Here is a 72089-nt window from a genome sequence, read left to right on the forward strand (position 1 = left end):
AATGAGTTAGCGTGTCACCTCTGACACGCGTGTCATAGGTTCGCCATCACTGTCCTAGCCTCTTCTCTGTGTATAAGTCAGAATTCACGTATTCATTTATTTGTTTCATGCAGGCAACATTCATTCATTCATTCATTCAAAAGAGCATTACTGAGAAACTGTAGGAACATAAGGGGAGTTGACGAAGAGGCTCCGGTGGGTATAAAATGAAGATAACAGTACATGGTCAAAGGGAGCAGCTGGGTATGGTGTGTAGCCCAGTGCAGGGCAGTGGTAAGCAATCAATGCGTGTTGGCCTCATTGTAATTGTCAGCAATGTGTGGAAGACAACGTGTTGGAGTGAGAGGAGAGACCAAATGATGACTGAGGTGCTGGCCATGTCATGAGAACCTTACAGTCTCAGGAGCAGTGAGCACCCAGAAAGATAAGCCAACAAGACCAAGTTCACATACTAAGTCTAAGATAGAAGTACACTAAGTCCTCAATGTCGTTGTGAGGTTCTGCGACTTTAAGCAAAACTAGACGTGATAAAACCATTTACCATAGGCTGATTGATATAAACAAGAGTTAAGTTCCTAGAGCATCTCATCAACGTTACAGCATGAACAAAAAGATGTTGTTCAAGGACCTGCTGTATGAACCCAGTGCTACAAGGGGTACTAGTCAGAATGGACCAGAAAAGGCTTACAACGGTTCTCAACCTGTGGGTCACGACCATTGGAAAACACATATAGCATATCAGATATTTACATTACGATTCATAACAGTAGCAAAATTACAGTTATGAAGTAGCAACGAAAATAATTTTATGGTTGGGAGTCACCACAACATGAGGAACTGTATTAAAGGGTCATGGCATCAGGAAGGTTGAGAACCACTGGCTTAGAAGAACAGATAATACTTGACCTAAGACTTTAAAAATCAGTGGAATCTCCTCAGGAGGAGATGTCAATGGAAAAGCATTTTAGGCAAAAGGAACAGCCTGTATAGAAAGGTAGTTTGTGACTGAGCTTGATGTGACGAGGGAGTAAGGTCAGTGTCTCTGGGCCTGAGATGTGAAACAGGGTTGGGAGCAGCAGGAAATATGTTTGGAGGGGTAGGCAGGGGACAGCTCACTGAGGGCCTTGTCTGTCAAAATAAGTCAAACATTTATTCTGTTGAGTTTGGGAAACTTATATTGAAAAACTGTTTTTCCTGATTGGGGCAGGCAGGGTATGCATCTGACCCAAAGGCAACTAATCCCCACACTGATTCAATTAATAGCCTGGCCTGGGCAGAAAGATTAGCTGGACCAGTCAGAGGCTCTTTGTGTTAGGACAGGCTAGGTTACACTGTGGTAACAAACATCACCAAATCTCAATGGATTAAGAGATTTTCAACCTTTTTCATCTCATAGCACACATAAGCTAATTGCTAAAATTCGGTGGCACACCAAAATCCTCAACAAAATCTTAGCAAATCGGATCCAGCAGTACATCAGAAAGATCATACACCATGACCAAGTAGGATTTATCCCAGGAATGCAAGGATGGTACAATATCCGCAAATCAATAAACGTGATATATCACATAAACAAATTGAAAGAAAAAAACCACATGGTCATATCAATTGATGCAGAAAAAGCATTTGACAAAATTCAACACCCATTTTTGATAAAAACTCTCAGTAAGGCGGGAGTAGAAGGATCATACCTCAACATAATAAAAGCCATATATGACAGGCCCACAGCCAACATCATACTCAATGGACAAAAACTAACACCATTTCCCCTAAGAACAGGAACAAGACAGGGATGCCCCCTCTCTCCACTCCTGTTCAACATAGTACTGGAAGTGTTAGTCATTGCATTTAGGCAAGAAGAAGAAATAAAAGGCATCCCAATTGGAAAAGAGGAAGTAAAACTGTCCTTATTTGCAGACGACATGATATTATACATACAAAACCCTAGAGACTCCATCAAAAAGTTACTAGACTTAATACATGAATTTGGCAATGTAGCAGGATACAAAATTAACCCCAAGAAATCTGAGGCATTTCTATACACCAATAGTGAACTTTCAGAAAGAGAGATTGTAAAAACAATCCCGTTTACCATCACACCAAAAAAAATTAAGCTACCTAGGAATAAACTTAACTAAAGAGGTAAAAGACCTCTACTCAGAAAACTACAGGACATTGAAAAAAGATATAGAGGAAGACATAAACAGATGGAAGAACATACCGTGCTCATGGATTGGTAGAATCAACATCATTAAAATGTCCATACTACCCAAAGCAATCTATAATTCAACGCACTTCCCATTAAAATACCAACGGCATACTTCATAGATCTAGAACGAACTCTCCAAAAATTCATCTGGAATAAAAAAAGACCCCGAATAGCTGCAGCAATCCTGAAAAAGAACAAAGTAGGTGGGATCTCAATACCAGATATCAAGATGTATTACAAAGCCACTGTTCTCAAAACTGCCTGGTACTGGCACAAGAATAGGCATATAGATCAATGGAATAGAATAGAGAGCCCAGAAATCGGCCCGAACCAATATGCTCAATTAATATTTGACAAAGGAGGCAAGAACATACATTGGAGCCAAGATAGTCTCTTCAATAAATGGTGTTGGGAAAATTGGACAGATATATGCAAGAAAATGAAACTAGACCACCAACTTACACCATACACAAAAATAAACTCAAAATGGATAAAGGACTTAAATGTACGACAGGAAACCATAAAAATTCTAGAAGAATCCAAAGGCAACAAAATCTCAGACATATGCTGAAGCAATTTCTTCACTGATACAGCTCCTAGGGCACTTGAAACTAAAGAGAAAATGAACAAATGGGACTACATCAAAATAAAAAGCTTCTGCACAGCAAAAGAAACCATCAACAAAACAACGAGAAAACCCACTGTGTGGGAAAACATATTTGCCAATGTCATATCTGATAAGGGCCTAATCTCCAAAATTTATAGGGAACTAATACAACTTAACAAAAGGAAGATAAACAATCCAATCAAAAAACGGGCAAAGGACCTAAATAGACACCTTTCAAAAGAGGACATTCAGAAAGCCAACAGACATGAAAACATGCTCAAAGTCACTAATCATCCGAGAGATGCAAATCAAAACAACAATGAGGTACCATCTCACACCTGTCAGACTGGCTATCATCAACAAATCAACAAACGACAAGTGTTGGAGAGGATGTGGAGAAAAAGGAACACTTGTGCACTGCTGGTGGGAATGCAGGCTGGTGCAGCCACTATGGAAGACAGTATGGAGTTTCCTCAAAAAACTGAAAATGGAACTCCCATTTGACCCTGTAATCCCACTTCTAGGAATATATCCCAAGAAACCAGAAACACCAATCAGAAAGGATATATGCACCCCTATGTTCATAGCAGCACAATTCACCATAGCTAAGATCTGGAAACAGCCTAAGTGCCCATCAGTAGATGAATGGATTAGAAAACTGTGGTACATCTACACGATGGAATACTATGCTGCTCTAAAAAGGAAGGAACTCTTACCATTTGCAACGGCATGGATGGAACTGGAGAGCATTATGCTAAGTGAAATAAGCCAGTCAATGAAGGAAAAATACCACATGATCTCACTCATTCATGGATAATAGAGACCATTATAAACTTTTGAACAATAATAGATACAGAGGCAGAGCTGCCTCAAACAGATTGTCAAACTGCAGCAGGAAGGCCGGGGAGGGTTGGGGGGCAGGAGGTAGGGGGGTAAGAGATCAACCAAAGGACTTGTATGCATGCATATAAGCATAACCAATCGACATAAGACACTGGGGGATAGGGGAGGCTAGGGGACTGTCTAGGGCGGGGGTGGGAAAAAAATGGACACATATGTAATACCCTTTGTATTACTTTAAGCAATAAAAAAATAAAATAAAATAAAATAAAATTCTGTGGCACACCAAAAATTACATTATATGTCTTTGCTGATTGCATGTTTTAAAAATTCTTGTGGCACACCAGTTGAAAATCACTGGATTAACACAACAAAAATCTACTTTTTGCTCATGCAAGGTCTGGGAAACTCTTCAGAGCAGCTGCCACCATATGGGGCCAGTTCTACCACAGCATTTCCATAGCAATAGGGCTTTGGTGGGAGTAGCGGGGACGGGGAAGAAGGCTTGCAGAATTGGACATTGGCTCTTAAGTACTTGTACTTGGAAGTGACACCTGCTCACATTTCATTGGCCCAAGCAAGTCACACTGCTATGCCTAACCTCAGTTACGGGTAGGGAGTACTACTTTCCTGTGTGCTCAGAAGGCAAGCAGAACCCAAAATACATTGAGCATCAGTGGTGTCTATCGTTCTTGGGAAAAACGGAGAGAAGGAGCTAGTTCTCGATGAGATAGGAGAAGCTCAGAGGAGATTGTGAAGAAGAGGAGCTCCAGACCCTGTGGTGGCTGTGAACAAGAGACAGTCACAGGCCCGGCCAGTGTGGCTCAGTGGCTGAGTGTCGACCTATGAACCAGGAGGTCACAGTTTGATTCCTGGTCAGGGCACATGCCCAGGTTTCAGGCTCGATACCCGGTGTGGGGCGAGCAGGAGGCAGCAATGATTCTCTCTTATCATTGATGTTTCTATCTCTCTCTCCTTCTCCCTTCCTCTCTGAAATCAACTATATATATATGTAAAGAGATGGTCACTGTGGTTAGTTGCTGAGTGAGCAGGCCTTTTGTTCCTGGATTCTGGCTTGGTTTGGGCCTTAGGTTGCTCTTTTGTAATGCTCCCCCCGGTTCTACACGTAGGAGATTCTAAGATTTCACCAAGCCTGTGATCTCCAGGAGTGGGGAGGGGATGCTAACAGTGCAGAGGAAGGGGAAGGGCCCAGCCAGAAGTCAGTCGTCCTCTACCCAGAATTTCAGCAAACCTGGGAGAACAGATGGGTTGTGCCAATGGGTCTGCCACTCCAGGCTCCACGTCCAGATGTAGTTGATCTTGATTTGTAAGTGAAAAACCTCTGGCTGGCAGAAAGGCAAGGCTGGTTCTAGAAGGCCTGAACCCAAGGCTGAATTCCCCCAAGGCCTGAAGCTGGGGTTGCAGGCTTGGAGGGCAACAATTTGGGGGGAGAGGGTGTCTGGGAGGTGCAGGGATAGGGAGCAGGGTTCACCCACTCCCTTAGGTCTCAACAAGCCATGGCAGATGAGTGAAAGGCCAATGCCTTTTCAGGGGCATTTTGCCAGCAAGGCAAACACCACAGCCCCTTGCATTGCCTCCCACTTCCCCTTCCCTCTGAGGAGGAAGGATGGTGGGAGGGGGGTCATAACCCCTGCCCCTCAGTCCCTCAAACACCTCCAGATTGCTTCAGGGTGTGGTTCCCAAGGAGTGTAACTGATGCCACAAATCACAGAGGTGGCAGGTCAGGCTGGATGGCCTCTGAGGTCCTTTACAACATGAATGGGAATCGTGGGGCCAAGAGCTGGGACCTAAGAGAGGGTGGGGGAGGGGACACTCCCTGTGTGCCCATCCTGCTCCTGAGGGATCATGGGAAAGGGAGGGAGAGGCCTGGAGCTGTGTGGCCCTGGACCTCTCGCTCTCCAGGGCCCCGGTGGAGAGCAGAAGGCAGTTGGGCCTGCGTGGGGCTGGGAGTGAGGGCACTGGGCACAGAGGGAGGGGAAGAGAAGCAAGGAAAGAGGAAGTAGAGGAGGAAGATAGAGAGAGAAGCAAGTGGTGAAGGAGAAGGAAGGAGAGAAGGAAAGGCAGGAGAAAGAGATAAAGAAATCAAAGGAAGAAGAGCAAAAGAAGAAAAAAGACAAGGAAAAGAGAGGAGGGAGGAAGAAAGGAGAAGTACTAAGAAGAAAGGAAAGTGGGAAGAAAGAGCTGGAGCCACACAGCACTCCTGGGCGCTAGGAGCCAAAGTGGGCGCTGGGCTGCCTGGAGGGGAGCCCCGCAGGCTGGCCCTGGCAGAGAGGAGAGCACAGTGGGCCACTATGAAGATCTATTGGGCCCCGCAGTGCCATTGTCTTCAGAAGGAATTAAAAACAAATTGCTGAGGGCCAGCACATAATTTAAAGACTCACGGCAATTTTATGACTTGCTAATGTTCCTAATTACATGCCCGTGAAAGGCTTAATTAATTGGGGGATGTAGCAAAAAGTGGAGCCTGTGTTTGTTATCATGGTTCCACTGCATTGATTTTAGTGCCTATGGAGAATTTAGGGCCTCTTTATTTGCACAAAGAAAATGCAAGTCTCTCGAAAAAATGCACATTAAGATCAACCCCTCGCTGCTATCTAATATACTTTCCTCTACTTAACCAAAGCGCTTGTAATCATATTTTGTAAATGTTGGTGCCGTTAATTGCATTGTGAGGGAAAATTGGTTCCGCTTGGCTGGTTGTGGAGAATTTTATAAAGTTGGCTTCCTGCACCCCATTCCAGGAGACTCTTCCCAGGGAACTTGTGGAGAAGTTGGGATGCCCAGCCACGGAAGTCAGCACGGTTGCCCTGAGTTTCCCTGCTCCTGGCCAAAGCTCGGCTGTCACGACCTCTCACCCTCCAGGGCCCTGGTGGCGAGCAGGAGGCAGCTGGGCCTGCGTGGGGCTGGGAGTGAGGGCACTGGGCACAGAGGAGGCCACATGCGGCCAGTCCTCTCGAGAGCTTTGGAACGGAAGACTCAGTTCCCTGGGCCCAGTCATCCCTTCCCTGAGAGGCCTTGGATAAGGCACTTAGCTTCACTGCGCCTCAGTTTCTCCATCTGTGAAACGGGGTAATGATTCCTGCCCTGCTGACGTCACTGAAGAAGGGAATGGGAGTGAAACAGGCCCAGATCTAAGGCTGGCGGTTACTGTCATTAGCCACCACTGTCTCCGCTCTTCCTTCCTCAGGGGACTGCAGGGAAGTTCTTCCAGCCAGGGTTCTCTCTGGGAGAGGGACAATGACCCACACTCTGCCTTTCATAGGGGGAGGCACAAAAGGTTCACTGGGAGATGTGTTGGGTCCAGCTCATGTCCTCTCCGCCAAGAAATTATTCCTGACACTCCCCTCCCTGCGGCAGGCCAGGCACTCACCTTTCCTGTGTACTCTCAGGGCTTTCCCAGGCCCAGGGGCTTTCCCTGGGCTGCCACTGTGTGTTCATTGCAGACTCCTTGGGACAGAGACTGGCCCTCTCTCCTCTTTGTCCCCAGCGGTTAGGCAGGATTGCTATTTTACTGAGAGAATGAATCAATGAATCAAGCCACTCATTTGGGCAATGGGGCTTGGTCAGAGTGGGCTCTCCAGGCTCAGCTCCTTATTTCTGCCTCTTTGGCTGAGTTCACTGATCAATAGCTCCTCCCTCTTATATCACTTTAAACGTGTTAAATATACACATTTTTTGGTTCTCTGATAACTCCATGAGATGAAATGCACTCATGCTAATAACCCATTGGCTAAAACAGGTCACAGGGCCGAGTCTGGAGGTTAGTGTGGGAGGGTGTGAAAACTGGGAGGTGTGGTTCACTGGGAGCAGCTGATATACTAGTAGCGGTCTACCACAATAGGGTACAGCACCATTCATTTTATGAGATATTGCCAATGGCTCTCTGAAGATAATATCAAGTTATAATCTCCCAGCCCTGGTACAGTCCCTTCCCAAAGGTGCCTGGGTTGTTCTACATCCACACCAACACATGGATATTGCCAAGCTTTTCATTTTTGCTAGATTAACTAATGTGAAACAGTGGCACATTATTGTGTAGTTGTATTGCCCTGATTACTGGTGGGGTTGATTCTTTCCCTCCCAGCTTTGTTGAGATGTAATTGACACACAACATTGTATAAGTTGAAAGTGTATGATGTGTCAAGAGTTGATTATTCTTTCCTGTTTATTGAACATTTATCTGGGTTTTCTTTCCTGTGAATCGCCTGTTCTTATCTTTTGCCCATCCATCTATCAAGTTTTTGTTTGTTTTGGCTAATCCTCACCCGAAAGTATTTTTCCATTGCTTTTTAAAGAGAGTTGAAGGGAGAGGGAGAGACACAGAGAGAGAAATATCGATGTGAGGGAGACACACCGATTGGTTGCCTCCGGCATGCGCTCCCACCGGGCCAGGGTTCCAGCCTGATGGAATCCAATCTGAAACCCTCAGTCCATGGGCCGATGCTCTATCCACTGAGCAAAATCGGCCAGGGCTATTTTTTCTCTTTGGCGTATTAATTTGTAGTTGTTTATATATTTCTGGATCCCCAATTCTTAAATATTTAACCTGACCATGAGGGAATGTCTTCTCATTCTCAAAAGGAGGCTGTTACTGGGGGCCGTGGGGCAGAAACTTAGGCAGGGAGTCGGGGACACTGAGCTTCCTTGGGTATGACTCTAAATGGCCTCAGGGGCTGTCCTGCCCTCCAGAGGTCTCTGTCCGAGTTAGGGTGCAGGTGGGGAAAGCCGGGACTCCCCGTCACCTCTTTGCTTTCCCCTTCCCTTCTCATCACTTCCGACGGGCATCCTCCTCCTCCAGCACACAAGGGCACCACAGCACAGTCCCATGGGAAACTGGACAATGGTCAGAGCATGAGAAGGCGAAAGAGACTGCAGCTCAGAGGACTGCTGGGCCTATGTACATCCCATGTGCTGCTGCGCCTATGTACATCCTGTGCACTGGACACTGATCCCGAATAGATCCGCATTGCCTGCCTCTGTGCCTTTGCTGATGCTGTTCCCACTGCCTCCACACGCTAGCTCAATGCCCCTTGCGTAAAACCCTCCGGTAGGTGGTTCTCCTTCCCCACACTGGGTGCAATCTATCCCTCTCCTGATACGCCAAAGAATCTTCTTTGTACCATTTGTCACCCTTTACAGACCCAAATTTGAGTTCCAGACAAGAGGACTCCAACAGACAGTCTTAGGGGTTGTGTGCCCCTAAAACAAAACTCAAACCCCAAAGTCAGCTTTGATGAATGTATCCAGAATTCTACAAGCAGAAAATCTAGAAAGGAGTGATGCTAACTTAGCACACAGCTCTGAGCTGTCCAATTTGACAGCCAGTAGCCATGAGGCTATTTCAATGTGGATTTGGATTAAATTAGAAGTCCATCTTAGTCACACTAGTCGCGTTTCAAGTGCTTAATGGCCACACGTGGCCACTGGCTACCATACAGTACAGTGTGAATACAGAACATTTCCACCACTGCAGAAAGGCTATTGGACAGTGCTGATTATATTAGTTCTGTTTTGCAGATTAATGTTCTTTCTATTTTGAAACACCTGTGCCAGCAGAGAGACAAAAATCACTTCATGATTTAGGCTTCCAAAGGTCAGCCACTAATTTGCTGTGTGACCTTGAGAAAGGTCACCCTCTTTGGGCCTCAGCTTGCTCATCTGTAAAATGAGGGAGCTGATGTAGGCCCTTCCATCTCTGACCCAGTCTGGTTCCACCTGGGGAAACAGTTATTTGTGTCCTGGCAGGAACACAGGGAGGGATGGGGAAGGGGAGGGAGGGAGGAAGAGGAGGAGGGAGGAGATCATTAATGGCTCCCAGCTTCTTGCCTTTGATCAGGTAGTCTGGAGTGAGGTGAGGGGCCAGGAGATTGGGGTGGTGGGAGGAAGAGAGGAAGCAGAGGGCCAGGTGAGGGGTCAGGTGAGAGGCAGCTGGCATGGGGGGTCTACCACCCTCCTTCTTTCCGCTTGGGAAAGAGCTGAGCCCTGGCCCAGGGCCCTCCCCTCCCAGCCCACCAGCATCTAAGGGGAGCTCAGTGGAGAGATTGGGTATCCCGCTCGCCCCTACCACCAGCTCTCCCGTCCTGGCTGCCATTCAGCAAATATAAAGGCAAACGGGGACTGATGGGCCTGGAGGAGGAGGGAGAGTGCATGCCTGTCCATCCTGCCTGGCCAGGAGGGACTACTGAAATGAGTGCACTTTGAAAAAAGAAAAGGGTAGCCAGTGTGGCTCAGTGGTTGAGCACAGACCCAGGAACCAAGAGGTCACCAGCTCAATTCTGGTCTATTCAGGATCAGCGTCCAGTGCACAGGCTGGTCAGGGCACATGCCTGGGTTGTGGGCACAATCCCCAGTGGGGGGGCCTGCTGGAGGCAGCCAATTGATGATGTTTCTCTCTCATTGATGTTTCTCTCACTCTATCCTTCTCCTTTCTTCTCTCTAAAAATCAATAAAAACATATTTTAAAAAAGAGAGAAGGGGTAGCCTTTCTGAGCTGTTGGCTTTGGGGACTGAAGCATATAACTGGGTTGGTGACCAGAAATTGGAAATTACTTTCCATCTTTGGGGAGGGGAGGGAACTTTCCAGTGGGGAGACAGCCCTGGAGTTGGGATCAGGTTTCCAATTTTAATTCCTCAGATACGTTATTTAACCTCTCAAAGCCTCAGTTCCCTCCTCTGTAAAATGGGACCAGGGACACAATAACCAGTGTGAGGAAGAAATGAAGCCAAACCTGCGTGGAGATGCCCCAGACGTATTTGGGCGCCTGCGGGTTTGGAGTCCTCTGAAATCCGAGCTCGGGCCCCTGCAGGGGACCCTGTGCACCTTGTCCTGACAGTCAGCCCAGGGCTCTAACTGCATGGTGGGGAGGGGGCTGGGACCCTTTGATCTCCCAGATCAGAAACCACACCAGCCTCTCTGGAGGGCTGGGCGGGTGCCTGGGGAGAGGGCACTGGCAGTCTGGGTCTCCTTGGCTCAGACCCAGGAATCCAGGTTTCAAAGGTGAGCTTCAAAGGCAGGGCTGAGTGAATGTGGCTTCCTTTGTACCTGCTCAAGGAAGGAAAACAAGCCAGTGCCCCCTCCTGCCCAGGATGGCAGCTCAGATCCCAGGACATACTCCCTGCCCCCTTCATGCCCCAATACAACTGGGCTGATCTCCCCAACACGACTTTCCTCCTATCAAAGCAGTGATGGAGCTGATTAGGGTGGGCCCTGCCCAGCTCAGGCCGCCCTCGGGGTTATGGTGGCATGGGCGGGGGTGGGGGTGGGGGTTAGAGGGAAGGAAGGCCAGGAACTGCAGCTTTAATGGAGGGGGAGCATGGGCAGTGAAGCAGAGAGGTTTGAGAACCAGGAAATTGGCTGGAGTGATGGCAGCGAGGTACCTGCTGGGGCCTGGGGCTGGGGGGGGGGGGCGGGCAGAGGGAGGGGGGCTGGTGAAGCTGAGAGGGACTTCTCTTCACTCCCTGCCTCCTCCAGCTCTCAGAAGAGGCGGCTTCCCTGTCACCAGACCTGAGAGGCCCCTCCCTGCCTCTTCCTTGGCTGACTAGACCTCACCCTGGCCAGCACAGGAGGGGGCTCCCCCACCCCAGGGGCTGCCGGTGCCAGCATCGCGGTGACCCCACAGATGCCCTGGCTGGGCTCCAACGGGGAAGAGGGGTGAAGGGAAGGTGAGCGTCCCAGCCCCTCCCACAGTGTGGCCAGAGCCACTCCAGTGGAACAGGGCTGGGCAGGAGGTGGCTGGAAGATGAATGAAGTGCTTATTCTCTGTCAAGTTGCCCACACCTTGGCCTGAAATGCTGGGGCCTCAACCACGTGGATAAACTCTGCCCCTTCGACAAAAGCCTCCCACGGCCTGGTGCCCTGCCCTCACCCTCCAGCAGAAGTTTCAAAAGCCTGAGACCCTGGACAACCAGGATTCTCTTGGGATAGGTGTGCAGAGCTGAGATTTCTAAGTGGAACACCCCATGCCTCTCCCAGGAAATGGTCCAAGTGTAAATTCTCTCATTCCTTTTTATTGAGCACCTACATGTGTCAGGCATTCTCATCACAAGTCTATAATTTACACATCGTTATCCCATTTTATAAGTGAGGAAATTGAGAGTCAGGGGTTAGGCAACTTGCCCCAGATCACAGGGCTGCGAGGTTGGTGGGCTCATTGGTGCTCAGAGCTCACTGTGTTAGGGGGAACGCTTTAGGCTTGGCCCTGCGGTGGGCCCGGAGTGAGCCCTTCTCCTGGGACACGGCTACACTATTGCTATCATCTGGGCCACACTTCCCCGTCGGTAAAGTGAGGTTGATGGGCTGGCTAAGTGGTTCTTTTGACCCTGGCTGCACATTAGTATTTTTTTTAAAAAATATATATTTCTTTATTGATTTCAGAGAGGAAGAGAGAGGGAGAGAGAGAAACATCAGTGATGAGAGAGAATCATTGATTGAGCACATCCCCTACTGGGGATCCAAGCCTGCAACCCAGGCATGTGCCCTTGGCCGGAATTGAACCTAGGACCCTTCAGTCTGCAGGCCAACGCGCTATCCACTGAGCCAATCCAGCCAGGGCCACATTAGTATTTTAAGAATACGTTGGGTCCTCAATTAACTTCGTTTTGTTATAAAGTCGATGCCTAGGAACTTAACTCTACCACTAGCCTATGGCGGTGACGGTGAACCTTTTGAGCTCGGCGTGTCAGCATTTTGAAAAACCCTAACTTAACTCTGGTGCCGTGTCACATATAGAAATTTTTTGATATTTGCAACCATAGTAAAACAAAGACTTATATTTTTGATATTTATTTTGTATATTTAAATGCCATTTAACAAAGAAAAATCAACCAAAAAATGAGTTCGCGTGTCACCTCTGACATGCGTGTCATAGGTTCGCCATCACTGGCCTATGGCAACACTGGTTGTGTTATACGTTGTTTATCCGAAGTTCCAAGGACCTGTGTTAAGTGAGGACTTAAGGCATTGATGCCTCCTCCCCATCCCCCAACTAGCCCAAGAAATTCTGATTTGACTGGCCTGGGCTGAGCTGCAGGTATATCTCCCTTAAAGCTCCCCAGGCGATTTCAGAATGTGGTTAGGGCTGAGAATCCCTGGGGTCGGATGATGGCTAGTTCTCCGGGGTTAAGGATGGAGCCCAGTCCCTTCCCCAGGCTTGGAGACCATGGCCTCTGAGTCTGTTCTCAGGGTAGCTATGCCGGCAGGAACATGGAGCAGCTGTCTCTTTAAGGAGATGGCACGCTGGGAGCCAGCAGAGGACCCAGCCCTGTGGGCCAGGTGGCGAGAAGGCTGGGGAGGAGCAGGTGCCTCAGCAGGAGCTGGGGAGGCAAACTTCCAAAGGGAGGAGGGAGGCGGGAGGCGGGAGGCAGGAGGGAGGAGGGGGAAGGAAGAAGGGAGGAGGGCAAACTCCCTCAGCCGGGGTGGGCGCAGACGACTGACTCCCCCTTTTGAGGAGAGAGCGGCTCTTTGGTCTGATCCTCTGGGGCCAGCTCTGGGAGTGCAGGGCTGGAGGGGCAGGGACAGGGCCCAAGAACCATGGTGCCTTTGGGGAAGGTGAACCCAGTGGCCTTGGCCACCTGCCCTGCCATCCCTGCACACGGCGTTCTTATACTCGGAGCTCATGTGAGTGAGAGGGGAGGGATCAAGGGGCACCTTGTTCTTATACTCGGAGCCCATGTGAGTGAGAGGGGAGGGATCAAGGGGCACCTTGACTCTCCTTCCAGAAAGATCTGCTGACAGAGACAAACGCACCCACCCCCACCCCCACCCTCTCTGGCTGCAGCTGGCAGGCACCTCAAGCTGCTCAGGCGGGGTGGGCCTCTCCCCCCCTCCTTCCCTTGTGCCCATGGCCGCACTCTGTCAGGCTTCAGCAATCCCGGGGGGCGGGGGCGGGGGGTTGGAGAAGGGGGTGGTGAGCTGTTCAGCACGGGGGGGGCGCAGAGCAGGGGGAAGGGGCCGCTGAGACCCGGGCTTGTCCTCTATCTACTTGGCTTCTCAAGCTGGGATGGGCAGACACATCACCCTCAGGTTTTTGTTAAAATATAAATTTGGATCTGGTAGGCGGGGCCTGACACTCTGCATTGCTAACAGCCCTCAGGTAATGCTGCTGGTCCATGGACCACTCTGAGCAACAAGGGCTAGAACTCCCCCATGGCTGTTCTGTGAGCCTGGCCCTCTGGGCCCGCAAGCAGCTGGCACTCACCAGGGTAGAGCCAGGCTGGTCCAGGCTGGGCGGACGGCCACCAGCCCTGGTGCCCCTAAGGAGCAAGTGGTCCTCGCCAGCCTGGCACGTGGCGCCATGGATGGCTCAGTGCCCAGAACAAGAAAAACATAAAATCTCATTTCAAGCCCCAATGATGGTTTGGTTCAGCTTTCCTAGCTTTTTAGGAACTTAATTCCATGCATTTTTCTTAAATGCAAGGCTGCAAGGCACCTGCTTAAAATGATTTTTCCCCTGTACAACTGAGTAGAGATGGGCAAAGGGGGGCAAATGCATTTCCTTCCCTTTTTTGGGCTCTGCTTTGCTCTGTCTCTGCTGTGTCTGTGCTGACGTCTGTCTGTGTTGGCCTTTCCTGCCTGTTCCTGTTCTTTCCTTGACACAGTGCTGGGCTTTCATCTGTACAGACCTAAGTCTGAGACCTTCCTTTGCCACAGTGGAAGAGCGCTGTGACTTTAGACAAGACTCTTCTCTGGGCCTCAATTTGTTCATCAATAAAATGGGCCCATGAATAGGTGCTTCATAGAGCGGTTGTATTTTTTTTGTTTGTTAAATTTGTTGAGGTAACATTGGTTAATAACATTATAGAGATCTCAGGTGCACAACATAATTCAATACCTGTATACCTTACTGCGTGCCCACCAGTGACTATTTTCATATAAGATCATAAATATTAGAGCACCTTGTAAAGTGAAAAGGAGTGGCTGACAACATGGGATCATTACAGGGCAGAACCTGGGAAAGACTCTACTTGCCCTGAGTCTCAGTGTTTGCACCTGGTCACAGGAGAGAAAGGGGCATAAAAGCATGCCTGCAAAACAGCTCGCGCCCCTCCCTGGGGGCTCAAAGAACGTAGCTGCTGCTATTACTACAACCTTCTCCGCTTCTGTCCCTCCACCCCTTCCCAGCATCTCATTGACCAACACTTTTATGGCTTTCCCTCCAGCCACCTCGGGCTCTCCCAGGGAGATAGTCCCAAAGCCCTGGTGTCAGGGCCCACCTGGTCCCTGCTGGAGCAGTGTGTACAGAGGCCACAGGAAGGTGGGGGAGGGGGTGCTGGTAAAGACAGACGCCCAGGGTCCCAGGAACTGGAGGTTCCCTAGCTTCACAAATACAGCCTTTGTCCTCAGTACCGTTGTTTCACCAAGGGCCATGCCAAGCAGCCTTCCACATCCCCAGAAGATCCAACAAGAGGTGTGGATTACATGAAAGCAGCAGGGATTTGAGTGGGATACGCGGCAGGCTCTCTGGATAACAGCCTGGGACAACAGGCAGGAGAAGCCCAAGCCGAGGGGCGAAGACTGAACTGCCCTGTCCAGGAAGGAGGGCTGCAGTAGGTCAGGTCTGAGAGCTGGCCGGGTGCTCACGGAATGCTGGTCCATCTCTCCCCTCTCCTGGTCTAGAGTGTAATCATTTAATTCTGGTGTGATACCTCAATTTCTTTGAAGCTTAAAGACAAAATAGAAAACCATCTGCACGAGCTTGAACGTGGCATTCAGCAAAGGCCTTCGCTGACAGGCAGCCCCACCCTCGCCCTCCCGGCTTCCTGAAGGCACGTTTTGGCTAAGAGACAAAGTTCGAGGTGTGAAACCCAACTGTCGATACAGCCACTCTCGGCAATCAGGCAGAATTAATTGTGTGAACACCATTGATCAAACCACTTAATACTTACAGGGGCTGAGAAGGAGCTGAAATGTAATTTCATTACCAACCTGCTCACCCCTAATAAAACTCCTAATAACTCTCTAATTTTTCTTTCAGATAAGGGCTGATAGGTGGAAATGGGGTGGGGGGATTAGGGGAAGGGAGGGACATGGAAACTTATTTTCTCTTCTTTGCTGAACTCTATTCAGATAGAACCAAGTTAAATAGTGAGTCCCAGGAGCATCTTATCACAAGTCACCTTAAAGGTTGTGGCCAACCCTGAGATTCCTGCTGAGGGGTTCGGGGAGCGTGGAGGATGGGCACAGAGAATCCTAAGCTGCAAGTGAGGGTAACAAAAATCAAGTCTTATTTAGCTTAGGGTGATTATTCGGTGATTCAAGGGCAGCTGAAAACAAAACATGTGTGGCTTCCCTGGGCCCACAGCAGGGGGTAGGTGGTGAGGTGGGAGCAGCAGTCACAGGTTCAAACCTCCCAGGAGAATGATTCCAGGGATGGTTACAAAGTCGCATGAGTCCTGGCTGACGTCTTGAGTGGGCAGAAGGAAGTTCGGTTTGGGGGCCAGGAACAAGTACTGCGTGCCCACCTGCACACACATACACGGGCCGATGTGAGTTCCATGGACGAAAACACTCTGTCTTGTTCATGGTTTTTTTCCTGCGCCCCACGGGGCATTTGAAATGTAGCAGGCACTGGACAGATATTTGGAAACTATGCACAAAGAGCACATGCATATGCAAGCACATGACCTGCACACACACACAGCAGCCCACTATTCCCACCCTTTATTCTCTGGGAGGGAAGGGAACATGCAGGTCTTATATGCCATCTTATCCCTGGCACAGAGTGGCACCTGGAAACATCTGTGTGAAGAAGAGGTGGATGAGACATGCCTCCAGCAAAGCTCATCTGCTCACGACATCCTTTCATTCGAACTTTGGCTCAAGACTCCCCTCTCCCAGGAGGTCTCTCCCGCTGCCACATTCTCAGGGACTCACTCACCTGCCCAACACACCTGTACACACTGGTTGCTCAGCTGCCTTTAGCATGTACCTCCCTCATCAGACTTTGGTCCTCCCAGGCGACACCCTACACCCCGCTCGATATCAGACCAAGAACTGCTTGAGAGGAGGAGCCCTGCCCTGTCAGAGTGGGAGCCCCTGGACGGAACTCCTGTTCCTCCATCGGACTGGAACACTCTGAGCTCCAGAGCGAGTGCCTCCTCTACTTGCCTGGGCTGGTGAGATGCCACCGCCTTTTTGTTTAGCTTTTCCTGGAGCCCCTGAAGTCCCCCAATGCCCAACAGATGCCAGCAAGCCTGCCCACTGCCTAGGGTTCATGGTTGAGTTCACAGGGTGGGCACATAGGCAGACGAGGGGACACAGCATAAATAACGGGGCCTGGGGGAGGGGGTGGATACATATGTGGTCCTCACACCAGTGGACCTGTGCAGACAGGTCCTGCCTTCCCGCACTGAGCCAGTGTGAGCAGTAAAATCCAGGTTTCTATGACTCGGTCCCATCATGCTCTGCCTAGGACTACCCCCAGCCTACCTCGGGCCCTAGAATGTGGCCTTTCTGGGGAAGGGATGTAGGAGGGGCACCCCCACATCCAGGTGCTCAACCACTCCCCCCAACTATACACAGTCTTCTTTCCTGCCCCAGCTCCCTTTACCTGGCTTCTGAGGCCTGGGAGGGAGGGATGGAAGGAGGGAGGAGGGGGTGCGAGCAGGGGGCAGTGGAGGGTAGTTATTTACAAAGTCTGTGCCCTGGGGACCCTTGTCCTGGACAACAATTACAGCCCCTTAATTAACTGAAATGCAGTCCGCCTGTCGATGGAGGCATGTCCCCCACTGAAGTTTGCTGCGCCTGCCGCTGTCTAGTACTGGTTAATGAATATAAATCAGATAGTTTATAGTTAGCAAGCAGGGAACAGGCTGGCAAGGGCCTGAATTCCAAAGCAGAATGCCCGAGGATAGGAACGTGCCCTCCATAACAGAGGCCAGGGCACCTGTGGGGGCAGCATGGATGGGGAAGGCTAAACCTGCCCACCCTGTTCTCGGGCTGAGGGCACACACAGGTGTACGTGCAGCCTGTGCACCTGAGGGACACCCAGTACAGGCTTTCCCTGCATACACGTGATGCACCCGTGGAAGCGGATGACACCTGCATGACCTGTGCCTTCTATGAGACACATGGCTATGCTGAAGAAGCACTCCTCCTCCCCACCCCACGCCCCTCGCCCCCGGGGGAAACCCTGGCCCCTGCACTCTTCTGAAATCCACAGGGCCTCAGCTCTGGGCATCTTCTCCCTTGGATGTCAGTCCTGTTCTTGCCCTTGGCACAGGGCCAGTGGGACAAGACTGTGTGCAAACTATGAGTTTGGGGTTCTGTTGTTTAGGGTGTCCCTAGACAAAACTCTAGCTACAGGGGTCCCCTGTGGAAAGCACACTTTACCCAAACCTGAGGCTGTGTCCTGCTGGCTCTGTCCCCTGGGCAAGTCACCTCACCTCTCCTGGTCCCACGTTCAGGTTTCCAAGGAGAGGACCCTCAGCGCCCTCTGGCCCAGCCACTGCTCATCAGGGAAGAGGCCCAACCTCCTTGGAACCTTGGTGTCTGTCTGTCTGTCTCTCTCTCTGTCTCTCTCTCTCTCTCTCTCTCTCTGTCTCTCTCTCTCTCTCACACACACACACACACACACACACACACACACACACACACACACATGCATACACAGCTGAAGCCTCATCATAGAGCTGCATTATTGCCTCTGGAGAGAGGTGGGGGGTGGTCCCCACACCCAGGCAAGTCCTGACAAGCTGTTTCTGAAACCCAGAGAGCAGCCAACACCTTTCCTGGGCTTGTTTACTCCCCTTCTAGGGAGTGAGGGGCTCCAGCTGCGGGAACGGAGAGGTTGGTGGTGGTTATGGTTTGGGGGCATATAAAGTAATTGGCATCCACAGCTTGATGACACCCCCTCTCCCCGTTCCGCCAGGTAGGTCAGGGCTGGGAGGGACAACAATTATTTACTCCTCCTGGGCTCCGTTGCTGGGAGGGCTACAGGGAGCAAGGCAAGGATCTCCAGGTTCTAGGGACAAAGGAAAATGATCCTATGGCCACAGGGGCGTGTGGCAGCGGGACAGAGCTCAGGGACAGGAGAGCAGCAGACGTGGGCCCGGGCAGCAGGTGGGGGGGAGGGGGGGAAGGGGTGCAGGATGTGCACTCGGACTGTCCTGGGCCAGGGGCTGCAGGTCTGTGGGGAAGGGGAGCTTTCGCACCTCCTGTTGGTACAGCTAAGGCCCCACAGCCTTTAGTCTGGGGCAGCAGTGTAGGGGTATCCCCAGTGTCCACCCTTATGCAACAGCCCAGGGGAGGGACAGAGCTTGTCTAGGCTGCTCTTTTTTTCCCATGGAGCTGACTGGGGAGGAGAAGGGTGATGCTCAGGTTGGCCAGGGCCTCGTGCCTCCGCTGATGGGTCTCTCACAGAAGCATCCCTCCATTCTGGCTAAGCTATTTGAATACACCCATTTCACAGATGGAAAAGTAAACAGAGAAGGCACTCACTTCTGGGGTCCTGCAGCACCAAGGACATTAAAGCTCAGGTGACTTCTCTCTGATTCCAGACAGGGGCCCTTGAAGGCTGTCAACAGCCCACTACCTCTAACCACTCCCCCATACCTATCCCATACACCCAGAGGTGGATGGCAACCCCACGTCCCTGTCAGAATGGGGAGAGGAGGGTCCTCCAATGCTCTAACAAGGGTGCCCCGAACAATGTGTCCTAATAAACCCTCTCATGCACCAGAAACATCTGATAGTCACAGCCTGGGTGAGGGAGACAGGTAGGATGTCAGGAACTGAATTCACAAAGACAGAGGCCAGAGAAAGTGCCAGAAGAGGTCTGCATGGTGACTCATCTGGAGTTGACACAGAGAGGATGTCTCCTAGGGCACTGAGCCCCCCGCATGGGGGTGGGAGGGCAGAGGAAGGAGAGGTTGTGTGGTTTAGTTTGGAATCTGGTCAGGCTCTCCCACCCCTCCCATCTCTGAGACAGACGGTCTTCAACTGGGGACAACACACAAAATGAGTCTCTAAGACACTGAGATGCCAAGAGCTCTTGGTCAACTTTCCAGGGAAGGCCAAAGTCAAGGGCGCCCTGAGCAGGGCAAGGACCAACCTGGGCGGAGCTGGGAGACCAGCTGAGCAGACCAGCCCCTCCCCCCACTCCAGTCTCTGGGCTCAGCAGGCGGCAGGAGTGGAACAGCCCTTCGTTTTGAGGTGAAATGAGGAATTATGAGCCCGGGAACCAGCTGCTGTTAGGGGATCATTGATATCATCAGACAACAAGACGGATTGTTTGGGACGCACACCTGGGTAGGAGTTAGGGCACCTTGGACCGGCCATCAGTGGGCACTGCCCCTCCAAACCCCTGGAGACGGGTTTGATAGAGACAAGTTTGGCCCATGCAGCCCCCATGGAGGCACAAACTGTTGTGTTTTATTGCTTTTTTTAGTTCAGGTCTTTCCATTCCGCTCCGGAGACAGTAAGAGCTCACAATTTTTTTTTCTTAATCCTCACCTGAGGACATTTTTCCATTGATTTTTAGAGAGAGTGCGAGAGGTAAAGACAGAGAAATAATGATGTGAGAGAAACACATTGATTGGTTGCCTCCTGCATGCACTCCTCCCAGGAGGAGCCTGCAACCAAGGTACATGCCCTTGACTGGAATCAAACCCAGGACCCTTTGGTCTGCAGGCCGATGCTCTATCTACTGAGCCAAACCGGTTAGGGCTGGAGCTCACCTCTTCTTCAAGGCCTCGTCAGGCTGACTCCAACCCGGCCCCACTTGTAAATGCCCCTCCCTCACCTCCTGCCCAGATTTAGGGGGGCAGGAGAGCACCTCCCTCCAAGACTACAGACCAGATGTGAAGTCGTCATTCTGCACTCCTCTGAGGACCTGGGGAGCGAGGCGAGGGAGAGAGAAGAAAAGCAAGGCTTTTTGTCTCCACTCCCCCCGGGTTGCCAGTTGGAATGGACAAGCCCAATTCTCAATCTGTTTGGGGGGATGGACCCCCCAGCATCACCTCGGGAATTTGAAGATAAAGAAGCCTGTCTGAGTGCTGTCTCTGAATTCATGGGGGGACCTCCCAAATACCCCCACTTCCAGGTAAAACCAGAGACCTTGGTGCTCTGTGGGTGTATGGGTGCTATTAGACTGGGAGCGGGGCTGGCAGGGGTGGGGAAGGGTCCTGTGCTGGGATTTACTTGAGCTTCCCTCCCCCTGGACAGAGTGGGAAAAATGTGCTTTCAAAAGCAGAGAGATGAGTTGGGCCCTCCAGCTCCACCATCCTGCGTCCTTGAGAAAGCCCCCCTACCCCCCTACGCCCCCACCTCTGTGGTCCTCAGCTGGCCCCTCTGTGCTAACACCCTCTCCAAGGGAGATTGGGAGGCAGAGAATATCTGGGCGAAAAGTCTGGCTCCAGGCCCTGGTGTGATTATTATTAATTATTACTTTCCTGACCGTGCTAAGTGTCTACTGTACATGAGCAGGGAGGGGAGGTCCTTCTGCAGCCTCCAGGGAGGCCCAGACTCTCTTATCCTCTCTCCATTCCCAGGATATGATAACAACACCTCTGCTGGCCCAGCCCATGCCGGGGATGTGTGTTTGGAGAGAGGCAAGGAAAGCGAGGGAAAGGTTGAGTGCCTTTTTCCCCTCCCTCCCGTTAGCGTGGGTGACACCGGTGAGAAGCGAGCAGCTGACCCGGGTTTGAATTTAGAGTGTTCATTAATACGATATTATGCCATATGCTCCCGCACACTGTCTCCCTCTAATGCAGCCGCCAATTTGCTGAGCAGCCCTAATTAGTAATGGTATAATGAGAGTATTCAGAGGGTAATGTGGTGGGTGGGGATGAGAGCGAGGGGACTGCTCCTGGCCAGTGGGGGAGGGACAGGTGCTGGCTACAGAGATTTGGGGCTGGGGGCACGGGATTCACGGCCAGGGGTCATCTGGATCCAGGGCAACTTGAGGCCCAGGGAGCAGGTGCTTTCCTTCCCTCTGCCACCCCAATTCCTTAGCAGAGGCTCAAGGCTGTGGAGTGGGGTGGGCAGCAAGGGGCAGACAGGTGCAGGGAGAGGAGCGAGAACCTGGGTCAAAGAGGAAGGAACGAGTGGTTCTTTGTTTTCCACCCGGAGGTGGACGCTAGAGGAACGGCAGTGGTGGTGCTTTGAGTGTGGTGTGTGTGTGTGTGTGTGTGTGTGTGTGTGGCGGGGGGTGGGGGGTGCAAACGCTAAATCCTTTGAGTCTTTATTATGTGCCAGGCACTCTGCTGGCCCCTCGGAATCACCCTGCCAGGAGGTGAGACCAACACCATTTTTCAGACGGGGAAACTGAGGCTCAGAGAGGGTCAGAGGTCACTCAACTGGCAAAGGAATAGAGGACTGGCAGCCAGGACCGCCCGACTGCAGAGCTAGAGAAGCTCAGCTGGACCATCCCCGTGAGGATGCTGTTGGACCATCTTCGTGAGGAGGATGCTGTGGCCATGGTGACGGGGGAGCAGAGAGCATGATAGAGAGGTTAGGAGGGACTGACTACTCACACTCCTTGCCCTTCAGTATCCCCTCTGTACCCACTCCTTTCTCAGACTGCAGTTTCCCAACCTCCATCCCTGGGGTAAGATAATTCTCAGGACCCTAGCTAAGAAGCCACTATAGATAACGGCCAGGACAGACTCCACATCTTCAGCCATCACCATGCCCATGGCCGTGGGCAACTTGAGCCTCTGAGCTAATGGCAAAGTCTGCCCCTCGCCAGAGCTGAACCTCAAGGAAGAGCTAAGAGCCCCAGAGAACACAGAGTATCTGTACCCAGATTCGGGGCTTCCCCACCGGTCCTGAGCCTCCTAATGCCAAGGGTATCTGCAGAGGTAGGAGGTGGGCCCTGGGCCTGCATCTCTGAGACCCTATCACCAGCGTCCTCAGGCCCCTCCTTCCCAGGCTGCGGGGCAGCGCTCCCTCCCCAGTGATCACAGCTCTCCTGCAAACCCACGCTCAGGAGATGAAATATTCATCACGTACATATTGGCTCCTTCAGCGGCTTTTAGGGAAAGCAAATGAGACGGACTCCAGGAAGGAAATGAGTGTGAGGCATGGCGGGGTGGGGAGGGGTGAGGACAAGGGGGGCGGCACCTCCCAGCTTCAGCCTCTCTTAGATCCAGCTTCTGGGAGCAGGCTGCACCTTCGACTCCTGGGGTCCCCAACCTAACACATCCCTGCCCCCAACCACCCTCCCTCTCCACCTGCCCCAGAGCCGCAAAGCACAGGCCCATCTCACAGCAGCCACTCCCAGCCAGGTGCTGGGCCACAGGGATGAGCAGGGCAGCGAGGCCCCTGCCCCGGTGGAAGACACGGGCGATGAACGGGCACAGACGTGTGAGACATCGCAGGCAGAGCGTGAGGGACACGAAACACGTATCTTGGTTTGGGTGGGCAAGGAGGGTCTCTCTGAGCAGGTGGCATGGGTGACAAGGAAGAACCTTCCAGGCAGAGGAAACAGTGAGTCCAAGGCCCAGAGGTGGGATTAAGCTCCGCGTGTTGAAGGAGCAGTGGGCTGTCCCTCAGGGGGAGGGTCAAGTTGGAGAGGCCCTGGGCCTGATCAGGCAGGGCCTCGCAGGCCACAAAGGACTCGGGGTTGATTCTAGGAGCACAGGGACGCACTTGGGCAGAGCAGGGAGGCACTGGATTTGGAGCCCAGGGCCTGTGTGAGAGGCCTGGCAGGTCACTCAACCTTCACCTTCCTCATCTGTGAAACGGGGTCGGAAAAGCCCAGCCCACAGGGCAGCTTGGAGAGTAAGTAACAATATTTATGTGCAAGTGTCCACACCACAGCCCCTCTGCCCACCCCTCGGGGAGCCCCAAAGGTCTGCCTGCACAAGACGGAGCCACAGACCCTCAGAACCCGGACGTGGAGGCCATTCAGTGAGCATTTACGGAGCAACGGCTGTAAGCCTGGCCCTATGCTTGGTGCCAGGATGCCGTCGTGAAGGCGACAGACTCAGTCTGGACCGCAGTGACCCGGACCATCCCATTCCATAGACAGAGCACGGCAAGGTCACGGCCACACGGTGCTAGGCTGTGAGAACGAGAGCCCAGGTCCCTGACCACCTGTCCAGGGTTCTCCCCTGAATTCAGACAATGCCCCTCCTCCCAGCTCCTAGGGGAACAGGAAGCTTCCTAGAGGGGCTGCGATGGTCCTTGGAGGACAGACTGGGTTCGGCTGTGAGGAATGGAGGGATACCCAGCGAAAGGGACAACAAAGGCTTGGAGACAGAAAAGCATGGGCAAGAATGTGAAATAGTGTGTGTGTGGTGGGGGGGGGGGGGTCCCAGAGCAAAGGAGAGGGGCAGGGCATGATGGACCTGGAAGGGTATGCCGATGCCATTTCCCTGACAGTGGGAGCCGCTGGAGTTCCTGGAATTGGGCAGTGGCATCAGAAAGCTCTGTGCTGAGGGGGACGTGGAGGCAGGGAGACCCATGAGCAGACCATCGCCACGGTCCAGGTAAGCATTCCCGGAGGACTCCTCGGGGACCGGGGGCAGGGGCAGTGACAAAGAAGAAACAGGAACAATCTGAGAGGCATTAGGAGGAGGATGCCACTGGAATCGGTCCCTGATGGAGTGCAGGGAGCAGGGGGGAGGGGAGGAGACAAAGAGCTCTCCGAAGATGGGAGATTTAGCTGTTCCTTATTGATTCCACGAACATTTCCTGAGCACCTGCAGAGGGTCAGGCCCTGTGCCATTCAGGCAGGAAATTGAGCAAAATGGTGCAAAACTTGAAGGCTTGTGATTTGTGCTCTTGTTGGGATGGGGGACGGGGATGGGGACATGAGGGCGAGGGGCCCTCAGGCTCTGGTGCCCTCGCAGAGCCTTGACTTTGCCCTCTGTGAAATGGAGGCATTTCTCAGGACAGGCATCCTTTTCCCCTTCCCTGGCCCGGGAGCCACCAGCTGGTGCTCCAGGAAGCTGCTTCCGGAAAGATTCCCCAGGACTCTGGCCCCTCAAGCATGTGGCAATGAGCAGAGTGGAGAGAGAGGATGCTGGGAGGTAGACCCATATAGGGGAGCAAGGAGCCTGGTCCAGGGCTCCCATTCCTCTCAGGAATGTGGGGCTGGGGTCTCCGAGCCCCAGGAAAGGGACACTCCAGGAGCAGCGATTCCTTCAAAAACGGCAGCAGATGCTGTTTCCCGAGTCCTCTGCTTTATCTTTACACGCGTTAGAGCGGCCAATCCTCAGCCTCTAGGAACAAGGACAAGCAGCGTGCCCATGCTCCAGGTGAGGAAACTGAGACCCAGATTCCTAAGACCATTCACAGAGCCAGACTGGGAATTCAGGCTGCCTGGCTCCCCTCTCCAGCACTTAACCTCTTCTCTGACCCCCTCTCCTGATCACTGGCCTGGGACCCGGAGCCCACCTGCCATCCATCCCCTCTGCACAGGGCCCGCCCCACACCCACTGAGCAGCAGGCCCACCCACTGCCCTGCAGGGGCAGCGGCATCCAGGTGCCTCCCTGAGAGCAGACACACTGAGGAGGACTGTGGGGGGAGAAGGCTAAGGTGGATTTGCCGAGACGGGGGTGAGAAGGGCCTTACAAAGTGAGCAAAAGCGAGGCGGTCCCCTCCCAGGCCACCGGAGCTGGGGCCTGAGCCCGAGGCGCCCTTTGTCTTTGTCCTGTCACCAGTTTTCCAGGAAGTTTGGAGTCTCCCCCTGCCCTCCCCCACCCACCAGGGTGAAGGTTTGTGGGGAATGTTCTCCCGCAGAACTCGGCACGAAATAAATTCCATTCTTACTCTGCAAATGACACTGCACATAAATATTCAGTAAATTAGCAGCACGCTTTTATAGATTTATCAGTCATTGCAGGCACAAAATGACAGGCAATGTTGTAGCTGAAATATTAATGCTGACAAATTAATGATTTCTGAGTAAATGATGTCATTTTTGCACCGTTTCATTAAAATTTACTCACTTCTGCTTCATTTCTGGACCTAAAAAAAAATTAAAATAATTTCTTTCTCTCTCTCTTCTTTCTTTTTAGTGTGGGATCGGTTCCCAAACCTGAGAGGGACATAAATTTTCCCCAGCAGCACCCCGGAAACAGAGGTGAGGAGCTGGGCCGGGCTAGACTCCCTTCTTCCGGGATCTGGCGAGGGGCTGGGAGACCCCCTGGGTTCCACAGCCAGTTTCTGGGCCTCTGCCCTTAGTCTAGCTGGAACATCGCAAAATGTTTTCTCTGCATCGAGCCTGCAGTGAGGGTGGCGTCTTGGAGGGGGTGTCGCGGTGCGGGGCACGCAGGGGCTGAAGGAGTGGGAGGAAGCCATTCCCCTCCCCTCTTTGGAAACTCCTAGTACCTCTCTTACTCCCATCTTACATGGCCTCCTTTTTTGTAATAAATTTGGGGAATAACTCATTCTCTCAACTTACAGAGCAGGAAAAGGGGCAACATACTGATGTGTACGCATGCCAGACCCACTCCTCACCAAGGCTCTGGGATGAACAGATTCGAGCCCAAATCCAGGCCAGACCACCAACATGCAGCGTGACCTCGGGTGAGTATCTCGGCCTCTCTGAGCCTCAGTTTCCCTTTCTCAATCTCATTTCTCAGATTTCCTGGAAAGATTACATGGGGTGGCGTTTCAGCGTTGCACAGGGACATCCTGACCAAAGTGCTTCCTTAGATCCTGGGCCGTGGGAAAGTGAGAGGGGCTGGGGGAGGAGGAGCAGCCAGGCCCCCACTGGGGGTGGCTCCAGGGTGACTTTGCCTGGCCCTGGGGGGTAGGAGCCCTGCACAGCCAGCCTCGGCCTGGTAAACATGGCCAAATGCAAAGGAGCTCCCTAGTCCTGGGCAGCGCAACCGGAATGGAGCCGTGAGGACCAAAGAGACCAGCGACACAAAGGAGAGGCAGGGCGGCTAGCGCTGGCACTGGAGCCCAGGCTGGGAGCAGAGCATATCGGGCAATCTCGGGGCTAATTCATGTCAGGGCCGGCCTCCTATCTCCTGCACAGCCCCCGGCCCCCGCTGATAAAATTGAAGTGGAAATGAAGTTGAATGCTCAGAAGGATCCGTCAGATGACGGGGTGGGGGTGGTGCTTGCCAGGCAGCTGCTCCCTCAGCAGCCGCCCTTGGCACTGCCCTTGGCCAGGCCAGAGGGTGAGGCTGCAGGGAGGGAGGGCGCCCCCCCCCCCCCACACACACACAAAGGCCCCTCCCCAGAGGTTACGGACCACCGTCCTGGTTATCATTTACCCACCTCGGTAGTGGAGCAGAAATTGGCTGCACGTTCCAAGCTCAAAGCCAAGTGCTTAAGGTGAGTTATTCTCCTACTTAAAGCCTCCCCACCCCGGCTCCGCCCCCTGAGGTGCATCTCGTGGTTGCCCCCATTTTCACGGATGCAAACACAGAGGCACCCAGAGTTGCAGCTGGCCCAGGGACAGCTAACAGAGAGTGGCCAGATTCACACCCAGGCATCTACACACTGCAAACGGCAGCTGGAACTGACAGCGCTATAGTGGCCCTCCACCGGGAAGCCCCAAGGACAGAAGCGGGGCGCTGGCAGCTGTGCACACCTGTGATGAGGCAGCCTTCCAGCCACGATCTCCCGTGGACTCAGCATCTTGATAGGATCACCCCACCCGTGAACTGGGGCAGAGGCCAGTCTCTCAGACTTCAGATCTGTTTAGGATGAAGTCTATGCTGCACCAGCTTTAATAATAACACGATTTGGTTATTATTAACCTGTATTCATTTCTGCTTTATTTATTTGTAAACTGGCCCCTACCTACCTCACCCCTACCACAGCCTGCCTGCTCCCGGCCACACCACCGGCTCTCAGCGCCTGCAAGGCCTCCAGCTCATTTCTCTCCCCTCAGCTTGGAATGCTCTTCTTCTGGGCTACTTTTTTATTTTTCAAGAATCATGATCTTTTTTTTTAATGATCTTTTAAATAATCATTTTAATGGTGTTGATATACCAACATTTCTACACTGTATTTTTTTTTTCTCTCTCAATTGGACCAGAATGGCAGCTGGTCCTCATTTTCTCTTTTCACAGCAGCTCCTCCTTGAGAGGACATTTGATAATATTCCTTTTTGCTGAGTGGGATGGCCTTGCTGAGCCATTTTTTAAAAATATTTTTTAATTGATTTCAGAGAGAAAGAGATAGAAACGTCAATGGTGAGAGAGAATCATTGATCGGCTGCCTCCTGCACGCTCCCTACTGGGACTTGAGCCCGCAACCTGGGCATGTGCCCTTGACCGGAATCGAACCCGGACCCTTTAGTCCAGCGGTCACCAACCAGTGGTCCACGGACCACCAGAGGTCTGAAAGGTTGGCAACCGCTGATAGGCCGACGTCTATCCACTGAGCCAAACCGGCTAGGGCTGCTGTGCCATTTTTGTGGCTCTTTCTAAGTGCATGGCAAAGGAGTTCTTTTCTAAGAGGGTTTTACCTAAAGGAGCCTCTACATGGAGCTAGGACACCAGTGTTTGAGTCCTGACTCTGTCACTTACTGGTTGTGTAACCTTGGACAAGTTGCTTCCCTCTCTCTGAACCTCAGTTTCCAACTCTGTAAAAAATGGTATAAAAATAGTAATATCTACCTCACAAGGTAAATAGCAGAGATAGGTAAATAGCAATGAGATTGTGTGTGTGTGCTGGGAGATTCTGTAAGTTATAAAGTCTTATACAAACATCAGATTTTGTTAATATTCAAGGTCTCCCCGTTGCGTGTGTCCACACAGGGACCCTTGAGATCCTCTATAGTTCCCATCACACCCACAAGGACACTGCATACCCCCTCCTCCCTGCTGAATCTAAACCAATGCCTCCCAGTCCTGTTCCAGCTGTCTCAGGTCTGGAGCTCTTCGGGACCCCTTGCTACCTGCCTTGTCTAGGAATTACTTGTGCCTAGCCTGCCCCTTTCAATCTAAGAGTCTCAGAAGAAGGTGACCTTGACGTGCCCAATGCATAGCAAGGGCTCCAAAAATGTCTGTAGAATTAAATACTTTGTGTTCCTTTGTTAACTTATCAAACCAACGTTTTCTGGGATACCTTTTTGAAAGGTTTACAAAGTACAGAAACAATGAAACAACATTAAATACAGTTTTGAGAAGAGAAAAAAAATTACCTAGAATCCCACCACTCTACATGGATACTTATTCTCATTTTTGCTTATCCTTCTCCAGTCTCTGTTTTTATGCCCGAGTAGTTTACATTGCTGCAAACGCTGCATGGGTTTAGTGTCCTTTTTATTTCATTTCACATTATCTCAAACGTTTGTATACTTTCTACATTTTCATAATGACGTTTTTAATGGCACAGAGTAGATGTACCAAAATTTATTTATTTATTTTTTTTGCAATCACATGTTACTGTTACCAAAATTGAGCATGCATTACATCACAGAGGAAGTCTCAAAGCATACCAGAGAATCAACATTATACAGGACATATTTTCAGACCACAGTGTAAGGAAAATAGAAATCAACCGCAGAAAGAGATCTAACAAGACCTATGTTTTGAAACTAAAAACCAAACCTCGAAACAATTCATGGTTAAAGAGTGAATCGATGAATATTAATTACTTGGAATTAAATGATAATAAAAGGGTTCACAATTCTGAACCACTGTACATGTATAACAGAATTGAACATTGAAGTAAATGGATAGAAGCCTGGCTTCTTATTGGTGTGGTAGAAGGTTATAGGTAAGCCAGGGGTCAAGGCTAGAATGAGCCACAGTGGAGACAACAGAATGAACATATGTGTAGTTCAATATAAATACAGGTGGCTACATACAGAGTTATATATGTGTGCTACCTGGGTTAGAACACACACAGATATTTTCTTGCTTTGCGGGCTGAGAGGGCCTAGAAAGAATGACCCCGGTGGCAATGATCACACCTGGCACCCAGATCTTGGTTTCTAATAACATTCTTCAATAAAAGGAACCCAGGTTCCTTGAAGAAATGACTGATTCTAGGGCTGGGGCAGGTGTAGTGCCAGAAAGTAAGAAAGGCTCAAATACAAAACGATTCATATTTGACAGGGGTATGTCTGACAGCTTCCAGTGGTCCACACTGGGACAATTTGAGAACAAGATAAATAATGTATACTGGATTACAACCCAAAGTAAACAAATATCCAGGAGCCCACACTGATCGGAATAAATGGCTGGGAAAACAATAGGAAGGGTAAACAAATCTCCCGTGCAGAAGAATTCCGAAGAGTTTATGAAGAGTCTCTTCCCTGAGGAACTGTAGCTAACTCCCCTGTGCATAATCTTTCTTTCCAAAAAGTACAGTATGGAAAGGGAGAAAAGAGAAGTCTGACAAGCAGGACCTCAGCCAGGTGATCAAGGTCAACACCAACAGTGAGGAGTTATGTTGATACTATGTACCCTTGGTATGATGTGATGAGAATGGTACTCTACCTCTGTGGTCTCCCCCTCAGTAACCTCAGCCTAATCGTGAGCGAAACAGCAGACAAATCTCAGTTGAGTAACATTCTACAAAATACCTGACAAATACTTCTTAAAACCGTCAAGGTCATGAAAAACAAGGAAAGCCGGAGAAACTGTCACAGCCAAACAGGGCCTAGGGAGATGGATGATGAATGCAATGTGCTATCTTGGATGGGACCTGGAACAGGACATTCAGAAAAAACTAAGAACATCTGAATAAAGTTTATTTGTAAGGAGCAGTTAAAGCAGTACTTTGAGGGAAGTTTATAAACTAAATGCAAGTGTCATAGTCATTGGTGCTATTCACCAGATATGTCCGGTGCTCTGGCACGGGTAGGATGGCTCTTCCTGGTCCCTTCTGGTTACATGGGGCCAGGGAGCTGAAGTGATCGGTATAGCTTCCAGGAACTTCTAGTTACTGGAGCAAGACCATCCAGTGCTCTGTTTCTGCCACGGCAACCACCAACATTTCTGGTATCAGCTGCTCCATTAGCTGGTGGCCTAGAGTGAACATGGCATAGGGCAGAGCTCCTAGCCAACCTGTGATGGACCAGGAGTACAAGAGAGAAATAAGCCTTTCCGTTTTTAAACTACTGGGATTCTGCTGGTTATTAATGTAGCATAATTTGATTCACCGTGACTGACTGAGATAGCATGTATCTAAAAATATGTATCAGGTAGGTTACTTTCAGTTATTAAGCAACAGAAAACCCAGCTCAAATTAGCTTAAACTACAAGGGGATTTATTAACTCTATAGTAAGATGTGCTGTGGCAGAATCAGTTAATTCAAAGGCTCCGTGATGTCATCTTTCTGCTCTGCCATCTTCACTGGGAAGTTTACTGTTTAAGCCACTAAGTTTTTGGGGTAATCTATAATGCAGCAATAGATAACTAATTAACAGTGTGTAAGGATAAGACACTGGAGTCATGTAGCCATTTGCCAATATTCAGTGGTAGCCATTTGCTAACAAGTGAGGCTAGTCATTAAAATAGTGTGACACTAGCCAAGGTTTGTGAGGAGCTGCTAGCTGCCCACCAAAATCCAATGTTCCCTTTCTGCATGATAATAGAAGGGTAGTTAGGCACACAGCTGCCTGGCTGGGCACTGTATTTCCCAGTCCTTTTTGCAGGTAGCCGAGGCTATGAGTCATACCAATGGAGTATGAACTGAGGTGCTGTGTCCCTCTTGTGGGCTATAATTCTTAAAACAGTAGGCGTGTTTTCTCCATGCTCTTTCTTTTTCCTTCCTCAGACTGGAACCCAAATGTGGCCATGGCCCAGATTTCCACAGGGAATGATTAATCCACAAGCTGGGAGGAACATGGATTGCTGAATGGCTCCACAGAGCAGAGCTCACCTTGGACTATTATGTACAAAAATACAAACTTAGTTATTTAAGTCACATGATTGTTGGAATGCTGTTACAGCACCTTGGGGTTTTTTTTTTTATCCTAATTAACACAGATGTAGATAAATAAACCAATAAAGTAGAACAGAGAGCTGAGGAACACATTCATATATGGGAACATTGGACACGTTCAAGATATCACCAGTAATCACCAGGGGAAAGAAAGGCTATTGAATAATACAGCTGTGACACGTCACTCACAGAAATAAACTGTAGATACTTTAGTGACCTAAACATGAAAAACAATTAGGGGGAAATATTTTTTTCATAGCCTAGGATAGAGAAAGATTTCTCAAACAAGAAAGACACAATAAGAATAACCTATAACTTAAAAAGTAGATTTATTTAACTTTATTGAAATTGCATCTTGACTACTGCAAAATATGCCATAAGCAAGGTTTAAAGGCAGGCAATTTACTGGAGAGATTTGCAATATGTAATGTATCTATCAGAATGATAAAAAAAATATTCCTATAATCTGTAAGAAAAAGACAACCCAACAGAAAAGTGAGAAACAATAGGAACAGACAATTTACAAAAGAGGATATTCAAATGGTCTTTAAAGCCATAAAAAGAAAAATGAGAAACTGTTTTCACCCATCGGATTGGGAAAAATTAAGAGGTTGAACAATAGAAAACATTGGTGAGGACCTCAGGAAAACGATACTGTTATACATAGCTATTGGAAATGTAAATATTGCCACTCTGAGAGCAAATAAGTAGCACCTAATAACATTTTAGAATGTATACACTCTATGACCTAATTAGAACATTCAATTTCTATGTATGTTCCCTGAAGAAACTCTGTCATGTGTACACATAGATATGTGTACTATTGTTTACAAGTTGCCGCATATTGGAAACAATCTAAACTACTATCTACAGGGGAATTAATGACATATGATGTGTTTATATAATGGGATATTATGCAACAGTTTAAAAAGGATGAATTAGATTTACACATATTGACTTGGATCATTTTAAATAATGTAATGTTGGGTAAATAGAAACAAGATGCACAATGATATGAAAAGTATAGCAGCTATATATTGTCAAATGTAAAAATAGTATACATTATTTACAGATACATATGAATAGACATAAAAGTTTTTTTAATGGAAGAATTCACTCCAAACTCAGAATAATGGTTTCCTTTTGGAGAAAGGGTATAGACCTGGGAATGGCAGTTCGAGGAGACTTTATACCTACAATGTCATTTACTTAAAGCAAAAGCAGCAAAAATGACAAACTATTAACTTTACCAACTGTATCAGTCAAGGTCCAATCAGGAGTGAAGAAACACACAGGGCAATTTTAATATACAAAAAAACCCTATTAACTAGTAAAGGATGGTTTAATCACTAAAATGGGTATAAAAAAAAAAAAAGGCTGCTAAAGGACACAGGAGTAGCAAACATGGGGAGCAGCGACTATATCTAGGGCTGAGAGGAGTATCCAAGGAAGGAACACACTGGAAGAGGGCCCCCCAATCCAAGACTGAGAGTCCGACTGGAGAGAGGATGTGGCTATGGACCCTAGGGAGGTGCTTCAGCCACAGCTAGTCCACAGCTGGCAGTCAGGAAGCTGCCCATAGGGCTGCCAGTGTCACTCACTGGAGGGTGAGCACCACTGGGTCTCCCATATGCTGTTGGCAGCTGCTCCAGGGGAGCAAGGATTGCACAGGAACAAGGAAGAGAGGACCCCTTCCTCTGCTATGCCGTGTAGTACTCTAGCGCCCCCTACTCACAAAACCTAACACTGCATCAGCTGATAAAGAAGTGTTTGCAGGGTCCAGCTCCAGTATTACAAAGCAGGGCAACACAGGTGGATTGGGCGCTGAGAGGCAATACATTGATAACTGGCACACTAATGAAGGGTGGGGGTGGGGGGGGGACACAGATGTTGGTTATATCATTCTTCATGTTCTCTGTAGTTTAAGGATCTTATAATAAAAATATTAAATCATTACAAGTTAAATACTTTTTAAAACAAAATTTTAAAGTTAACCAGTAAGAGAATAAAAAAGTTATTCCGAAGCACTAGGGGAGAATGGTACAAGGGAGAGTCATGATGAGAAGATCAGAATCTCTGGAAGGATAAAAATTAACCAGGAGCTAAAACCAAGAGCCATTTGTTTTTGGCAAAAAAAGAAAAAAAAAAAAAGAAGAAATGTTTCCCCTTGTATCTATCAAGAAGACCACATTAGTTAAATACAGAAAAAAAGTGTAAATGGGAAAAATCTGCTTATTAAAAGACAAAGACTTGAAGATGGAATCAAAATTAAAATCAAATTATTTGCTGTTAATAAGAGATACCCCTCAAAGAGACAGAAAAATATTGAGTACAGAAATGTTTCTCCATGACCATTCTGTCCTTTTCTTCCTTCTATTCTCTACTTACAAAAACCCTTCTAATACACATATGTCTTTGCTTGTACATGCCTAAAATCTCAAAGATTAAGAAGCTGATAAAATTGGTTACCTCCTGGGAATAGGTGGCGGGGGGGGGGGGGAGACTTTTCACTGTATAACTTTCTGGACCTTTTGAATTGTGAACAGTATGTACACATATGACTCATTTTAGAAAAACAACAAACTATCTAACTAAAATATAAAACCAAAACCAATGGTCTTTAAGAAATAGCTGCTTCCTTCCCTCAAAAAATTAAAAATAGAATTACCACATGATCCAGCAGTTCCACTTTTAGGTATAGACTCAAACAAATTGAAAGCAGCGTCTCGAAGAAATATTTGCACACCCAAACTCATAGCAACACTATTCCAACAGCTAAGACATAGAAGCAACCCAAATGTCCATCAACAGGGGAGTGGGTAAACAAAATGTGGTATGGCCATACAATGGAATATTATTCAGTCTTAAAAAGGAAGAAAAGTCTGACATATGCTCCAACATGGATGAACCTTGAGGACATTGTGCTAAGTGAAAAAAAGCCAGTCTCAGAAAGACAAATACTACGTAACTCCACTTATATGAAGTACTTGGAGTAGTAAAAATCAGAGCTATGGAAAGTAGACTAGTGGTTGCCAGTGGCTGGGAGAACGGGGGAATGAGCAGTTATTGTTTAACTAGAGGCCCGATGCACAAATTTGTGCATGGGTGGGGTGCCTCGGCCTGGCTGGTGATCAGGGCCAATTGGGCCATCTTGCCCAGTCCCAATCAGGGGCCGATTGGGGCTGACCAGGGGGAAGAACCACGGAGGTTGGCCAGCCATGGGAGGTTGGCTGTGGGAGCGCACTGACCACCAGGGGCAGCTCCTGCATTGAGCATCTGCCCCTGGTGGTCAGTGTGCATCATAGCGACGGGTCGACCGGTCATTCGGTCGTTTGGTCAACTGGTCGTAATGGTCGCTTAGGCTTTTATAGGTAGGTAGGTAGATAGATAGATAGATAGATAGATAGATAGATAGAGAGTTTTGCAAGATGAAAAGTGTTCTGGAGAAGAAGATTGGTGGTTGGTAGTTGCACAACATGAATATACTTAATTCCACTGAACTGCACACTTAAGAATTATTAACACAGTCAATTTTCCATTATGTATGTTTACCACAATAAAAAAGATTGGGAAAAGACTAAACCATCCCTTTCCAAGAGGCCTTTCCTATATGCCTACTTCCCACAGGTCTCCCCTTCTCTGGCCCCGTGTTGTGCCTATGAAAGTCCAGCTCATCCCTGGGTGTGCTAGTCTCCTGTGCACAACCACAGACTCAGACACCTGAGGACAGGGGCTGTGTTTTATTCCTTTTCTTTTTCTTGTTTTAAGTCCATACTCTTGGTGGGAAAGTACTTCAATGAATACTTGATGGAACTGACACCTTCCTGGGTTAAGTCTACCTTGGGAGAGCGTACTTTCTGGGGCTCTGGAAACAGGAACCACTTGGTGATGTGGAGGAGAGAGCCCAGGCTTCAGAGTCAGCCCACCAGGGTGGAGAAGCCAGCCCAGCCACTGTCACCTCAGGCCCACAATTGCTCCAGGCCGAGTCTCAGTTTTCCCCTCCAAAAAATGGGATAGCAATGTGCGATGAAATGTAATGTGGGTCATTCTTACTGCCTTCTACACCGAGAGAGCTCACCGTTCGCGGGCTTGTCCCTTTCCTGCCTGTGCTTTTCTCTCTTTCTATGTCAAGCAGCTGAGAACAGAACTCTGTCAAGGGAACAGAATGCTTAGTTATTTGCTCCCTTTTTATACCTTTTTCCCTTTTGAGATAACTATAGACTCACCTGCAGCTGGAATAAACTGTACAGAAAGATCTTCTATACCCTTATCCAGTTTTCCTCAGTGCCAAGATCTTGCATAATGATCATGACCAGGAAACTGACATTGGTACAAGCCACTGACCCTACTCAGATTTCACCCGCTTTGCATGCACGTGTGTACTTAGTTCTACGTTCACCCGTTTTGCATGCATGTGTGTACTTAGTTCTACGTTCACCCGTTTTGCATGCATGTGTGTACTTAGTTCTACGTTCACCCGTTTTGCATGCACGTGTGTATGTGTATTTAGATCCCTCATGCTACCCTTTTATAGTGACAGCCCTTAGTTACTGTGCAATAAGGGCTCCTGCTTCAGAAGGATCTTTACCCCAGGGATCACTGAGGGGTTTTTCAAACACAGCAATCCTCCCAATCCTACTACCCCTGTTGCCTTTCTTTTTCTCCCACGTCTTAAAGTTCCCCTATTTTTATTTATTTTTTTGTTGTTCTTTTGTGTCTGGCTTCTTATAAACTTTTAAATTGAATTTATTGAGTGACATTAGCTAATAAAGTTATATAGGCTGGGCGGGTATATAATTCTATGATACATCACCTGTATATTGTACTGTGTGTTTAACAGCCCAAGTTTAAAGGTCCCTTAGAGAATTGGATTGAGTAACAGGTGCATCAGAGAATTCCCTAACCACCTGGATTAGAGTGTGTCCCTATGTCCCCTGGAGCCCTTGGACCCGAGCAGGCCCCTATTCCAACGGAGATCTCTCAGTGACAGCCCATGCATGTCCTCTGACATGCACTAAACCCGCCCAGTCCTGCTTCTCTGTGCCTCTGTGGTATCAAAGAGAAACCATCACTCTTACTACCTGATTCAGAGGCTCCTGAAAGCTGGATTTACCACCTGTAGTCAAGTCCTGCAGGAAGCCTGGGCCAGTGAGGGTTCATGTTGGCCAGCTCCATGCTCCTGAGTCACCTTCCTCTCCCTGAGTGGGGGACCTCCTTGGAGCTGCCAGTTTCAGTTCTGCGTCTTTTCATCCTCAGAAGACAATATAGTCCTGGGGTGTTTGGGGCCATGCCAAGGGAGCAACTGGTCAGACTAGGAACCCAGAACTCTCACCATGTTCCCATCAAGTGGCTTGCTTCTCTGAGGAATGAACCCCATCAAAGGTGCCTCTTTCTTTGTTACATGGAGATACACTTCTCAGCTATGTGCTGAGGTCCCTTGTGGCTTCAGTGATACTGGGATTCCAATCTCTCTGTGGCCCCCACCCCCATCTATAAAATGGGACCAGCCACCCTCAAAGGGCTCTCTATTTTTTTAATTGTGTGTTTTTTTTAAAAAAATATATATTTTATTGATTTTTTACAGAGAGGAAGGGAGAGGGATAGAGAGTTAGAAACATCGATGAGAGAGAAACATCGATCAGCTGCCTCCTGTACACTCCCTACTGGGGATGTGCCCGCAACCAAGGTACATGCCCTTGACCGGAATCGAACCTGGGACCCTTGAGTCCGCAGGCTGACGCTCTATCCATTGAGCCAAACCGGTCAGGGCTAATTGTGTTTTTATTAATGTTAGAGAGACAGGAAGCCAGGAGGAGAAAGAGACAGAAACATCCATTGGCTGCCTCCAACACACCACCTACTGGGGATCAAGCCTGCAACCTGGGCATGTGCCCTGACAAGGAATTGAACCAGTGACCCCTTGATGCATAGGACAGTGCTCAACCAACTGAGCCACACCAGCCGGGCTCACAGGGCTCTCTTGGTACTAAAGTGAGGTCACCCTGCAGTAGGCCCAGAGCCTTGGAGCTAAGTGCTCAGTGAGAGGAGCTGTTAGCTGCCATCCCATTTGTCATGCTTCTCCTGCATTCCCGAGACGCCTCCTATGTGTGCCACTCCCTGGGGCTGGATTTGCCACCCTCATGTTTTCATATCTTTCTGCAGGAGATTAATTGCCCTAAGAGTTGGGTTTCCTCCTCCCAAGGGTCGGAGAAGTAACCAAAACAGGTGGTGTGTAATCAGGGACTTAAAATGATTCCACTGTCCCCTGGCTGCAACCCCTGTTTCCCAGGCCACCTAAGCCACTTCCAATTTTACAGGATTAACTTGCTTCTCAGAATCTCCAAAACACCCAAGGTCTCCCTCTGGCTCTCCTTCAGGGCCCAGGACTTCCCCCTGGAAGAGTGAGGGATGGGTAGTGGGGGGCAGAGCACAGATCTTGCTTCTCTTCTTCCTCAGCCCCTCACCACCCCCAGCCCTGCTGCCATCACATGAAACCTGGCACCCCGGGGTGTCCCTGGGGTGGGGGTGGGCCCGACTGGCCTCGCTCTCTTTACAGGGAGGCAGGATTTGGCTAATAAGAACCAGCTGTATTGCTAGTGGGTTTTACTCGGCCCCTCCCCTGCCCTTGCTCTGATAGCTGTGAGAAACTGATGACAACCTGTTTGACCTCTGACCTCCGAACTTGACCTGCTGCTAATACCTCCAGCTGCTGATTGCCGGTGGAGCCCTTTGTCTCAGGCTGTTTGGGAGCCAAGACAGACAAATGATTTCTATTTGTCCTCTGGTGCCTCGGATGGAGCTGATCGATAGGAACCGCGAATGATGTCAAGGATTTGTCACCAGGGCTTATGAATGACAAAAACGCTCCTCGACCCCTCCTCTTCCTCTTCCCCAAAGAAACACCTTTGGGGGGGGGGGGATACTGAAAGCCAGAGAAGGCATATTGATTTTTTTTCTTTCTTAAATAGCAGCTCCAGCCACAAAAGAGAGAAAGGCAACACTTTTCTAAAATGCAGCAAAAAGCTTCCCAGAAAGAGAGACTGGTGATTAGATCAGCTATTGCATTTAAGTATCGCAGGCTGCTCCACACAACTGCCCCATTTTGTCTGCTGAAGGCTGCTGACTTCTCCCCCACCTCTGAGCATTGCTGGCTGGAAGGAGGCTCCTAAGAAGGCATTTTGCTGCCTCAGTTCTTCATCTGCCTCCAGCTCTTGCCCTTTTTCTCATTTTTCCCAGGCTGGGCATGGGTCAGGCACCCAGGTCTATGAATCTGGGCTAGTCTCTCTTCATTTGGAGATTATCAGCAGCCTTTGATATTGGCTTCTTACTGGGAAAAGAGAAGGCAGAGGGTGGGGAAGTGGTAGCAATGATGGGGGGCACACAAGTTGGGAAAGGCCTCCTCAAGTCCTCCATGCAGGGGTGGGGCAGGTTTCAGGGGAGTCTGAGAGGCAGAAGGCCCCACAGCAGGTGGGGAAGCGGGGAGCCTCCTGCCCCTCACTTGCATATCTGATCATTTATTGCTGTCGATGGGACCACAGGGCACAGTCACTCATCTTTGGGAAGCTGTCCCCCCTCATACAGACAAGCAAAGCATTGCAAGATGGATTCTGGGGCAGGAAGTAGGAAACCTGCCCAGGCTGGGAGTGGTGATGGGGCTGAGGTGGTTGGGGGCTGCCTAGAGGAGGGGATATCCTTAGGCTTGGACAGATGAGTAGCAGTAGAAATTGGGCCACTGCATTCCAGCTGTGAAGACCAAGGACTTCACAGATGCTGGAAGTGGAATCTTCAGGTAATGTCCTACTGGAGGCCACACATGGAGCCTCAGAGTGAGCTGCTATTGCATTAATGATTAGGAGGCTCAGTTTTCTCATCTGTGAAGTGGACACAGCAATAGAATTAGCCTCACAGGGTTGCTGAGAGTATGACATGGTATAATCCATGTCAAGGGTTTATACTGTCTTATAGTACATGATGGTTGGTCTCGTCATTGTTATTATTTTTACCTGTTATTATCTGAAGACACTTTGAATGAGAGTAGATATAGACACCCCTGTATCCCACACACCCTAGCTAGAGCCAGGACCTGGGTACAGTCAGGAAACTGAATGAATAGGGCTCTGGCAGGACAAGGTCAGAGCATGGCTCTGGAGAACACCAGAATGACTTCTCTCCCCAAGTACAGGCCCTGGGCACAGACAGCAAGGAACGCTTGCTCTCAGGTGGGGCTCAGACAGACTAGCTATAAGGATGCTAGGTGAATTAGGTCCTTTTTACTGACTGCTTGGACTCTTCCACTAGCTGCTTACCTGGCCTCAGGCCTCTTCCATTATCTACAGCAGCATCAGAGCTACCTTCACATCCCCAAATCTGATCATGACACTTCTCTGTTTAAAGCCCCCCATTATCTTCAGAATAAAGCCAAAGTCCTTATCCTGACATTCAAGGCCTTCCCCAGCTTAGGCTCTAATCTATCATTTAAGTCTCTCCCCAAGCCACTATATCATGCTCCCTATTTTTAAGAAAAGGTTTTTATTGACTTTAGAGAGAGAGGAAGGGAGAAACATCGATTGGCTGCCCCCTGCATGTCCCCTACTGGGGATCGAGCCTATAACCCAGGCATGTGCCCTGACTGGGAATCTAACCAGCAACATCTTGGTGCATGGGATGATGTTCGACCCACTGAGCCGCTCGGGACAGGGCCATGCTCCCCGTTTTGCAATCACTAGTTTTGTAACCCGCTAACCACACACTACCAGGCCTTTGTTCAAGTTGGTCCCTCTGCCAGGCATGTCCCCTTCATCTCTATTTTAGTAAGAATATCCCCCTCTTTCTCTGTATCTCCCCACAGCACATTCTAGCGCTTACCAGCCCTTGATCAGAACGATTCTGCCCACTGTCTCGTGTCTAGACTGGGGGCTTCCGGATGCCAGGACCCATGCTGTGCCAGAATCCTCCCACCAGCTGTGTGTTGACTGGACTCGCTGGGAGATGCTTGGAGCTTAAAGAAAACTTAGGAATTAGTGAGGGATGGAAGGGTGGGTGCTGCACTCTAACAAACAAAAGATAATGGCGGGCAAGGGATTTTAGGTAGATCAGAATGTGAGGTTATTGAAAACTTGGTTGGTGCCATTGGTGACTCACAAATAGAGGCTTAATTTTTTTTAAAACACTGAAAATATGACAAACTCATTGTAGAATATTCAAGCAATATGGAAAAGTATAAAAAAAAGGAGTAAAATTCTTGTACAATCCCCTTGTTTTGATTAGGAATAGTTCTTCTACAAGAGACAGAAAACCCACCCCAAACTGGCTGAAGCATGTGGGGATCATTGGCTCATGGGACTAAGGAGTCAGGGGCAGGGTTGGCTTCAAATGATGCCCTCTGGACCTGATTCATCCTCTCTCTCTCTCTCTCTCTCTCTCTCTCTCTCTCTCTCTCTCTCTTTCTCCCCCCCCCCCCCTCCCCGCATCCCTAGGCTCTCCTCCAAGCTGGCTCTGTGCATGGGCTTCTCCTCTGTGGTTCCAAGATGGTGGTGGCTATCCCAGGTCTCAGATCTCTGAGCTTCGAGTCCAGCAGGGAAGACAGTCTGTCTGTGGAAGGCTGTCTTTTGCCATAGAGACCACAATATCTCACATCTCACAAGCTCTTCAGCAATGTGACCTTGTACTTACCCATCAAAAGGTAGAGTCTAATTCCCCTCCCCTTTGGATCGGAGATGGCTTTAGCGACTCATTCGTAACCAATGGAATGTGGCAGAAGAGATGCCGGCATGGTGTCGGAAGCAGCTCTGTAGCTTTTGCCTCCACCTCTTGACATACTTTCCAGATTCTTCCCTCTTGAAGACACTCCCTGTCGGAACCCGGCAGCCATGCTGTCAGAAGCCCGAACCACAGTAGGTGCTCCAGTTGACAGTTCTAGTGAAGCCCAGCTTTCAAGTCATCCTGGGTGTCAGATGTGTGAGTGAAGACCTCTCCAGATGATCCCAGACTCCAGCTGTTCACGGCATCTACGGCTTCTCAGGTAGGGCCCTGACTTCACAGAGCAGAGATAAGCCATGCCAGTTGGGTTCTCTCCAAATTCCTGATACCAGAATCTGTTATAAAGTAGTGATTATTTTATACTAACACATTTTGGGAGGTTCTGTTATGCAAATTGTCTTCCTCAGAAGCTCCAGAACAATCCACATTGGTTTGGGTCCCCATGGTCAATCCCCTAAACCAGTGGTCACCAACTTTTCGGACCTCACGGACCACCAGTGGTCCACGGACCACTGGTTGGAGACTGCTGCCCCAAAGCATATATATACAAGGGACAAAGCCAGTCATTCTGACCGTAGGCTGAGTCAACTCCACTAGAATGAGTAGAGGGGGTGAGTGGCAAGCTCAGAGGGTCACACAGTACTGGTAATCCAAAGAAAGCACAAACCACAGAACCCACTATTCCTTTCACCCAGAAATTGATGGACCACCTTTCAGACACCTTCCTGGGCCCATGTACACACAAAGGTATACAATTCAACACAGATAAAGCAAGCTCTCCATGATATTTTGTAACTTTTAAAAATTTAATGGAACCTGGGGCTCTTTTGATGCCAGTGAACACAGATGTGCATCATCAGTTTTAATGGCTGCGTAAAATTTCATTATATGAATGAACCATCATTGATGTAACCGGATCTCCATCCCTGGGTCATTAAGTCATTTCCTTTTTTTTTTTTTTTGCTATTATTAATAGTGCTGAGATAAACATCACTGCGCATACACCCTTGGGCCCATCTTCCGGTGTTTCCTTAGGATAAATTCCAAGAAGCTGAACTGCAGATTCTAAGGTTATGCACATTTTTAAGATTTGCCAAGGGTTTCTAAATGACTTCCAGAAATGTACGTCCTTAAGCTCCTATTTTCCCATCAACAGGGCACGAGGGTGGCCATCTCTCCATGCCCGCACTGGAAATTTTGCCAATTGGAAAAGTGAGAAAAAAAAAAGATTCCTCGTTGCTGCTTTAATTTGAATTTCTTTGATTACTAGTGAGGTCAAACACCTTCGCATATACATATTGACTATTTCTATTTCTCTTTTTGTAATATTGCCTGTTCAAGTCCTTTGACCAATGTTTTTATTGCAGCGTTCATATATTTTATGATTGACTTGTAAAACCTTTTGGTATACTACTGTGTTAACCCTTCGATGGTCACATGTCTACAAACATTTGCTGTTTGACCTTTAAGTTTGTGTAGAGTGGCCACTCAAACAAGGCAGAGTATATGCCTCAGAAGCAGCAGGAACTTGGCCAGGGAGTTCACTTGAACCACTCCTGTCAGAGGGGATCACCTGCCTAAAGAGTCCAGGGCTAGGGAACTAAAGAGCCACAGGATTGACCATCATGGAAGGAGGCTCAAAGTCATCCACTAGGAGGCAGGAGATGTCCCAGGAAGCCCAATGTTGCCAGTGTTTCCTCTACCTCACTCCTCCCCTTATAAAAGCTTTCCCGGCAGGCTCCATTCCAGCGCAGGGCAGCTAGCCCTGGCTGGTTCCTGCTCCAGCGGCCAGGTAGGAGCATGGGCCACCTTGGGGGCAGTGTCCAAGGCAGGAGGCCCTTAGAGTCCACCAAGTTTGGAGAGGAATTTACTAGTACAAACAACTAGAGGAGTATGGAGGGGATTTAGCCCGGAGCGGGGGAGGAGTCACTGAGGGAGTCAGGTCGTTGGCAAGGAAACAGGACTAAGTGTTCAGCCTCAAGGGTAAGGCAAGGAGCCTGCAGTGATGCTCTGCCCAAATCCTCTTTGCTGCTGTGTCAGTGGCTAATGGCTCTCAGCTGCCCCCATCTCTGGAGAATCCCCCTTGGCGAATGGGAGCTGCCTCCCTGAGAGGTTCCACATACCTAGGCAGCCCCCAACCAATGAGTGAGTGACATGAGGGAAGGAGCGGGGAGCAAAAGGCTGGCTCCCTCCCTCGAGGAGGGACCACTCAGGTGCAGTTGATGCCCTAGGTGGAGCGAGGGGCACTTCCAGGCAGATCTCCTTCTCAAACACAATAGAAAGGCCCTCAGGGGGAGGTCCTGGGGGCTCCAGAGGGAGCACCTACTATCCTCCAGGTACCAGTGCTTCCAGCCAGCCATCTCAGCTAATTCTCATAGGCACCCGGAGAAGAGGGATTAGCCTTCCCATTGTGCATTTGGGGAAATCGAGCCCCTTTGCCTTTAAGTGGCTTGCCGAAGACCAGCTGAGAGGTGCTAGAGCCAGGATTCCGGTACAGAAGGGTCAGGTGGCAAAGGTTCCTGTTTTCTTGGCCCATCTGGGGCCGGGGCAAGTGGAACCTCTGCAATGGCCCCTGAGGAGGCACCTGCCTGTATCCTGTAGCCTCCTGGGAGCCCAGGCCTGATGTGTGACAACTGGAATGGGCCTTGAGCCAACCAGACTGAGCCCGTGAAGCAGTCCCAGCTCAGCTGCCAGAGGAGAGAGGAAGAGAGGAGCAGGGTCCACAGGGACTCAGGAAAGTTCTCGATCGCCCGGGACCCCAATTTGTCCTTGGCACCAGCTCCGCTCTCCCTGGGGCGGTGGGTGTTGGAGAGGGACTGGGAAGGGCATGTCTGTCCAGGGACCACATCACAGGGCCCTCCCTCTGGATCCCCGAGTCGGCGGGGTTAAACCGAAAGGAAGCACAGAGTATGGAGGTGTCGGATCTGGTTCGACTCTGCAGTTTCCTGCCTGTGTGTCCACAGGCCCGTCGTGTCATCTCCGAACTTCAGATCCTTCATATGAAAAATGGGCATGCGGTCCACTTCCCGGCATCCTTGTGAGGAATGAATGAGGAAGAGCGTGTGCAAATGCCTAGCACCCTGCCTGGCACACAGCAGGTGCCCAATAAACGTTAGTTCTCACTCTCCACTTGACATTCTCATTTGACAATAAAACCTCATCTAGCCCACTGATATGACTAAATTATAAATAATAACTAATGTTCACTGAATGCTAACTATGTGCCAGGCATTGTTCTGAATGTTTCATGTCTGTTACCTCATTTAATCCTCAAAGAATCTTGTGAAGCAGATGCTATTATCCCCATTTGGCAGATGAAAAAACAGAAAACAGATGTTAAGCGACGTGCCCAAAGTCATACAGCTAATAAGTGGCGGGGCCAGGATTTGAGTCCAGGCACAGCTTGGCTCTGGAGCCTGCACTGTGAGCATTCCCCTCTCCCCGCCCCCACCCCAGCCCACATCCATGTCCACGGTGGGCCACTAAGCCCTTACCATGAGTAAGTGCTGTGTTGGGGTCCAGGGTGGACTAAACGAGATAGATCTTGAGGTGCTCATGGTCCAGGGCAGGAGATAAAATGCACAGAAACACAAGTAAGAAGGTGGTCAATGTCACAGGAGGAAAAGTGAGTTGCAGGTTGAAAAGAGGGGAAGATCAAAGCTGGAGACTGAGGGGAGAGCTCTCCAGGTAAAGGAACAGCAAGGAAAGGGCGGGGGGTGGGGGGGAAGCTGTGAGGTCACAGGTGCATGAAGGGAAGTTTTGTGGTCAAGTTTAGAAGGGCAAATTGGGTACAAATGACAAAAGTCTGCTTGGGGGTTTGGGCCCTGCACTGGAGGTAAGGGGAAGGTTGAAGGATTCTCTGGAGAGGACACAGCAGGTTTGTGCTGTATAAACCCAGCTCGCCCAACAGCAAGGAGGCAGTGGGGGACTGGATGGGGCTGGGGACAGGAGGCCAGTGGAGAGGCAGTTGTAAGGGTCGGGATATGTGCTGATGAGGGTCTGAACTAAGAGGGCGGGGGACAATGGGATGAGATGTCCCATGGAGGGAGGAGGGAGTGGACTGCAGCTGGTACCTCCTCACTCAGCCAGCTCCACTGCCTGGATGGTCAGCCTGTCTTTGGCCACCTGTTCCCTCCAACCCAGTAATGTGGGCTGCAGGGATCATTAACCCAAGTCATGAACTCACTCTCCCTTTCAACACATCTGGACGGATAGAGGTCCCTCCTCCACCTCTGCTGGGAGGAAGAAACTGGGCTTCCAGCCCGCCTGAGGTTTCCCTCTGCAAGAATGTCAGAGACCCACCTGCCACCAAGACTACACGATACTGCCCACTAGCACCGAGCGCATTCTCCTCTACACAATCACAGGGGTCACAGCAGGAGCACTCCACTAGGAGTCAAGACGCCCGAGTGCAGGGCCACGCTGCTGCTCATGAGTTCTGTGGCCCTCAGCAACTCACTTATGCTCTCAGAGCTCCAAGTTCCTCATCTGTGAAATGGAGATAAAAGCCTGCCTTCCAGGATTGCTGTGTGGACTGAGAGTGTGTGTGTGTACACGAACGTCTTCTATAAACTTCTGAAGTGGGGCGTAAACATTGAATTTTGTGCACATTTTTGTTCACCCCACCAACCTCTGTTGAGCTCTGACTCTCTCCCTGGTATCAGGGAGCGAACACGCCTTTGTGCTTCCACATTCAAGATCCTCTTCCAACCCTGGCTCACCTTGTGGTGGGAAAGAACTTTGCTTGGAACACAAGCTACGGCCACATCCTGTGCATGACAAATGGGAAAATGGCTTAAATGAAAGGAGGAAAGATATTATCAGGACTAACTTCCCAAAGCAGGGGACTGGTTGGTTCCTGGAAATCTTCCCAGAAGAAAAGAATCAATTAAGTACTTTGCCCAGAATAGACACCAAATAAATTGTTGAGTGGAATTGACTCTGTCATAGTTGCCAGGAGATGGGAAATGGATCAGATAGGTTCTTAAGGCCCCTCCCCTATCTGACTCTCTATGCCATATATACACGTTTGCATGCCTGGTGCACGGGTGAGAGTCTAGGGCTGGTGCTCAGCAAATCTGCCTCAAACCAGCTGTGTGACCGTGGAAACATCTCATGCCCTCTCTGCGCCTCTTTTTCCTTCCCTGAATACCAACCTGCATGAGAAACGTAATGAACCTCCTAGAATAGTGTCCACATTTAATATTCCACAGTGACTGTTGGATAAATGAGTGAGTGAATGACTGTCACTCAGTAAAGTGTATGATTCATGCTTGCTCTTCTCTCCTCTCGGAACTGAGTCTGCCCAAAGCCAAATGTCTCCCTCCAGGTTCCCGTCGGTTCTGGTTTCTGTGATCTGCCTCCATGCCCAAGGCCTGGGCCAGGTGGAGGGCAGCTGGAGGATTTGGGGTCTGCATCTTCACACCCAGCAGCTCAGCTGCCCTCCCGTTTCAGGGCATGGGCAGCAGGTATGCGCTGCTGTTCCCACGGGGCTGCCTGGCTTAGCCTGAGGCTCCCTTTGCTGGGAGAGTAGCCTGGGCTGCAGCCCTGTGCTGACCTGCTCTTAACCCCTAGGAAAGTTACACAAACTCCTCCACGCTCCGCTGGAAGCCCAGTCGCACAAGGTGGGGGCAGGAACAATACTTCCCCTTGTGCCCTCTGCCTATTCCACATCAGCACACAGGGAGGAGGGGCACAGGAGGCAAGCGGAGGGGGCAGCCAGCTCCGGTTTCAACCATGCCTAGAAATTGGATCTTCCTCCCTGGCCAGAGCTCCCTGGAGCATGAAGGGGGAGCTGGAACCCAGGTCTCAGCAGGAGCCTGCTTTATCCTCCCCATGTCTCCCACCAAGACCAGCCCTGTGCTTCTACTGTAGAGCAGATCTGCAGAACTCCTTATGACTCTGTCTCCCTTTAGCAAACGAACTCTGGTTCTGTGATGTATCTATATGGAGATGGTAGCGGGGGAAGGGGCTGCTCTGGGAATCAGGAAGCTTGAATATGGTTCTACTGTTCCCAAGAAAGATACCAAAGGTTGGACTAACCAAGGTCTTAGAATGCAGGATATGGAGCCAGACTACCTGGTTCAAAATCCAGCCCACTATTTACCAGCTGGTGATCTTGAACCAGCTACCTGACACTCTGACACGTCTTCTGTCATGGTACCTGCCGCCTGGGACCACTGTTGGGAATAAATGAGTTCTTACGCACAACACACTCAGAGCAGTGCTCAATAAATGCCAGCTGCACACAGGTTTAGTGGGAAGTGGAGGGACAGTGCAGTCCTCCCTTAACTTCCCAGGGAAGAGCAAATTGTTCTAATTGTCTAACACTGAATAGAACTACTTAAAATACATGAAACTAGCTGTCAAAACTGTGAAACATAATCACAGTCTTGATTGCTCTGTGGCAGTGTAAAAATTGGAAAATTTTCATCAGGCGAGAAAAGGAAAACAGAGAATAACTACAGTCAAACCCATTACCCACCCACCCCCATTTGTGTTCTGCATGCCCACCTGAATTAGTTCGCTCCTGTTGACACATGCATAGCTTTGCATCACTTGCAACACACATTTCTTGTTCTTCTTCAGTCGTGCTATATTTAGACCATAGTTGGTAATGGCAGATGTTTGAAAACAGTGTCAAAACAAACGTCCCTCCTCTTCTCCCGGACAATGTCACAGCTATGTTTCTCTATAGCCTCCATCCCTGTGCCCTTCTTTCAATGACATCCTTTTTGACCTGTGACCCCCCCCCTCCTCTCTTTCTTGGTTCATAATTCCTGGAAGAGAACTAAACAGGAACCATCAGTGTCCCAGAGTGGGAAAAATGATCAAGACTTGGAGGAGACATTTCAGGACCATGGACAGCACACATGCATGCCCTTGCCTGCTTGTCCTCCTAACTCTCAAGCATTTTAGTCATGTTATCACTGCAGTGCCTCCCAAGACACATTTCCTCTTCTGTAGAAGGGGGAGGAGGCTGAGAGGACAGGACCATCTCTAAGGCCTCTTAGAGCTTTGTGATTCTAGGATTATTCTTTGACATCATATTTGACTTTTCTTGTCTTTCTTTCTCCCTCCTTTCTTCCTTTTTACTTTTAAAAATATATATTTTCTTATTGATTTCAGAGAGGAAGAAAGAGGGAGAAACATCAATGATGAGACAGAATCATTGATTGGCTGCCTCCTGCACGCGCCCTCCCCCCACCACCCCCACTGGGGATCAAGCCCACAACTTGGGCATGTGCCCTGTCCAGGAATCGAACCAGGAGGTTCATAGGTCGATGCTCAACCACTGAGCCACGCTAGACAGACCCTTTTTACTTTTTTGATAGGGGCCGTCCATCATTTTTTATTTATTTATTTTTAGATATATTTTTATTGATGTCAGAGAGGAAAGGAAAGGGAGAGAGGGACAGAAACATCAAAGATGAGAGAGCATCATTGATCAGCTGTCTGCTACATGACCCCTACTGGGAATTGAGCCCACAACCTGGGCATGTGCCCTTGACTGGAATTGAACCTGAGACCCCTCAGTCCACAGGTGGACACTCTATCCACTGAGCCAAATCGGCTAGGGCGGAACCTTTCATCATTTTAATGGATTTATAGCCACCACCCGGGGAGAGGGTGGGGCCAAAGGATGGAGGTCCTCATGACCTAGCAGCAAGCTGGCCCTCAGAAACACTCAGAAGTCAGTACTGGGGAGTCATCTGACTGCCCCTCTGCCTCTAGTCACCTAGAGACATTGGGTTAGTTCTGGCAAAAGGCTGAGCTGCCATAACAAGAGAAAGGTTTACCTCACTGTCAGGTAATAGGCTGTGCTGCTCTACACATGCAGGTAAGACCCACTTTCTCCATCAGGTTTTCTCCCCCAGCCCTTGGTGCTGCCCTTGTCGGAGTACACCACTAGTATTTTAAGGGCCTATACGTAGCAATGCATCACTTCAGCTCCCATTCCATGAGTAGGGACTTTGTCACATGACCACACCAAGCTACAAGGGGCATGGAGGATTTGGTGCCTAGGTGGACAACCATGTGCCAAGCTATCACTTCACTGATTTGAAAGGAAAAGAGAATGGACTTTTATTCAACATTATCCTCTATTTAATGGTTGAGATGGAGCTCTGGAAATGGGAAGTTTTGCTCAGAAAGGGAAAGGAATTTACTGAGTCAGTCACCATGCTCCATTCTTTCCTCTACACTTAAAATGTCTTGGGGTCTCATCTCCCCAAATACCCAGTTACTTCCACTTATTATCTTTGCTTGTGCTACTTCCCCACCTGGAACTCCCTTGTTTCTTGGAGAAGTTGATTCCACCTTTTCTTCAAGCTCAAGAACTCCCTCCTTGATGTTAGAACTTCAGAGCCAAGAGCCTCAGAAAGTATTTAGGTCAATGCCTCATGTTATAAGCGAGAAAAGTGAGGCCAGAGAGGGAATGACACTTGTCACACAGTGAAGTACCCACACAGCCATACAGTCCATAGCTAGGGCTCAGAACCCCAAGTCCAGCGCTCCTTCTTCTACACAGTCTTCCAAATCCCTGCCTGCCGTGCCCCCGCCCCCAGGCTTCTACTTTGCCTCTCATCATATGACTTTGGACAAAGCTCTCAGCCTCTATATACTTACCAGATTCTTAAACTGTGGATTGAAGCGGTCAGGTCAGGTTATCCCTAAGGTTTTATTCGGACCCAGACCCAGTGTTTTAATGGTGGGTCCTCCCCAGACTTTCAGATCCTGACCCTCCCAATGATGCTCAGGCATCCCCCAGACAAAGCTGTACGGGCCCCTCTTCACCTCCTCCTGTGGAGGAATTCACAGTAGAATCAACAAAGGGGCTCCTTTCTGTCCCCCTCTTGGGGGACCAGGCATACGGTTGAGCACTTTACATACTGCATCTCATTTCATCATTAAAAACTCCCTGGAAAGTGAGTATTATTCTCGCCAATTTTTTTTTTTTTGAAGAAATCAAGGCTCTGAAAGGTTAATGGCACAGCCTTTAACTCTTTTGATTCTGGGATCCCCAAGCTGCAGAGGCAGGATGGGGGGGGGGGCGGAGTTTCAGGGAGATTTGGGGTTGATGCAATAAAGAGCTTCCTTACCAGAGTTGCCACTAGAGAAACGGGCTGCCTTTGAAGGGAGGGATTTCCTGTTCTGTGGAGGGTGAAAGATCAAAGGATTTTCACATCAGATGGGTAAAGCGGGGCCAGAGGGGTCGATTCTATTAGCAGTTCCCAAAGATTATTTCAGGAGATACACTAACTAGCATTGAATAATTTCTTACACAGAGAAGAGAAGTTACTCCTTCAATTCTTTTTCAAACTTTCTGATTTTGACCAGGAGAAGGTCTTGGTTTGGAGCTAGTACTGCTTGCACCTCTCCACCACTTGTTAGTCCCTTGTTACCAGGAGAGATGAAGCCTCAGGCTCAGGGCTCTGGCGCAGGTGGCAGAATTCGCTAGAATGGAATAACACGGGGCTTCCTGCTTTGTTTATTCCTATGGTTGCCTTCTTTCATGGCAAATGATTCTGGTTGCTCCATGATGGCCATGATGTGACGTTTCATTTGAAAATGAATACATCTCAAGAGAATGAAAAGAAAAGCCACAGACTGGGAGAGAATATTTGCAAAACATACATCTGATAAAGGACTTGTATCCAAAATATACAAAGAAGTCTGAAAATCAACAATAAGAAAATAAACAACTCAAAAAGTAGGTAAAAGATGTGAGCAGCCATCTCATAAGAGAAGATATACAGATGGCAACTAAGCATAGGAAAAGATGCTCCACATCAAATGTCATTAAGGGACTGCAAGTTTAAATAACAACGAGATGCCATTAACTGCCGATGAGAATGACTAATATCCAAAATACCAGCAATACTAGATTTGGAGCAACAGGAAGTCCCGTTCATTGCTGATAGGAATACAAAGTGGTACAGCCGCTTTGGAATACAGTTTGGCAGTTTCGTACAAAACTAAACATCCTGACCCAGCAATCGCATGCCTTGGTATTAACCCAAATGAGTTGGAAACATGTCCACGCAAACAAAAAAATGCATAGACATGTTTATAGCAGCTTTATTCATAATTGCCAAAACCTGGAAGCAGCCAGATGTCTTTCAAAAGGTGACCGGATAAACAAACCGGCACAACCAGACAACGGCATATTGTTCAACGTTAAAAAGAAACGAACTATCAAGCCACAAAAAGACAAAGGCATGGAGCAAACTTAAATGCGTATTGTTAAGTGAAAGAAGCCAGTCTAAAAGGCTAAACACGACATGATTCCAACTCTATGACATTTTGGAAAAGGCAAAACTATACAGACAGTGAAAAGATCAGTGAGTGTCAGGGTTTAGGGGGAGGGAGGGATAAGTAGCTAGAGCGAAGAGGATTTTTAGGGCAGTGAAACTATTCTGTGTAACAGTGCAAGAGGCAAACACATGAAGTTAGGCATTTGTCAAAACCCATAGGCCTGCACAACACAAAGGGTGAACCCTAATATAAATTATGAACAATTCATAACAGTGTATCAATATTGGTTCATCAATGGTAACATGCCCTACAGCAATGCAAGATGTTAATAATAGGGCAGAAGGAGACTGGGCATATGGGAACTCTGTACTTTGTGCTCAATTTTTCCGTAAACTTGAAAGTTCTCTAAAAAAATAAAGTCTGTTATTCTAAAAATAAATGAATGTATTTAAGTTTAAGAGGTCCGTCCATTAGCGATTCCATTTTTAGAAATACTCAAGACCTGTGCCAGGCCCTTCAGAGCAGCACTGTTGGTAATAGCTAAACGTCCAGTGTAAGAGAGTTGATAAGTTAATTGTGGTATATCCACACCAGGGACTATTATACAGCAATGATAAAATGCACACTGCTATTAAATGAAACATAAAAGAATCTCAAAAACAAAGAAACCTGCAAGAAATCAAATACCAAAGAGTCTATCCCATGTGATGCCATTTTTATAAAGTTTTAAAAAATGCAAAACCGATCCACTGTTTTAGGAGTCAGGAAAGCTGTCCCTGGTGGAGGGGGTTGAGACTGCAAGGGGCTCCGTGGGGGTCTTGGGGGTTCTGGTCGTGTTTCATTTCTCACTCTGGGAGCTGATTACACAGGTGTGTTCACTTGTAAGTTGTGTACTTTCCTGTATGTGCACTCAAATTTTACACAAAAGTGGGTCCATTACCAATATTGCATGTGAACAGTAATAGATGGCAAAACCCCACCACCCAGCATGTTCCCCTCAGGGGTATGCCCAACGGAAATGTGCTCATAGGTCCACCAAAAGGCACACACAGGACTGTTCCCAGCAGCACTGTTTTTAACAGCCCCGAACCAGAAAAAGACCTCCCAGGTCTATCAGTAGGACACCGGATAAATAAATGGCGGTGTATTCATACTATCACATAAAAAGGGCAAACTTGTTGCTTCACCCAATCACACAAATGGAGCTCACAGATAAAATGCTGCATGAAGGAAGCAAGACAACGAAGAGCACCTAGTGGGTGAGTCCATTTACATGAAGTTCAAAAGCAGACAAAACTAGCCTATGGTTACTGTAGCGGGTACTGGCTCACTGGCAGAGGGCAAGGGGGAGCCTTCTGGGTGCTGGGAACATCCCATATTGTGATGGAGTGAATATGCATGTGGAAACAGATCAAGATGCACATGTAAGACAGTGTGCACTTTAAGTCTAAAAATACAGGGGGGACTCAGCAATGGCCACTGTAATGAAAGCAGAAAGCAAATAACTGAAGTCTGGGAAACAGTGGACAAGAAGTTTTTTGAGGGGCTGTCATGAGGGTGGGTCCCTCTCACTGCAGATCCTCCCTCCCCAAGGCCTAAGGTCAGTGGGTGACCTGCCCCTTATCTGCCTGGCGATCGGTGGAGACACCGGGTTTAGGGGGTCAGACGCCAGTTGTCCACACTCAGTCCCCAGGGCCTGCTCTGAGCCCTGCAACCCGAGGCCCCGGGATCACAAGGGCAGATTCCTGCCTGAGCCTTTACAAACATACAGGAGGGCTGTGAGGGTGCACATGCTGCCCGCCCTCCCTGATCACCTCAAGGCGTGGGGACTTTCCTGGAATGTTCTGTCCCCCTCCCCCCCAACCTATCCCTATCTCGGACCCAAGCACCATTGGACATCTTCCCAGGGGCTCGGCCCCCAGCATCACTTTCATCCCCTTGGTCCTCACTAGCTTTTCTACAGACTCACTTTGGGACAGGTCATGCACGCCCTTCACCCCTCCTCACCTCCTTTCCACTTCTGCAGGATGTGGGGACGGAGGACTCGGGACAGAAGCACAGACCAGCCCCAGCCAATGCCGGGCTCTTTTTTGCAACCTCACAGGCAGTTACCCAGCTTCTGCCCAAACACCTCAAGTGATAGGGAGCTCACCTCTGACCCCTAGAAGGTGCAGTGGTGTGTGCCTCTTTGTAAAAAAAAAAATTAAATTATCTAACCTAATATACTGTTGTCTTCAGTATCTAATATACTGTGTCCAGGAAGCCTTGCAAATACCAAAATCTGGGGATGTTCCAGTCCCTTTTATAGCCTATGTTTGATATGGGCTACAGCAGGGTCCACCTACACATCACTTCATTCACATGGATTCAGCATCGTGCTCGGCAGGTGGCAAATTCAAGCTTTTATTTTGGGAACTTTCTGAATTTTTTTCTAAATATTTTCTACACACAGTTTGTTCTGTGGATGTGAAACCCATGGATACAGAGGGCCAACTGTATATAAATATGAACATAAATAAATATATGCCTCATATGCATAGATAAGCTCTCTCTGGAAGGCCATGCAACAAAACAGGTAATAATGGCTGCCTCCAAGGAGGGGGAACTGGGCGTCGGCGCAGGGAGAGGAGGAAGATTTACTCCCTAATCCCCATTGGTACCTTTTGAATTTTGTACTTTGTGTGTGCATTACCTAGTAAAAGTGGGTAGAATAATCTTAAAAAAACAGTTCTAGTTCTTACACTCCTTGGCTGGCATAGCTCAGGGGGAGGTCAGGGCCAGCTGCACTCCACCCACCAGCCCCTACACTGCCTGATGGAGAGGTAAGGTTTGGAAGCCAATGTCCGAGCCCCAATCCCCTCTGCCAGTCCTCATCCTGAGACTGGCAAACTGCTTACCTCCTCTGAACCAAGGTTTCCTCGCATATACGATGTTAAAGTAGTGATGTCTGCCTGACTGAGTTATTATGAGGATTAAGGCAATGTCTGGCTCAGCATAAGTGCTTGATAAAGTTTATTATTATTCATCTTGTCCCCTATTTTACCTGTACCTTTCAATTACAAAGTATTTTCCTATTTAATTCTCATGACAATGTTGGTGTGCTTAACCCCATTTCACAGATGAGAAATCAAGGTTCAGTGACTTGCCCAAGATCCAAGCCAAGAACCAGGACTCCTCCCTCTGGGCCTTAGATCTTTTTTGTTTGTTGTTGTTAATCCTCACCTGGGGACATTTTTCCATTGATTAAATTTTAGAGAGAGTGGAAAGGAGGAGGAGAGACAGAGAAAAACACTGATGTGAGAGAAACTCATCAACTGGTTGTTTCCCGAATGTGCCCCAACTGGGGCCAGGGCTTGAGCCTGCAATGGAAGTTCATGCCCTTGACCGGAATCGAACTCACAACCCTTCAGTCTGCAGGCCAACGCTCTATCTGCTGAGCCAAACCGGCGAGGTCTGGGCCTGAAATCATTGTTATGCATCTTAAATTATTCTCTGAGGGTCTTGAAAATGACCCTGGCCTCTCCCTTCCATTCTCACCTCCAACACTTAAGACACGTCTCTTTCCTGAGTCCTTATCTCGGACTCTGGGCATTTTGAGAAGTGAGCATGGGAGGGAGAAGAACAGGGCTACCTCAAGCTCAACCTGGGCCAGGCTTGACCCCACAGAAAGCTGGGGTTCCTGACACTTGTTTGCAAGAAACCTGAAGGAGAGCAAACTTGATGGTCCCGGGGCCATAGGAAGATGTCACCACAAGAGGCCGGCATGGGGCAGCCAACTGTAATTAAGACCTTAATTGGAGGGTGGGTAGTGTGGGCAGAGAAGGCAGATTCTGGGTCTCAGGTCAGGCCCAGACACTGGAGGGCAGTGACTCCCTGGGATTCCCTTTGGCCATAAGGAACCAGCAGGCAGGCTCGCCATCCCCAGTGAGGGTATTTGTGGGGTTATACCACTCAAATCCACCTCACCCCTGAGCTCCAGCAGGCTCAGCTTACATCTCTCATGTCAGCACCTGGCACAGACAGAGCCTGGCACAGCACATACTAAGCACCCATTCAATATTTTCCGAATGGATGAGTGGTACCCGGCAGGCTCTCCCATCCATCCCCCAGCCTATGTGCACTGCTGCCTCCATCTCACCCATTTCTGTGCACCCCAACCCTCCCGGTGTCTAGGAAGCCTGGCTGAAGTCTACCCTCCATCCTCCGTGCAGCAGCCTCGCCCTTGCTCCTGTGCAGGGAAATGAAGTGGCAGGCTAGGGGCGTGGGTGACGTTTATAAGAAGCCACAGCAGAGTTACTGCAGCTCCCGAGGTGGAGGAGAAAATCGCCGCAGTAAATTTCCCCAACAGCGCCCCGCCCGGCTCCTCCTCCCAGATCCCAGCCCCTTAGCTGGTGATTTATAAAGGGAGAGAGCAGGAGCCTCAGCCCCTCTGCAGGATGGAAGTGATGTCCTCACCCCAGGCCTGGGGCAGGGACCCAGCCATCCACCAACACCCCCACCTCCCTGGCTCTTCTGCCTCCCAGCTGGTGCCCATCACCTTGCCCACACCCCACACCCAGGCTCCCTGGGACCAGGAAGTACCATATCCCCAGAGGCTCATCCCATCACTACTTGCCCTGACTTTCAGTTTTCCATCTGTCCAATGAGGCTACTGGGGGCTCACTCTGAAAAGAAAAGGACTCCAGCCAGGGCCCCGCTAGAGCCGATGAGAAAACCACGGCATTATTTCTTTTTCCTTCATTCACTCATTCACCCACTCAAAGCCAGGCCCAGACTGCACAGACAGGAAGCTGTGGGGTATCTGCAGGGACTGGGGCTGGGCCGCATCCCACCGGGGATAACAGGGACAGAGCACTAGACTTTGAGTCCAGAGGTCTGGCTTCCAGTCCCTGCCCTGCCAGTAGCTCCCAGTGTGCCCTTGGGTAAGTGGCCCTCTCTGGATGTCAGGTCCTCCATCTGCCAAATGGGGACCTGGGCTGCGTGGGTGTGGAGTGGGAAGCCTAAAGGGCCCCCAACTCCTCCCACCTCACACGCTGGGGTAGCACTCACTGATCTGGCTCCCCTAGCAACCCCCTGCCCCTAGTCATGTTACACAGTCCCCTCCTACTCCCCAACTCTGGAGGAGGGCCGAGGGTGGGCTGCTGTCCTGTACCCACTTATAAGATAGGGGGTGAGCAGCTGCTGCTTATGTGTCCCCCTCATCCCCAGGGCTGTCACCAAGGCATGGGGCCCCCTCTCACCTTGGCCCAAGGACACAGGTTCTTAGAAGCCCCCCACTCTACCCCCAGTAAAACTTCTCCTTTCACTCCCTCTCAAAGTCACAGGAGGCTGCAGGCACCATCGGGAGCTTCTATCCACTCCCACCCAGGCAAGGCTGCAGCTCCAGCAGGGACCTGGCACCGGGAGCTGCTGAGAGGGCCAGGGCGATGCATCTCTACCCACTCCCAGCACACAGACATTGGGTAGGCCCCCTATATCAGGGCCCAGGGGCAGAAAGAGGAGTGGGCGATAAAACGAGTGAGGGGAAGGGACAACCACTGCAGTTCCCATAAATGCTCAATGGGCTGAAAGCAGCCCGTCTGGCTGCTGGGCCGTGGGCAGCACCTGGCCCCATTCGTAGTAGTCTCATAGTCAGATAGCAATAACAGCCAAGTTTATCGAGCCAAGTCCTTTACCCATAACAGCACATCTAACCATCACAGCAACCCTAAAAGGCTGTGCTCCTATCACTCCCAATTTACAGAAAAGGAAATGAAGTTCAAAGGGACTGAACTGCTTGGCCAAGGTCAGGACCAGGGCCAGGTTCAAACCCCAGGGGTCTGCTCAGAAGCCTGAGCTCCGCTCACCATCCTGAGCATAGGGGTGGGGGGCACCTCTGCTCTCCTCTTATGGGAAACAGGCCCAGAGACAGGAAAAAGTCCCCCAAAGTCACATAGCTACGACAGAAGCTATCTTGTTGCTCAAGCTGGGTCTCCCTGAGCTCCAGTCCCTATTCAGCCAAGCCCAGGAGCCCCAGGGCTGAGCAGCCCCGGAACTCTCCAGAAAACTGAAGGGCAGCCCTTCCCCTGCCCACCCTCAATCTCTCCACGGCTCAGGGAAAGCATGTTTCCGTGTGTTTGTGGCTGCTGTGTGGCTACTGCCCAGTGGCCTGTAAGCTCTTCTCACAACTCGAATCCATGGCCCAGGGTCATCAAAAACCAAGTGTGTGCAGTCAGAGAAAGACAGACAAATACCATAGGATTTCATTTATATGTAGAATCTAAAGAACAAAAACGAGCAAATAGAAATTGAAACGGACTTCACAGATACAGAGAACAAACTGATGGTTGCCAGAGGGAAGCGGGGCTGGGGAACTGGGTGAAAAAGGTGAAAGGATTAAAAAGTACAAATTGGTAGTTACAAAATAGTCATGGGGATGTAAAGTACAGCACAGGGAATATAGTCAGTAATATTGCAATAATTGTGGATGGTGCCAGGTGGGTACTGGAAATATCAAGGTGAACACTTTGTACAGAACACGATTGTCTAACCACCATGCTGTACACCTGAAACTAATAGGAAACTGTAATTGAAAAATAAAATTGTAAAAAACCACAAATGCGTCATTTTTATCTTTGTATCAGTGTTCTCAGGCGCCAGTTTTGCTCACCTAGAATTCAGCTCAGCTGCTGGTGAAACCGTTTGCTGCTCAGAGACCTCACATGGGGGCAGGGGAACACCCTTCCCGGGGGGGTTTGCCTCAACACCACAAAACAGGTTCTAAACCCAGTGGAGTCAAGCCTAGAGTAGCTTTCTGCCTGCATATGTTTTATTTTTTCAAGGCATCAATCCCCCAGGGCAGAGCTATGTCTCCCACATCCAAATGGGGTTCTCCCAAGAACTGCTTCACCCATATCAGCTTGAGGGCTTTCCCAGGCCAGAGCTGTGACTCCCTCATCACACTGCTTATTTCCAAAGACAATGTGTCTCCCCATCAGACTAGCTATTCCCTGAGAATACCACTGTCTCCCCCATCTGACTGAGTAGGGTCTGTATCCCCCTCCAGCCAGTCTCCATCCTGGGCGCAGACAAATCTACACCATTTGGCACAGGGCAGCTTCTCCCAGAATGACGTTTTGGATGACAGAAAAACTCCCCCATCCTTCCCACCCCAACCCCAGGGAGCCAAGCCAGAGAGGCTGTAGTGAGGGGCCACTGGGGCCTATCCCCAACTAGCAGGGCCCTGCCAGGCCCACAGGCTCCTCTCCTGCCTGCCACCCCCACTGGGCAGCCCAGTGCCCCCTGACCCCATGGCCTTCCATCATGGGAGATCTATAACATTTACAATCCCAAAACAAAAGGCCCCGAGGGCCGAGGACAGAATTCATCTTCCCAGCTGACAAGCCCCGTTAATTAACGACTTGGAAATCGATGACGAGAAGGGACAGGCGGCAAATGACACCTCATCGTGGCCAGGAGGAGAGAGGAAATGTCCGGGGACTGGCGGACACGCACCACAGGGCTGGCCGGGCGCCTGGGAGAGCCACCGCACCCATCTGTCACTGTCACTTCAAACACACTCGACTACCCCCCAACCCAGAAGTTCTCATTTCCCACCGAAGTAAACCCCCAAGAAAAAAGAAGGGAAAGTCATTATGGAGCACCTACTACATGCCAGGCATTGTGCTGGATACTTTTTGTTCACATGACTTCTTCCAGCAGCTGTAGGAGGTAGGTTTTATTATCCCCATTTTAGGGATGAGAAAAATTAAGGGCTAGAGGAAAGTCAACCTAAGGGTGGGGCCATGTTTTTAAAAATGTGTTGTCGGTTGATGAAACCAGCTCTTAGACCTAAAGAGGCATCTTGATTAGAGAAAAGAGCTCTGGATTTGAGGGCAAAAGATCTAAAGCTGAGACTTACCTCCAGCCCCACTATCTGTGTAATATCGGACAAGTTACTTAATTTCTCGGAGCCTCAGCTTCCTCATCTGCTACAAAAGGAGAATAATAAACTTACTTAATGGTGTGAGGCTGTTGAGAACTTGAGACAAATTGTATAAGTAAAGGGCTTAGCATGGCCTGGCATATAGTAAGTGCTCAATAAATGTTAGAAAGGGTTCATGTTCTCTTCCTTTTCCCAAACCAGTGCTTGTTGAGCTGTGGCACAGTGGGAGAAAATAAAGTCCATGGATCACCTACCTGATCCAGGGCTCCATGCTGGGGCCTCCAGGGGAGGGGCAAGGCTTCTACTCTTGGAGAAGACCTAAACTTACCTTCTGCCATGAGGAGCTCAATGCTGACACCAGGACAGAGCTCTCTGGGAGCTCAGAGAAGGATGTTGAGTTCTTCCCAGAGGAGGTGATGTCTGATCTGGGTTGGAAACATAAATAGGAAGTCGTCATGGATGGATGCAGAGAGGAGGGGACTCAGGCCAGGGAGAAGGGGTCCAGCTAGTGCTGGTACCCAGTAGATACCTCCATGTCTTCCCTCCACCGAGCCCGGAGCTCAGCAGGGTCATAGAGGTGTGAGGGGAACATGGGAGTGCCTTGTAGCCGCTGGAGGAATGAGGGTGGGGAGCCTGCCAGGGCTGGGGCCAAACATGAATGGGTCCAAATGCCACACCACACAAGTTTAGAGCCTCAGCTCCCTTATCTATAAAAGGGGGTTAGATGCCAAAGAAGATATACATATGGCAAGTAAGCACACAAAAAGATGCTCAACATCATTTGTCATTAGGGAAATGGAGTAAAATTTCATTTCCTACAATGGCTCTAATAAAGAGAGAGAGAGAGAGAGAGAGAGAGAGAGAGAGAGAGAGAGAGAGAGAACGTTGGTGAGGATATGGAGAAATTGCTAACCTGTGTCTTGCAGGTGGGAATGTAAAATGATGCAATCATTGTGGAAAACAGTGAGGGTCCTCAAAAAATTAAAGATAAAATTATCATATTACCCAGCAATTCCACTCCTAGCTACATATCCAAAAGAATTGAAACAGGGACTCAGATACTTACCTGCCAATGTTCATAGCAGCATTATTCACAATAGCCAAAAAGGTGGAAACAACTCAAGATCCATCAACAGATGAATGGATAAGCAAAATGTGGTGTGTTAATACAAGGGACTGTTATTCAGCCACAGAAAGGATGACGTTATGATATGTGCTACAACATGGATGAACCTTGCAGACATTATGCTAAGTGAAAGGAATCAGACACAAAAGGAAAACTACTGTTTGATTCCACTTAGATGAAATATCTAGAATAGGCCAATTTACAGGGACAGAAAGTAGATTAGAGGTTACCAGGGGCCACACAGAGTGGGAAATGGGTAGTTGATGCTTAATGAGTATAGAGTGTCTATTTGGGGTGATGAAAGGTTTTGGAAATAGATAGTGGTGATGGTTGTACAACCTGGTGAATGTAACTAATACAACTGAACTGTACACTTAGAAAATGACACATTGTATGTTATATATATTTTACCACAATTAAAATTTTTTTAATTCAACAGGTAAAGTAGTGGGGGCCAAGAACTTGTTTGGCAAAAATTCTGCTTTAGCTGTCTTCTTGGGAATGCGCTGGGGCCAGGGAAACCCTGCACTGGCGGTCCTTCTGAAGTGAGGATGGGAAAATGAATTGTACCCCCACTGCTGCTTCTTTCCAGCTGCCCCAAACCCCCTCCTCCCCCAGCGCAAGGCATGGAGGGAAGTTGGCCAGGACTGGGCTGGCCTGGGCCTCCTCAGCACAGATGGTTTCCTATCCTCCTCTCCCTTCCTCCTCTCTCCCCACTCCCAGCTCCTTAAGAAGAGGCCTTTCCAGAATATGTCATCTCACCAGAGCTATAAATGTCAACTTTAAATTCATACTTTGTACCACCTTTGATTTCAAAGAGGATTACACCTCAGTGGTGAAAGGCGGCCACAGCACAGGCCTGAGCAGGCCTCCGGGGCCTCTGCGGCCCCGAAGCATTGTTAACTCCTTCCAATTCATTAGGTCTAATCCTAGTGGCACTGAGTAAGGGGCCCTGGGCTGCACCTGGCACTCAGGACCATATGTGCCCATTGTCTCGCTCACCCACTAATCCAGCAGCCGTCATGAGACCAGCCCACTGGGAAGGGGCTGTGGCCACCCACTCTGGGCAGGAGGGATTCCTGGCGCTGGGGGGGTGGGTAGTTAAGGTCTGGTTCAGCTCCCAAACCCCCACAAATCCTATGTGGATGGGGCATCAAGGATCACAGCACAGGGAGGAAGAGGGGGAGTCCTAGGAGAAGTGGAATGACAAACACCAATCTGTCCTGCTATGCTTCTCTCCCCAATATACACTCACATACATAATACACCCAATATGAATGCACATACACTTCTACACTCACTCTGTCACACACCTGCACATGATTTCATGCAACATGCCCACTTTCTCACAACACCCAGTAGCCAGCAGTACACCTGTGCACCTGCATACTCATGCACTCAGACACAACCACACCTGTACACACTCACACAACCATCCACATGCTCATCACAGCCAACACCCAGCAGTATACCTGTGCACCTGCATGCTCTCACATCCACACCCACACTCATGTATACCCATCCACACACTCACATATACCTGGTGTACTCAGCAGATTTTGTCAAGTTTCTTTAAAAAATAAAAGAGACCCTGGCATTCCCCCCCTGACCTTTCCAATGCCCAGAATGTTAGAGCTGGAAGGGACTTTAGAGAGAATTGGGTCCACCTCTTTCACTTACAGGTGGTAGACTGAGGCACAGTAGAATGGAGGGGCAGTGTGGAAACAAGGAAAAGGAGGAGCCCTAAGCCCTGCCAACTTTGGGTAACTGTCTTAGTGCCACAGAGTCCATGCTTCCTCTAATCCAAAAGGAATAACGTCACTTGCCCTACAGGACAGTTGCAAGGATAAAACCAGACAAGGTACACGCACACCTCAGAGGCATTGCAGGTTCGGTTCCAGACCGTCGCAGTTAAGTGGGGATCCCTATAAAGGGAGTTGCATTTGTTTTGCTGGTGGAGGTCTGCCTTCAATTTGTAACTAACTAACTAACTAACTAACTAAATAAATAAATAAATAAATAAATAGGCAGCATCACTCTGTCCCATGTAGCTTAGTGGTTAGAGTGTTGGCCCGTGCACAGAAGGGTTCATGTACCTAAGTTGATCCCCAGTCCTGGTCAGGGTGTGTGCAGGAGGCAACCAATTGATGTGTCTCTCTCACATCAATGTTTCTCTCGCCCTACCTTCCTCCCTCCCTTCCACTCTCTCTAAAAATCAATGGAAAAACATCCTCAGGTGAGGATTAACAACAACAACAACAAAACCCAGCAGCCATGAAGTGCAATAAAGCAAAATGCAATAAAATGAAGTGTGCCTGTATGTCCATGTACTTTGTAAACACAAAAGTGTGCAAACATCACAAATGGGTTTCCAGGGTCTCCCGTGAAGCAGCAGCAATGGCAAGATTAGAACCCAGAGCTTTGGACTCTGCCCAGACTCTCCATTGCCCATGGCTTTTCAGAAGAGAGGGAGGCATGGGATAAACAGGTTACAGCTGGGGCCTACATGGGGCGGGGCTGCCTGCTCTGGCAGCTTCCACACTGTGATCTGAGTCTTTGGAGAAATCAGGTTTTTCAGGTGAAAAGAATAAACTAGGCAGGTCTGGGCACTGATAGTGCCCATGCAGTTACTCAGGCAGGGGACATCCTGGAATCCTATCTCCTTTACCACCCCCTCAGAGGCCCCCAACACCTGTTTACAGTGTTGCACCTCACCACAGCATGCCAAGGAAGCCCAGGGCTCCCAGAGTCACAAAGTCACTTGTTAATTAATTGCACTAATTAGGGATGAGGCTGGACATCTGGACCCTCTCGAGTGAGTTCAGGCCCTCAGCACATTCAGGCTGAGGAGAGTTGCCCAGCAGAGACACCATCTCCAGCTTGCCAGACCTAGAACCCCCCCCCCCCCCGCAAAAACACACAGCACCCTCCACACACTCTGAGCACCCCAAAGGGAGAAGAGGAGCCAGATCAGACCAGGGATCAGGAGCCCTTAACTGCACACCCACCAAAGACCATCTTCCCCCACCCCATCTCCTCTGCAGTGAGGGAGGGTGGGGGGTGCTTTGCCCAGGGCAGGAAGGAGCCCCTTCAATGAGAGAGCATCTGGGCCCCGCCCCTCTACACCCCTCTGCTCAGCTCCCCAGCAGCCCATTTACTGCTGAGCTCCATTCATCCTCAACACCCAGGGCCACTCACTGTCATCTCTATTGAATGCTCTTCTAGGATTTCCAATGCAATGGTTCCAAAACAAAAGCGAAACTGTAAAGATTCATCACTCCTTCCATTTATTCATTCATCCATTCACTCACTAATTAATTCAGCAAATATTTATCGGGCACTGACTATGAGCCAGGCATTATGCCAGGCACTGAGCATGCAGACAGAACCAAAATGTGGTACAGCCACAGAGCAGAATATTATTCAGCCATAAAAAAAGGAATGTGAATCTGCCCTGGCTGGGTGGCTCAGTTGGTTGGAGCATGGTCCTATACACTAGAAGGTTGTGGGCTCGATTCCTGGTCAGGGCACATACCTAGGTTGCAGTTTCATCCGACTGATGTTTCTCTCTCTCCTTGAATGTGCCAGGCCCAATCCTGCCTCAAGGCTTTTGTACTAGCTGTTCCCTCTGCCCAGAAGCTTCTTCCCCCCAGAATTCTGCATGGCTTACCTAGATCAGGTCTTTGTTTAAATGTCACCCCTCAGAGAGGCCCTCCTTGACTAAACTATTTCAAATTGAACCCACTCCCACAACACCCTCTATGCCCTTTTCCTCTTTCTTTTTCTTTATAGCACTTATCACCACCTGACACTGTTTACTGTCTGTTTCCCTCCATTGGAATGTAAGCTCCATGGGGACAGGCATTTTTTGTTGTTGTCCACGCCTTATCCCCAGTGCTTAAGAATAATACCTTGTACCTCCTCAATCTTCCGTCAGATGAATGAGTGACTCTACCAGGAACTACAATGAGGGTGAGCTCCCCGTTCGGGGCAAGAAGAAAGGGAAAAGGATATTGATATTTATTTTAGCTGAGCACTTCACACTCAGAAGACTGATGCAGAAAGGAGAATTTGCCCAGGGAAGGGGAGAGGGGAGTGAAGTACTCCAAACCTGTTTAATTTACCCTGTGCTGCCTCCAACATGTTGGCATCCTGACTTGGATATGGTTCCTCTCCTGCCTGTGAATCCTGGTCTGAAAAACCCTGGCCCAGGTGTCTGAGTTCTATTTCCAAGAACCCTTGTGACCTTGAGCAAGTTCCTTCTCCCCCACCCCCGACACTCACTCCACACACACAGACACCCCTACTTTCTCTTCAGTAAGTGCATTAGAAGGTCTCGTAGACCCCTCCAGGCCTGCTTTGAGCCCCAGACACCTGCTTCTCCAGGCAGGCCCAACGACCTCACCCCACAACCTGCTCCCCCCAGAGCGCCTGCCCTGCAGAGCAGACGCACCTGCGCACCTGCGTCCTCCACGGGGCGGGGCGGGGCGGGGCTCCCCGAGCTCAAGGGAGAGGGGCCCTGAGAAGACATGGGGACTGGGCTTGCCGACCTCCGTCCTGCTACAGAGCACAAGGTCAGTGAAGCTTCGTTAAAGGAGCGAAGGAAAACGGACACACCCAAAACCACAGGCCTCAGCCGGGTTCTGCCTGCAGCCCGTGGACCCGTCATTTGCCTCTTCCGATTGGATCACCCTTCTTGGCCACACCCACTTTCCCAGACCCGCCACGGGTTTATCCCCCAGTCTGTCTCCTTTAGGTTCTGGTTCAGACTCACCTGTGAAATGGGGCTGTTGTAAAGCACTTGCCCAGTGCCCGGCAACAGTAAGCACAGTAAGCACTCAATAAATGTTAGCTAACGTTGGTGATGGGGGGATGGTGATGGAGTGAGGCCGAGGGGAGCAGGGGTTCCCCAAGTGGACCCACCCTCTGCCCCGCTCCACTATTTCCAGATTTTGCAGGCTCAGCAAAAAGGACAGAACTTGGGAGCTCTAAGGTGAAAAACAGCCGAGTCTAAAAAGTAAGGCCATGTGAGGAAGGGGAAGACTGGAGAAAGGGCACAGACATTTGTTGAGCAACTATTATGTGCTGAGAGTTCTCTTCTTTTGCCCTCACTGGACTCTGGGCCTTGATGCCACTGCCTGCCTCCTGCTGAATGCCCTGTGCACCTCTGTCACAGGTCACACCGTATTGGCATTTACTTCTGCATCTCTCTTTCCTGCTGTGGAACTTCTCGGAGGGAGGGCTGACCTTAATCTCGTTTGTGTCCCTGTGCCTTGTTGGGTAACTTTATCCACATTTTCTAGATCAGCAACTAAATACAGTGGAAAGTAAGTACCTCGCCCAGGTCATGCAGCAGGTGAGTGCTATAGCTGGGTTTGGGGGCAAGGGTGGGATCTACTAAGGAGAACAGAGCTGGGGGTGGAGGGGCAAGGGTCCTAGCTGGGCATTGGAGATGAGGAGTGTGGCCTTACAGCCCCTCAGGATGCTGCAGCAGCTGTGCAATCGCTGCCACCGTTACTGAGCACTTGCTCTGTACCCTGGACCACGCTAAGAGCTTTATACACACCAGTGTCATTTCACACACACACCCCAACCATCCTGGGGGAAGGTCCGATGACTAGCCCCCATTTTATAGGTGAGAACAATGAGGCTCAGGAAGGCCGAGTGACCTACCCTGCTTTGCGGCCTTTAGGAGAGCCAGCCATCGCGCCTCTCCCAGAATGCCCCACTTCTCACAGTCTCATATTTGAGACTCATCGACTGATTATTGATGGATGCATTTGTGGTCTGGCTCTGGGGCCTCTCAGTCAGGCCTTGGGCAAGGACAGAGATGACGGTGAAGGCGGGGTTCCTCCAACCCCAGGAAAGGCCTTCAGGCTACCTTCCCCCCAGCATGCCTGCGTCTGGCATCCACCACTGCCAATGCAACCCACCTTCTCTCCACCTCTGGATTTAAAGGCACAGTGACAATTAATCACCCAATGACACGGAGGGCAGGCTGCAGAGGAGTTAATTAATTAGGGAAATTTCTCCCAACCCTTTGAAGGTGAAATGTGTGGGGAGGGGACAGGGCTAGAGACAGTTATTTTTCAAGCTGAGCAAGCTGGCAAGAACAGCTTGAGGGGAGCTTCGGCAGGGTGGAGACCTCACAGGATAGCATGGAGCATGCCCACAGCTGCCCTCCTTAGCCCAGCTATAGGCCTCCAGCCCCAGAGATGGGGTCCCCCTCCTTAGCCAATGGGCTGGGGTATCCCTAGAGGCAGAAGGGCTTCTAGGAACCAACTAGAATAAGAAGGGCAAAGCTATAACCTGCACCCACTCACCAAATAAAAGCAGCCAATGATACTGCATATGCCAAAGCCCCACAGGAATGATTTGGGTGTCATTTGCACAACTTGGGTGCTCCGGACACACAGACAACTGGAAGAGAACTGACAGATAACTAGCAGACCAGCCCAGGCTCAGGGAAGGAAGTCAGGGAGGGGGTTTGGTCACAGGAGTGGTGGGAGGGGAAGGTCTTCAGACCCCCTTCCCTTCCACCATTGTGGCCTTAAGGCAGGCATGGGAAATGTCCAGCCCGTGGAATATATAAGGCTCACAAAATCATTTGGCCTGGCCCTGACAAGACATTAGAGGTAAGTTACTTAAATGTTTGACCAAATATAGCAGGCTAATGTTTAAGTTGATAACTTTGTGTGGCCCGTGAATGATGTTATAAATATATCCAAATGGCCTTGGCAGAACAAAGGTTCCCCACCCCTGCCTTAAAGGACTGATAGTTGGTACTGGTGGAGGCTCCATGCTACCTGCCCGGTTGGGAAGCTGCTCCCAGAGGCATGGAAGGGCTGATCCTGCGGTGCCCATTCTCACCCACAGATGGAGCAGGCAGTTGACTTGGTTGTGATATTAAGGGAGCAGGAAAACTCTCCTACCAACCACACACCAAAAATCGCCTTCTGCAGCATCAGACTTGGGTCATCAGGGATGAACATCTAAAAAGAAGGCTGAAATTTCATCAAAGGGAACAGCCTGGGCGAAGAAATGGAGGTGGCAACTTGCACAGCACATTTGGGGAGGGATTAGATGGTGGGCAAGGTGACTGCAATCTAGAGTGGGTGAATAGGGGGTGTGGGGAGGGCTAGAAATGAGGCCAGAGAATCAAGATGGGCCCGGCAGCAGAGAGCCCTGCATGCTAAGGACTGGACATGGTTCAAACATGGTGGGAAGTTATGGGCGTTTTAAAGCAGGGCCTGCCAGGAACAGAGAGTTCTGGGCGTTAGAAAGAGCATTCTGGCAGCTGGGGGACAATGGGTTCACTGGAGAGAGGGGAGGTGACATAGGAAATTAGTGAGGAGCCAGGCTTCATGGTCCAGGAGAGAGATGATGATGACACCAGCCAGGAGGCAGAGCAAAGGGAAGGGAACTAAGGTTTATTGTTCACCTGCTCTGTGCTGGGCATGATGCTGGACACTTTTTATCCATCCTCTCCTTTCCTCTCAGGACTTTTATTATGTCCAGATTTAGGGGCAACAAGGGGGCTAATTAAACTGGGTAAGCACGTTCTGCACACCTGAGCAGGTGACTTTGCTTCATTCTCTCGTCTCCCTCCCGCCCCCTTGGAATCTCCTTCCCATCCTACAGGAGGGTCAGGGGCCTGGGAACACTGTCTATGCCCAATTCAGGGACACCCATGGAGAAATTGTGAAAAGCAATGCCACACAGCCCACACTGCCCCCATCCCTCCCCCCTCCAATCGTTTGTACGACAGGAAGAGAACCTAATCCCGAATCTGAAAAACTATGTGATGGAGGATTTACAGTATTAGAAGGCAAACAGTGGCAGGTGTAATTAGGAGAAAAATTTGTCATGCTCTCGACTTGGGGAAGAGAAGGGAAGGTCTGGCATCCCAGTCTCCCCGGTGTTTACCCAGCGTGTGCACACACGCAGGGGAACAGGCACTGGCCACGGGCAGATTAATATTTGATGCAAGGAAGAGAATGCATGCTGTTCATGTTTATTTAGGATATTGTGAAATACAGTGAAATTTGCAATTTTATTGGATTTGGGGGGACGGTGTTTTGGAGAAGTCTTAAGCTGCATGGTAGGACACGCACATCTCTCCGGAGCATAGAGGCGCCAGCTTTGGTGGTGAGCCCTGCCTCTATACCCCCCTTCCCAAATCCAAACTTCTAGTTCCATTCCCCTCCTGAAATGAGAGACGATTGGCCCCGGGGGTATAGGAGGAATAAGACAGAAATCTCAGCTGGGCCTCTTAATTTGGAGTTTAGTGGCATGAGGCTGGCACAAAGAGAGGCTACCTCTGGGGAGTTCTTGTCAATTACAGGAGGGCTGGAAGCCATGGTTGGACAGCATGAGGCACTGGTGACCCCGGCTGGCTTTGGAGGGGGTGCTGGGAAGAGTGCAGAGAAAGGGTAGAGTGAGATAAAGAGCTGTTCTCTTTGTAATCAAGAAGCTGGTTGATGGATAGAGCTTTAAAAGGCATGAATGTAACCTCCCTCCCCTAGTCAAGGGCTCAATTCTGCCATTTATTTTCTCCAAGTGTTCATCTAGCCAGTGTTTCCACATCTTCCAGTGTTGGAGGACTCCTCAACTCATGCCATTGTTGGACGCTGCCCAATGGAAAACTTCTCCAAGATACATGGTTAGGATGGGGGTGGGTGGCAAGGATTGGGTCATATGGCATTCTCTCATTTGTGTTAAAATAAAGGATTGAGTTGATGATGATAGATAGACACAGATAGACAGATATGCATGATGCACAATATGCTCGTGGACTGTCTGTACATGCGTGTCTGAGCCAAGTCTCCACATTTGCATGTTTCTGAAAGAAACATAAAAGTTGGTACCAGTGATTGTTTTTTTGGAGAGGAAAGCTGGATGGCTATGAAACTGGGGAGTCTGGGAAGGGAGAGAGACTTACTTTGTACACCTTTTGACCAATTTGAATTTTTCGTCATGTGCATATAGTACTTTTCTCAATAAAATTACTACTTACTTTTTTAAAAGAAAATGTTTCCTACTCAAAGGACAAGCGGAGATAAAGAGAAAATAGTATGGTATGAAAAAAAATTGGATGATCCCAGCCCCTTTGGCTCCATGGTTGAGCATTGACCTATGAACCAGGAGGTCGCAGTTCCTGGTCAGGGCACATGCCCAGATTGTGGGCTTGATTCCCAGAGTGGGGCATGCCAAAAGTAGCTGCTCAATGATTCTCTCTCCTCATTGATGTTTCTCTCTCTCTCCCTTTCCCTTCCTCTCTAAAATAAATAAAAAATATTTTTTAAAAATAGGTTGATGCCCTGACTGGTTTGGCTCAGTGGATAGAGCATCAGCCTGCGGACTCAAGGGTCCAAGGTTTGATTCTGGTCAAGGGCATGTACCTTGGTTGCGGGCACATCCCCAGTGAGGGGTGTGCAGGAGGCAGCTGATCGATGCTTCTCTCTCATCGATGTTTCTAACTCTATATCCCTCTCCCTTCCTCTCTGTAAAAAATCAATAAAATATATTTTTAAAAAATAGGTTGAGATATAGGGGAATAGATGAGATAAAGAACTATATGGAAATGAAAAATGCAATAGCAGAACACACACACACACACACAACCACGTTGGTCATTACATTGTACCAACATCTGTCTGTCTCCTCGGACTTTCTACCTACTTTCCCACTGTGCTAGTTCTACCTACTGGGTCACACAGAGGAAGTCCCTTCCCTCTGCCCCATGGCAGCCCTTCAGATTCTTGAAGATAGATGTCTGGCACCTATAAATATCTGAGCTGAATCAAACTGGGTCCAGACTTCAGCAAGAGTTGTTCCCGCTACCACATACTGCCACTCTTTTTCTCAGGATGGCTCCCATGAGGCTTCCAAGACCTCTGGGCTTGCCCCCAAGGCTGGTGCTCCTCTTACCTGGGAGCTCAGAGTGGGACTGAGCCTCCTCCAGTTTGGAGTCATTTCTGCAGTTATGTCCACTCTCTGAACGGACAGCAACCCAACCTTCTTCAGCAACAAACACCTGGAGCTTGATGGCCTCAGAGACTATCCAATACCCATAGTTTTAAATGGGTAAACTGAGGCTTAGGACGGGGCAGAGACTGGCCTGAGATCATGGAAGCAAGGTCTGCTTTGTGCCTACTCCTCCTGTGTGAGCCCTCTGGAATGCCCACCTGCATGGAACCTTGGGCAAGGACACTTGGAGAAGTAGGAGCAATACCAGCCAGCCTCATCAGAAGTGGCTCTGTTTCCAGTATGGATTACCACAAAACCCAAAGAACTGCAAGCCAGACAGCGCATGAGGTTAACTCAGGCTTTTGGAGGAGACAGAGGCCATTCAGGCATCAGCATGCAGTGGTCAGAGTAAGAAGGTAGCTATGCTGATGCTCATATGTGCCCATCATATGTGCGCATGTGCGCGCACGCACGCGCGTGCGCGTGTGTGTGTGTGTGGTATGCGTGTACACACGAACCTGTGTGGGTGGTGTCTGGGTGAATGCCTTCACAGATGTGTGTCTGTATGAGTACAGAGATTGTGTGTGTACATGTATTAGAGGACATGTGCCTACAGCCACCAGGGTGTGAGTGTGTGTATGTGTGGCTCTGTATATCTTCCACAGCCCTCAGCACACTGACTTGCTGCATTTGTTCGCAAGGCTGCCTCCTCCCCTGAACTGTGACCTGAGATTTCATCTTTAAAAAAAAAATTCAATATTCTCAGTGCCAAGTAATCCACAGCATATAGTAGGTGCTTAATCAACATTTGCTGGACTGAACTGGGTTGAATTGAATTCAGCTGAACTGAATTGGATTTTCCCAGTGAGCCTCTATGCATACAAGCCAGTGCCAGGAAGAGGAAATGCACATGTGCCACGTGGGTGAATGCTCGTGGACTGTCTGTACATGCGTGTCTGAGCCAAGTCTCCACATTTGCATGTGGGTCCGTCTGCATGTTGTGAATTCAAACCACAAGGAGGGAACATGATTCCGTGCGTGTGCATACGTGTGCATGGGTGTGTGCACGTGCCAGCTCCAAGAGCTCGCTCACGCATACAGAAAGCCCAGTGACTCCCAGTTTCCGCTGAGCCAGGTTTCCTCCTGGTACACCTGGAACAGCTAAAATTAGTATGAAAATGGTAGTGTTCGGTTAAAGGGAAGGGGGGTGGGAAGAGATGAGGGTGCCCATGAGTGCTATTTTATTTCTCAGTGAGAGGATAAAGTGATTTTTCCTACATAATTTTTGATGTAGAGGCTAAATTAGGCCAGAGAAGAGGGACAAAGCAACTTTCGCCCTCATTAGTATTCTGGCCGCGTTGGCCCAGCCACGGCAGTTATGTATTTTTGCAAGTATGCATATAATTTATTGTGGAGAACACAATTTACATGGTAGTCGATGCCTGTTTTATAGCCTCACAAATAGATGTATGAACTCAAGCATATAATGGCCCAACCAGCAGGCGCAAATACGTTCTAAATCTTCTAAATGTGCTTCACAAAAATGTAACTGAGGAATATAAAACAGATC

The 72089-nt window shown here is 49.4% G+C and overlaps 1 protein-coding gene across 1 annotated transcript; it reads left to right on the forward strand.

Annotated features, from left to right (window-relative positions):
- Positions 1–20614: 20614 nt before the first annotated feature.
- Positions 20615–32604, forward strand: LOC308531849 (uncharacterized protein; the record flags this gene model as incomplete). Its single annotated transcript, XM_081108947.1, has 5 exons — positions 20615–20716; positions 24001–24107; positions 25642–25706; positions 26030–26152; positions 31317–32604. 5 exons carry the CDS (start codon positions 20615–20617, stop codon positions 31364–31366), a joined length of 447 nt encoding a protein of 148 aa, XP_080965073.1. The 3' UTR covers positions 31367–32604.
- Between the last annotated feature and the right edge of the window lie 39485 nt (positions 32605–72089).

This window comes from Myotis nattereri (assembly GCF_964212035.1).
Source record: "Myotis nattereri genome assembly, chromosome: 16".
Classification (NCBI taxonomy): Eukaryota; Metazoa; Chordata; class Mammalia; order Chiroptera; family Vespertilionidae; genus Myotis; species Myotis nattereri.